Source organism: Marmota monax, unplaced genomic scaffold, assembly GCF_021218885.2.
Source record: "Marmota monax isolate L192 unplaced genomic scaffold, Marmota_monax_Labrador192_F-V1.1 WCK01_AAM20220418_F8-fsc00004, whole genome shotgun sequence".
NCBI classification, from domain to species: Eukaryota; Metazoa; Chordata; class Mammalia; order Rodentia; family Sciuridae; genus Marmota; species Marmota monax.
The window spans coordinates 6,657,329-6,709,372 of NW_026692881.1; the positions used below are offsets into that span (position 1 = coordinate 6,657,329).

The following is a 52,044-nucleotide window of genomic DNA, read 5'->3' on the forward strand; positions in this document are numbered from 1 at the left end:
AGAGTGGGGAAGAAGAAACCCAGTCTCCTGCCTCCACTGGGGCTCCTGAATGTCTCTAAGTGCCCTTCCAAGTAGTGCCTAGAAAACAGGATGCTGTTCTAAGGAAAGCACTGACCACAAGCCAAATCCTCCCTCTGAAAGCTTCTCCTTCAGTATTTGCAGAGATGGGCTCCTGGACTGTGTCTATTGTACTGGCCACTGATTGAGTCAACTGCCATCTGTACAGGTCCTTTCACTTCAGGCAGCTGGGGGAGAAGATGGCAGCGAGCTGTGAAGAAAACCCAGGTTCCTCCTAACCCTAGGAACCGGGCCACTGGGCTGAGCTCCAAAAACTGCTTTGTTCAAGTTATTATAACCAAGAAACTTCAAAAGGTTCATGAAACAGTCCAAAGAGGGAAGTTTAAGAGGCCACAGAGAACATCCTGTGGACAACAGATGATGCTTTCCAGTGAGGTCTTACAAAGGGTTTCCTAAATAGAGGAGCCTGTGCTCTTGACTGCCATCATCTGTTTCTTTGAGCAAATTCTCCTCTGAATATGAAGTTTATTTTAGACACAGGCACACAGTTCTTCTGAGGTCTTTTTTGTTGTTTTGTTTTGTTTTTAAGGAGATGCTCTCATCAAGATATATGGATGGAAGAAAAAGCAGACCCAGTGGCATTCCTAGTCTCCTGCTGGGCCGCAGCACATACTATATTCTTCACATAGAAAGATTACTGTGCCCCCAAAATTCGGACAGCTTCTTAATGAATTAATAGAATATAAAAGTAACAGCTCAAGAAATTGGTATCTCCTCAGTCATCTGCTGCTTCCATCAGGGTGCATGGGAGAACCCCAAACACCTCCCAGTGCAGGCCTTTTTCTATGCTGTCCAAAATGTAGTCACTAAGGGGCAATTTAAATTAATTAAAATTAAATCTAAAACTGAGTCCCTCAGATGCACTAGTTACATTTCCAGTGTTCAGTAGCAACCTGGGATTAGTGACTACCACATTGGGCAGCACAGATTCAGAACATTTTCAACATTACAAGAAGACTTCTTGGAACCTGTGTAAGGTTTCTTTGCTTTTACACTATTGCCATTGGGTTAGCTTTTCATCACTGTGACCAAGAACGACTTACAGGAGGAAAAGTTTATTTTGGGTTTATGGCTTCAGGGGTCTCAGTCCATGGTCAGTCAAATTCATTACTTTGGGCCAGAGATGAAACAGAACAGTGTGGCAAAAGGGAATGGTGGAAGAAAACGGCTTAGCTCAATGCAGCCAAGAAGCAAAGAGAGAAGATAAGACTCTAACAACAAAATATAAACCCCAGGGAATACCCCCAGTAACCTATTTCCTCCAGTATGTGATGTTAATTAAATGGATTAATCCACTGGTTAAGTTATAGCTTTCATAATTTAATTATGAGCTTTCAAGGGGAACCTCATGTCCAAACTGTAACAGCCATTTTGAGCCAGAGGATTCTTTGTCATGAGGAACTATTCTGTACATTACAGGATTTTTAGCATCAGTCCTGGCCTCTGCCCACTGGATAACTATAGTACCTCCATCTCCAATTATGAAAATAATAAATTTTTTTAAAAAAATGGCTGTAGGTATTGCCAAAAGTCCATAGTAGAGGTGCCACAGTCTGGCTGGGCACAAATGCCGCAGTCTGGCTGGGCACACAATCACGAGCCACCACACAGCTTGTAGATTCAAACAGCAACTCTTTATTCCCAAACTCACACCAGCCGTCTACAATCACGTTCTGGGTAAATCCACGCTCTCTGCCCAAATCCACCTCCACTGGGCTTCTATCTCCAAAATATACTGTCTGAATCCCGTGAGAACTCAAGGGGAACTCAGGCAGCAGGATACGCCCTATTCCCAGCAGGAATAATCTTAAACCTTAAACCTGGAACCTAAACCGGGAATGCCCTAATCCGCCTTGGTCCTTGAGCAAGGTCACCTACATTCAATGTCACTGCAACATGGGGTACGCTGGCAAGGAAATTGTCATACCTACTTGGCTAATGGCTCCCAGCAGGTATTGCCAAAAGTCCATAGTAGAGGGAACAAAAATGTCCTTTGCCAGGAAAAACCTTATAAGTGCCTTAGAAAAACTGGCTAAAAGGCGTGTGAACCAGAATGTGAGTGTTGTGGAGAGTGTCAGCCTCCTGAGGCTCAGCCACGAATTGAGAGGGGAAGTGAAGGAGGCCCTGCTGTGCTATGAGAGGGCTCTGAGGCTCACTGACCAGCTGAACCCTGTGTTTTGAGGAAGGGGCCCCACCTCATTTCATCTACTCACAACTAAATAGAACAACAAGCTTTCCTGCTTGCTGCCTCCCAAAATGTATAACTGATGAAATAAAAAAGTAGGTGGCGACAGCACATGCCCTCTCCCCTGCCTGCCTGCTCCTGCTTTCTCCCTGCTGCCTTAGTGCTTAGGCCAGGAGCATCCATCCTCTCATCTGGCATCCCTGCACTCATTGGCCCTGGATGAAAATCCTGTTTGACACCCAGCAGCTGCTGGATACATCAGGATCCTTTTCCTAATGACTGTTCCTTCGAAATGAACTGCTTCCTCCTTCAGTGAGGCTGTTGTCCTGGACCAAGGAGAATTCAACAGAAAGGGGTTATTTTTGGGGGGAGGGCTGGTGGTACTGGGAATTGAATTCGAGGACACTCAACCACTGAGCCACATCCCAAGCTCTTTTTTGTATTTTATTTAGAGACAGGGTCTCTGAGTTGCTGAGTGCCTTATAGTTGCTGAGGCTGGCTTTGAACTTGCAGTCTTCCTGTCTCAGCCTCCAGAGCAGCTGGGATTGCAGGTGCAGGCCATCACACACTGCCAGGGTTTCTTTTTTATGTGGCCAGGTCTCCTCAGGCACTTCAAGATCTAAGAGCAACACAACTTTTCCTCCTCTAAAATCATTCCTGACAGGTCTTTTGGTTACAGCAAAGAAAAAGCTGAACAAACCACATCACTAAAAATTTATTCACAGCTAATAAGACTTTTGATGTTTTAGGGAAAGAAAAACCTGTCTGGAATGTGCAAGCTGAAAATGACATAAACAGCTCCCTATAGTGATATATTTTATATGTGTATATATTCGTATCACATATAAAGAGAACCCTAAGAACATCTTTTGAAGTGTTTATTGCGTGGTATGTGATATCATCTCCTTCTTCACCTGACCCAAAGTATTCATTAAAATTTGCAAAAAGTACTAACTCTTACAGTGTGTTTTGTTGGCCGCATAACAAAAGAATACATAGGAAAGGAAAGTGTGTGAGGGAAGGGGAGAAGGGGTAAGGCAGGGTAATAGATTTGATGAATAGAATCCAAGTTTGTTATATGTATGAAAATGTTTGTGTATGAAAATGTCATAGAGGAACCCATTATTTTTTCAATTAATATGCACTACAAAATATAATGAAACTTTTTAAAAATATATATTTTTAGTTATAGATAGACCTAATATCTTTCTTTTATTTATATTTATGTGGTGCTGAGGATAGAACCCAGTTCCTCACACATGCCAGGTGAGCAATCTACCTCTGAGCCACAAACCCAGCTCGTGAAAAGGTTTTATTAAAATATTTTGAACAAACCAAGAACTGTAGAACCAACTCACACAGCCCTGGGAGGCCAGAAGCAACAGAAGTAAAACACAGTGATCACATGGCATAGTATCAACTTCATGGCTCTTTGCAGGACAGACATTGAGAGGATGGCAGCATCAGCATTCTCCACGGGTGGAGTTTTGGTAATGTGATGAAGATCACCTTTGATCACTTGAACAGGACCATGTGAAATCCTGAAATCTTTTCAAATTAACTATAAATATCCAACAAAATGTTCTAACATCACCAATTCTTTGAGTGTGTTTGGTTAGAAACTTCACAAAATATGTATATTCCCTGTTTGGGTGGAAACAGAAAACTGTAGAATCCACTCATGCACCATCACAAGGACCAAAGCAAAGACATTCATGCCAATACCAACACTACCAAAGTCTTTAGAAAAGACAGGAGGTGTTCAGTTCTTGAAGCCACAAAATTGGAAGGCTGAGTTATTGACACATGAAATTGGCCATACACACGCATATTCATATCACATATAAAGAGAATGCTAAGAACATCTTTTAAAATTCTCTCAATTTTCTCTGCTTGACAATATACATGATGAAATGTTTGGATGAAAGAGCAAATAAGCCAAAATATGCATGAGATAGAAGATAAACCCATGTGGAGAGGCAGGGTTCCCAGGGAGTTGAAATACACCACAACTTCACTTATTTAACAAGATATACCTATTAAACAGAAAGAGATGGGTGGGGAGAGAAAGAGAGAGAGAGAGAGAGAGAGAGAGAGAGAGAGAGAGAGAGAGAGGAACTGAGGGAGAGAGAAAGAGAAAAATTTCTGTGCTTTGTTCTGCAATCATTCTGGAAGTTTCTTTTGTTTTTGTAATTCTGAGGCTGCCTGTGCATTTTGGAATTGGTCACATGAAGAACGATGTTGGTATCAGAGAAGGAGCTATCCACTTGAGAGCAAATACACAGAGATATAAGACAGAATCAGTTGAATAAAAATCCTGAGTACCTGAATTTATAAGATGAGCTCATTAAATTCCATTTTAAAACACACACACAATGTCAAGTTCCTTTTCCTGGTCTTAATTCTGTTCTACAGTTATATAAAATATCACCATTACAAGAAATTTCCTGAGGGAACAAAGGAAACTTCCTGCCACTTCTTGTAAGTTATTGTTTCAGAAAAAGCCTGAACTTTAAAACATTGACATAGGGCTGGGGCTGGAGTTCAGTGGCTGAGCCCTTGCCTGGCATGTGAGAGGCACTGAGTTCGATTCTCAGCACCACATGGAAATAAAAAAAATAAGAAAGGTACATTAACAACTAAGAAATTTTTACAAAAAAAATTTTGACATAAAAATTCTGCTGGTACTTGAGTAGTTTGTAGTAAGCCAAATTGTGGTTCAAGGTAGGCGAGTGGTCCCTTGAAGATGTACAAATATGTGTGAAAAATCAGACCATTTACAAAAAAGGTATTGCTGCTGTCTGAGTCCTTTCTTCATAGAGTGATTTGAAGCAATTAAGAATAATCTCAAAAGCTGTGAACATATTTAATACAGTGGTCAAAACACGGAGTTGCATATTTCAAAAAACAGGCTGAGGCTAAGAATATCCTTCTGATTAAATAAATTTAGGTGAGAATAAGATGTGTAATTGACAACAATATGCCAGATGTTCAACTACCCAATTTTAAATCTTGAGGATAAATAGCTTTCAGCCTGACTTATGATGAACAAAAAACTCTAAGGAAACTCAAAAATGCAAGAAAGCATCCCCAAGGCCCTGATGGGAGCCCAGCTGCACAGCCAAATTCATGCTCTCAGAGTTTCTTTTTAACATTGAGTCTGGGGGCCCACTGCACATCCTGACAGGAATTCGATTAATCTTGGGCATGGCCTAGTGGGAATTATTTTTAAATATTTTTAAATAATTTTTAATTATTTTAAAATATGGGATTGATGGCTTCAGTGAAGTCTTTACTCTTCATGATCCTAGCATGGAAACATCCTGTTCATCCTTCAAGGACACTGCAGTGCTCCCATTTAACTACCAGTACTCCAAACAAACATAGCAACTTCTGCAGTGCATGCTAATTTGTAGGATGTCCAAGAATACAGAAAAGTTCACTGAGGAAAGCAGGGCCACCTAGGGGTTGAATTTGACTCTATCAAGAAATTAACTGTTTTGTGTGTCTGTGGGTGATGCTGGGGTTGTGGGTGCCAGGCAAGACACTGACTGGCATCTCCAGCCCATTTAATTCTTTTTTATTTTGAAACACTCTATCACTAGGCTGGCCTCAACTTTGTGATGTTCCTGCTTTAGCCTCCCAAGCATCTGGAATTACAGGCATGTACCCTGACACCTAGGAGAAACCAGAATTCAATAGGCAACCATGTCATTATCCCCTATTCTACATGGCCTTTAGCAAACTCATCAGAGACTTTAGACCACAAGTCACAACCTTAAAACAAGTAGGGGAATTTTGTATGATACACATTCCCAATAGTGTGCAACTGGATGTATGAGGCATTTTAGCAAAAATAACTCATGTCTGTCCATATAACAATAATTATTCATTTTATGATGTATATTATAAGTATATAATACAATATTATATAATAATAGACATTATTATTGTTATGTACCACTAGAATGGCCATCCTATGTATCAAAAAGAGAATGAGGAGTTCCTTGTCCACTGTGTCTGTAGGGCAACAACACAGAGTAAGAAAGACGTTGATATTGACCTCAAAGAAAGGGAAGTGTGGCCAGAGATTGGGTTCCACACCAGTAAACAAGACCAGTTCAGACATACAATAAGCACCAGGGATCCCTGAGGCCCTGATCAGAGCCCAGGTGCACAGCCAAATCCATCCTCTCAGAATTCCTTTTTAACATTGAGTCTGGGGGCCCACCGCACATCCAGACAGGAATTCCATAGATCTTGGGCAGGGCCTAGTAGGAATTACTTTTAAAACTTCCCTGCACATGACCCTTCTGTGTTATGAGGGTCGAGATCTGCATAGCTATTCCAAATCACTTTTTTTTATTAGCCTAGAGAAAGGAGGTTCACAGAGGTCTGTAGGTTCTCACAACTGTCCAGTGTCTTGCAGACATGGTCTGGAATTCTGGGAAAACACTCAGAAGCTAGTACTGATATTACATTTCTTCAAGTTTCGTTTTCCCCAGCTCCAATTTTCTATCTTATCTTTGCACATGTGCCAGTGCGTGCGCTTGCACACACACACACACACACACACACACCTTTTCTTCTTTCCTCTCCCCTTAATGTTTCTCTTCCTGAGTTGTGCAAGGGTCTGTTTTGTTTTTTATTTTGAAACACTGTCTCACTAGGCTGGCCTCAACTTTGTGACGCTCCTGCTTTAGCCTCCCAAGCAGCTGGAATTACAGGCATGTACCTGTAATTCTCTAAGCAAGGTGGTCAATAACAAACCAGCCTGAGCCAGATCTTCACAGAACCAGAACCAATGACATTTCAGAGCAATGACAGGCAAAACACTTCCTCCCTGCTCTGCATGCTATCTAGCACTTTGGGAAATGGACAGCCCAAATGTTCTCTACCCATGAGAATTCTAAACACACTATCAAATAACAGATCCTTTCTAATTGATTGATATTTGGCATTTTATTATAGCCTGAACATCTGATGACTACAGGAGAAAACCTGTCTCATTGATTCAGCAACTTGTACTTATGTCTAGCTTTGCGAAGACCTCCAGGATGTCCCTGTGGAAGCTGATGGAATTGATGAGGACTGCAGTGGGGGATGAGCTGGGCAGGAGGGGTTGAGCAGGACCTGTTTTCATCAGGCAGTGTGTCCAGGGATGCTTTATAAGAGGAAAACTTCTTGATGCTACTCTTCTTTTGATTCTGGTTTGAAAAGCAAAAGGAGGTAACTTCTTTAGAGGAAGCATTATTTTTAATTTGGTGACTGAAAAGAATATCAGCAATCACCTTTGCTTGGCGTGCCTCAATGTGCCAAGTTGTTGCTAAGATGCTTAGTGTTTAAACTCGAAGTCTATGAACTAGGTTGAGGTTGAGTGGGAATTTGAATCAGATGAATGCATCCATGCTGGAGCAATAGAGGGTTTTCTACCTAAGGAATCCTTTTTTAAAAAAATATTTTTTAGTTGTGGATGGACACAATACCTTTATTTTATTTATTTATTTTTATTTGGTGGTGAGTATCGAACCCAGTGCATCAGCATGAAGCAAACATTCTGCCAATGAACCAGAATCCTTGCCCTCAGGAAACCTGTGTTTGTGTGTGTGTATGTGTGTGTGTGTGTGTGTGTGTGAGAGAGAGAGAGAGAGAGAGAGAAAAAGAAATATTTGGTCTTTGTGGGGAACTTTTAATATTTTTCTCTGTGAATGTTTAATAACTTGAGTCTGGGAAATTAACTAGCAACACAGAGTGTTTAGGCTGCTATCTGAAATGTCCCCCAAAATCTCATATTTTGAAAGTTTGATTCCCAGTGCAGCATTGCTCAAAGGTGGCTCTTTCTGCAATTCATGGGATCATGAGGACTCTGATATCATAAGTGGATTAGTCCACAGATTCATCATTTGAATGAGAAATTAGGAGGTGGTAGAAACTGTAGGGTGTAGGGCCTAGTAGGAGGGAGTGGGTTTTGGATACATAACTTTGGGCACTCTATCTTGTGCTTCTCTCTCTCTCTCTCTCTCTCTCTCTCTCTCTCTCCCCCCCCCCCGCCCTACCCATGCACCAGTCAGTGCTTCCCATCTGCAATGTAGTGGGGTCTTCTCCTTCACTATGCCTTTCCACATGATGATGACACAATACATAGGAATGCAAACCTCTCAAAAATGCAGCACATTTAGGATAAGATTCCTATTCAGAGAATTACATAATTCTATGCCATATCTGAACAATCCCTGTTTCCAGGTGGGCAAACAGGAAGCTGAGGGGAGGCATGACTTCTCCAAGTTCACATAGCCATTTTCACAGGTCCTGCTGCCATAAGCTCAGGGGACTGACTCTGCAGTAACTCCCATGTCCTTGCCCCCAAGGGTCCTCCAGGCTGAGAGACAGGAATTCACACCTCAGGACAATCTCTGTCCCAGGTCTTCTTTCAACCAGTTCTCAAAAGGAAACAATGAAGGAATCTCCATCTCTGCTTAAGTTTCAGTTTCTATGAGCAGGAACTTGCCAGTTTCACTTTCCACTTCCAGATTCCACTCTCCTATTGTATGCAGACAGGGGCAGATTACATCATCGGTTGCTTATAAAGCCTTGTCCTGGGTTTCATTAGGAGAATACCTACAGACAGACCACCAGATCTCTGAAAAGCCCACTCGACTGAAGAAAACTGTAGAACTGCAACCTCATTCACAGCAACCATGAGGTGAGAAATTCTCTGCTTTTTTGTCCGCAAGTCTAAAGGTTTAGAAGCAAAATTAATCAATACTACCTCAACAGGTTGATTCTCAGGCCTCCTAAACTTTCTATTGAGTATCTGTTCATAGACTAATGTGTGTGTGTGTGTGTGTGTGTGTGTGTGTGTGTGTGTGTGTGAGTGTAACATGCAAGTGCATTATAGCCACAGCTAAGCTGTTGTATTCATGTAGGCATTTTCATTTCTGAGGATGAAAATTGAACTTATGTAGGTACATTTATGCAATTCCTGGAGAAGCGTAGGACAGAGGAAATGAGTTTTGCAAGAAGAGAGAAAATGATCCCAGAATCAGAAATTCTTTTTCCTCACACTATTTCCCATCTAGGGAAAGGGGATGAGCTTGTCAGGTTAGAGACATCTCTTTCTCCTCACTCCTCATTTTGGTAAAAAAGGACCCACACAGTAGTGTGAGGTTCAATGGAGCCTCCCAGATGTCTGGGGAGATACTGTGGGGATGGGGTGAGAAGCTCATGGCCTTCTTCTGGAGACTCCTCAGCTCACCTTCTGAGGGTCCAGCTCTGATGAAGCTCTGAGTAGATTGAAGGTGAGCAGATCACATTTCCTGGGGCTGCCCATCACCTGCAGGTCCTTGGCATCTACCTGTCCATGGGTCTTGGCTGGTGGTCTCTGCTTAGGAACATCCACATCTTCCTTATCAGAAAGGCCCAATGGGAATTTCTCTATGGTCCCAGCTGAATCTTGAATCAAGCAACTCCTGAGATCAGCAGATATAATTCTTTTAGTTAATATTGATTGACTTGCAAATGTCCCTTCTGGGCAAAACTTGTAAGAGGCAGAATTTCCAGAAACTACAAAACCACAGGTCAACCCTCTGCCAAATATTGACTTGGAACTGAAAATCTAAAATGAGAAAGAGTAATAATACCAAAGGATACAAGGTAGCTATCTAATTCTGAATAATTATTCAATGCTAATCTGTTTTCTAAAACTATTTTGTAAATTATTACATTGAATCCTTAAAAGAAAATTATGAGGCAATTATTTATCCTAATTTTACAGAGGTATTGTCTGACTTAGATAAGCTAGGATCACCCAGTCCATAAGAGGTGGAGCTGAGATACAAATAAGACACTGTATTAAACTGTTAAGCCAATTTCTGTAAAAGAGTTACAGTGTGGTTTCCGGACATCATTTCAGATGCCATCCTAATCAGTTGTTCCGTTTTGATGGTTTAATGTAAATTTCAATATGTGCCACGACAAAATATGTATAAAATAGCACTAGGATGAAATTTGCCATTTTAAATTTTCAAAGTCTAAAATTTACTGGTATTTATCATCTTTCTTGTTTTTCTCCCCACCCACTGGTTGAGCTTCAGTGTCCCTGAAACTCCCCAATTCCTGTTCTCCCTGCAAGGAGTCTTGCTGTCGTTTCTCTGGGATCTGTTAGTGAGAACTTGCTTCTGTTATTTCCCCTGTGTCTTGGAGTGGCTGTCTCTGTGTCTCTCCTGATGGACATGTCTGCAGTAGAGAGTGGTTACTTTGTTGTGAAGAAGGCAGAGAAAGTTCAACAGAAGCCAATGGATCCTTTTCCAGTATAAAGAGGTTTGCTGTGAGGGGACAGGGGACACGTGGTCATGGGTCAGACACACAGGTATTGGGCTGTACACCAGGATGAAGAAGTAGCCACTGAAGGCACACTGCAGATATCCAGGAACAAATACCATGAAGTTACATCAGAGCAGGACAAGAGTTTACAATCACACTCAGGAGAAATCTCAAAACCAAAGAAGTAGAAGAAAAAAAAAGTTGAACACTACAATGTCCTTTTGTCCTGTGTTCCTTCATCTGCCATAAATTTGCTTTTTTGGAGGGGGCAGCACTGAACATTGAACCCAGGACCTCTCTCAGGTGAGGCAAGCACTCTACCATAGAGCTACATTCCTAGCCCTTTTTCACATTGTATTGTGATAAGGGCTCTCACTAAGTTGCCCAGGGTAGCCTCTGACTTGCAGTCCCCTTGCCTCAGCCTCCTGATAAGCTGGATTACAGGCACACACACCTACACTTGGGGACCATCATGTTTTAAAGGCTCTTCCCTATTGTAACATTATCAGCCTTTGTTGCTTTCCATGGCTGAATAATATCCAGTTGTGTATATCCATTTATCAAATCAAGAACATTTGTGCAGTTGTCACCTTTGGCTATAGATAGTGCTGCAATAAACATCCATGCACAAGTGTTGCTTTCAAACCTGTTTCCAATTGTTTTGAGCATCAACGTATGCTAAAGATACACTCATTTCAGATAGTGGTTGCAAATATTTTCTATCATTCTGGGAGCTCTTTTATCAGTCTGTTGATTGTGGCCTTTGATGCACAAATTTCTTCATTTTGGTCAAGTCCAACTCATCTCTTTTTCTGTTGTTTCCTGTGATTTGATTGTCACAGCCAAGAAAACATTGCCAAATGCAATGTCAAGAAGCTTTTCCCTTATATTTTCCTCTGCAAGTTTTATTGTTTTAGTCTCACATTTAGGTTTTTAATTCATTTTGAGTCATTTGGTATACTAAATAAGGTAGAGGTCCAACTCACTGTTTTACAAATGGTGCTCTAGTTTTTCCACAGCATTAGTTATAAAGACTGTCCTTTATCCCAGTGAGTGGACTTGACATGCTTGTCAAAGTTGCTTCATCAATGTTCTGAACTGAATCTCCAAATCACAAGTTCAAATCTCTAAATATTAGCTTTAATGTGACAGTCTCTTAGATAGGGTCTAGAAGGAGGTAGCAAAGATTAAGGGGAAACATAGGATGAGGCCTTGCTTCTCTAGAGCCAATGTCATTATAAGAAGGTAAAGAGATACTTAAGTTGTCTGCATCCATGGGCCAGGGAGGGATGGCCAAGTGAAGTACAAAGTAAGTGGCCACTGGGCTGGGGTTTTGGCTCAGTGGTAGAGCGCCTGCCTAGCATGTGTGAGAGTTCAATTTTCAGCACCACATGTGAGTAAACAAAATAAAGGTATTGTGTCTACCTACAACTAAAAAATATTTAAAAAATAAATAATTCAAGTGGCCATCTCTAAGTCAGTGGCCTTCTATAAAGAGCCCTTGCTAGGTACCATAGGCACACATTTTTACTTGCAATTCTAGCGTCCATAACCCTGAGAAGAGTTCTACCACCACATGCTTTGTTATTATGGCAACCTGGGCTAGTAATGTAACTCTACAGATGAGAGTTTATTTCCAGGGTCTCTCTTTTCTTGGTCTATGTGTTTCTACTGCCTTTCATATGGTCATTATGCCACACCATAATGTTTGGATTTCTATAGCTTTGTATTCACCTCTGAAATCAGAAAGTGTGAGAGGTCCAGCTTTGTTCTTTGTTCTCAAGATTATTTTGGCTATCTCAGTGCCTTTGTGTAATGGTTAATCTGCATTGCCAACTTGATTGTGTTAACATTATAGGTGTTTCTATCAGGGTGTGTCTATGAATGATTGGCATGTGCGATAGCCTACCCAAATGGAGAACCTCCTTACGTTTGGGCAAAGCTAACCAATAGGATGATGGCTTAAATGGAATAAAATTTGGACGAAGAAAGAGGCAGCAGCAGATGCAAGCTGGATTCTTCCTGAAAGTCTTCTCGATTGCTTCTACCATATCTGAGGAATCAGACTCTCTCTTCTTTACTTTTCTAAAACAGACTCTGACAATGATTCTCCAGAAGACTTTGTGCTCAGACTAGAGTAGCACCATTGATCCCTCTTGTTCTGAGGCTTCAGCCTCTTTGACTGCACAGCTACTGGTTTTCCCAGCTCTCCAGCCTACAGATGGCCATTGTGGACTATTCAGCTTCTGGTTGCATAAGCCCACCTAATAAGTCCCCTTTTTATAATTATACTTCCTGTTGATTCTGTTCCTGAGAACAGAACTGTTCCAAAGAACATTCTGTTCCAGAAAACCCTGACTTATAATATACTGAGACACCATATGAATTTTAGGATGAAATTTTCTACTCCTGGAAGAAACTTTCCGTGGAACGTTGGTAGGGATTGCCCTGAATCTGTAGCTCACTTTGGGCAGTACTGACAACTTAGCAATATTAAGCTTCTGGCCTATGAACTTGGGATGTCTTTCACTTTTCCGTGTGTCTTCTGTCTTTCAAAAATAGCTTGCAGTGCTCAGTGTAGTCTCCTTTTCCTCCTTGATTGAGTTTATTCTTAAGCACTTCATTCTTCTCCTTGCTATTGTGAATAGGATTGTTTTTTTCACTTCTTTTGAATTGTTCATTGTGTTTAGAAACACAACTGAGTTTTGCATACTGATTTTGCATTCTGCTACTGTGCTTCATTTGTCTAGTAGTTATAACAGTTCTTGTGTGGCCTCTTGAAACTCTTGTACATATAATTTATGCTAATTGGAAAAGGTAAAAGCCAGAATACTTACCTTGTTCCAGATGCTAGGAAAAAAGATTTCATTGTTAATTTTTTGAAAATTGATTTTATTTTGTTAAATACATGACAGTGGAATGCATTACAATTCTTATTACACATATAGAGCACAATTTTTCATATCTTTGTATATAAAGTATGTTCATGCCAATTCATATCTTTATACATGTACTTTGTATTTTTTGCATTACAATTATTATTACACATATGTACCACAATTTTTTATATCTCTGTATATTACATATGTTGACAATCAATTTGTGTCTTCATACATGTACTTTGGATAATGATGTCCATCACATTCTACCTTCCTTGCTAATCCCCTACCTTCTCCCTTTCCCTCCCACTCCTCTTTCCTAGAATTCATCTATTCTTCCCATGCTCCCCCTCTATTCTCGATTCCTCTGATGCTCCCCCTCCCTACTTCACTATGAGTCAGCCTCCTTATATCAGAGGAAAAAATTGGCATTTGTTTTTTTTGTGGGGATTGGCTAACTTCACTTAGCATTATTTTCTCCAATGCCATCCATTTGCCTGCAAATGCCATGATTTTATTCTCTTTTACTGTTGAGTAAAATTCTATTGTGTATATATGTCACATTTTTTTTTTATCCATTCATCCACTGAAGGGCACCTAGGTGCGCTCCACGGTTTAGCTATTGTGAATTGGGCTGCTATAAACATTGATGTGGCTCTGTCCCTGTAGTATGCTGTTTTTAAGTCCTTTGGGTATATTCCGAGGAGAGGGATAGCTGGGTCAAATGGTGGTTCCATTCCCGGATTTCTAAGGAATCTCCATTACTGCTTTCCATATTCGCTGCACCAATTTGCAGTCCCACCAGCAATGTATGAGTGTTCCTTTTTCTCCACCTCCTCACAAAAATTTATTGTTGTTTGTCTTCATAATAGCTGCCATTCTGACTGGAGTGAGATGATATCTTTCATTATTTCTTCATTGAGGTTGATACTAGCTGTGGACTTTTCATATACAACCTTTATTGGGTTAGGACATTTCCTTCTGTTATCCTGACAGGGAGATAAATGTTGTTGATGGGTTTTCTGCAAACTGACTCTTTTTTTCTGTGACTCTGCTAATGATCATTTATGCTTATGGTTTTTATGTGTTGAACCACCCTGTTGTATAACATTCTCCACTTACCTGACATTCTTTACATTACAAATTAACAGCTGTAAGACTCTAAGGGGTACATGAGGTGATGATGTAGTGTATCTTCATCTGCATCTTGTGGTGCTTTCAGAGGTTTATTTTGTGAAAGAATGGTAGAGCTGTACACATGTTGTGGTAACCAAAGCAATTAGCTTGTGTTGATACTATACTAGAGTTGTAAAAGTTATAATTACTGGGAGAAATTGGGTATAAGATACACTGGATCTCATCACAACAACCTTTCATTTTATATTTATTTCAAAGTAAAAAGTTAAGGGGAAAAAAAAGCCAAGCTCACAGTTTCTTTTCTGTAATTCCAAGCTATCAGGAGGCTATGCCAAGAGGAACCCAGTCTGTGCATTTTAGTAAGACCTTCTATCAAAATAAAATACAAAGGGCTAGGGATGTAGTTTAGTGGTAGAACTATTGCCTAGAATGTATAAGGACTTGTGTTCATTTCTCAGAGGGGACGAAAAGCCTTTGTCTCCTATTATTCTCTGTTCAATGGTCTTCATTGTTTGTATCCACACACTTTATAGTCCCGAAGTCGATAATGTTCACTAAAGTTACACACTTCTAATCAGTCTTTCTTATTTTTTACTAATAGTTAAATAAAACCCTTTTACACAGCATGTGATATGGAGTGTGCTTTCCTTAAGCAGGGAAAAATATTAAAAGTTCCAAAAGGCCAGGGTGTCAAGTGCCATTGTTATCATAATGTTACAAATGTGATTCTAAACGGTGACTTGCTTAGAATGTGCTGGAACAATACTATGAAGCCAAGCAAACTACAATCACTATTCATGCCTGACTTAAAGATCTAAATACATTGATGTGGCTGCATCACTCTAATATGCTGCTTTTAAGTCCTTTGGGTGTAAACGGAGGAGTGGGATAGCTGGGTCAAATAGTGGTCCCATGCCACGTTTTCTGAAGAATCTCCACATTGCTTTCCATAAAGATTGCAGCAATTTGCAGTCCCTCCAGCAATGTATGAGTGTGCCTTTTCCCCACATCCTCACCAACTTTTATATTTGCTTGTATTCTTGAAGATTGCCATTCTGACTGGGGTGAGATGAAATCTTAGAGTAGTTTTGATTTGCATTTCTCTAATTGCTAAGGATGTTAAACATCTTTTCATATATTTGTTGATCAATTGTACTTCTTCTGTGAAGTGTCTGTTCAGTTCCTTAGTCCATTTATTTATTGGGTTATTTGGTTTTTTGATGTTAGAGTGTTTGAGTTATAATATATCCTGGAGATATATCAGAGGTGCACGTGGTAAAGATTTTCTCCCTTTCTGTTCGCTCTCTCTTCATGTTATCATTTTTTTTTTTTTTTGCTGAGAAGAAGCATTTTAGTTTGAATCCCATCCCATCTATTGATTATGTTTTAATTAGTTATACATGATAGAAGAATGCATTTTGATTCATTCTACACAAATGGAGCACACCTTTTCATTTCTCTGGTTGTAGACAATGTAGAGTCACACCACATGTGCAGTCATACATGTACCTAGGATAATGATGTTCATCTCATTCCACCATCGTTCCTGCACCCATGTCCCCTCCTCTTCCCTCTTTCCGCTTTGTGCAATCAATGTTCCCCCATTCTCCATCTGCCCCCCCTTATGGATCAGTATCCACTTATCAGCACATTCAGCCTTCGAGTTTTTGAGATTGGATTACTTTCCTTAGCATGATATTCTCCAGCTCCTTCCATTTACCTTCAAACACCATAATTTTATTCTTTTTAATGCGGAGTAATTTTCCATTGTGTATATATATACCACAGTTTCTTTATCCATTCATCTGTTGAAGGGTATCTAGGTTGGTTCCACAGTTTAACTATTGTGAATTGAGCTGCTATGAACAATGATATAGTTGTGTCACTGTAGTATGCTGATTTTAGGTTCTTTGGATATAGACTGAGGAGTGGGAGAGCTGGATCAAATGGTTATTGCATTTTGCAAATTGCAATTTTCTATGGAATCTCCATACTGCTTTCAACAGTAGTTCTACCAATTTGAAGTGCCACGAGAGTGTATGAGTGTACCTTTTTTTTCCCCACATCTTTGCCAAAATTTATTATTGCTTGTATTCTTGATAATTGCCATTCTGACAGTGTAAGATGAAATTTTAGAGGAGTTTTGATTTGCCTTTCTGTAAATATTAAATGGGGGGGGGGAAATAAGGGGTAGGAAGGATAATAGAATGAATCAATATTATTACCGTATATATACACACATTAACTATAAGACTGGCAGGATTCTACACCATGTACAACCAGAAGAATGACAAATTATACTCCATTATATATGATGTATCAAAGTGCATTCTACTGACATGTATAATTAATTAAAACATATTTTTTAAATTATTTTTAAAAATCTGAATACAGGTGAAACTTTCAGTTTGCACTAATATTGTAGTAGATGTTTCACTGGGGTTTTCCTTATGGCTGTTCCTCACCTAACAGATAAAATCCACTTTTTTTTCACAGTGAGAATGCAGATGATCATGGGATCCAGGACAAGCTGTGGCAGTTGAGATGTCACTTCACGTGGGGGCTGGAAATTGAAGACAATGCAATACCGGATTTAGAAAGCAGGGTCATGGAAGAGATTGAGTTCCTAGACACCAGATACAATGTGGGGATTCACAACCTTCTGGCCTATGTGAAGCACCTGACAGGCCAGGATGAGAAAGCCCTGCAGAGCTTGAGAGAAGCTGAAGACTTGGTCCAGAGGGAGCACGCAGACCAGGCAGACCTGAGGAGCCTGGTGACCTGGGGCAACTGTGCCTGGGTGTATCACCACATGGGCAGATTGGCAGAAGCCCAAACTTACCTGGACAAGGTGGAGGACACTTGCAAGAAGTTTGCAAGTCCCTCCCGCTACAGGCTGGAGTCTCCTGAGATGGAGTGTGAGGAAGGATGGGCCTTGGTGAAGTGTGGAGGGCAGTATTATGAGCGGGCCAAGGCCTGCTTTGAAAGGGCTCTGAGAGTGGAGCCTGAAAACCCTGAATTCAGCCTGGGGTTTGCCATCTCCTCCTTCCGTCTGGATTATGATGATGAAAACGTAATTTCTCTAGAGCCCCTGAGGAGAGCTGTCAGGTTAAACCCAGAAGATGCATATGTTAAGGTTCTCCTTGCCCTGAAGCTTCAGGATGTAGGACAGGAAAAAGAGGGAGAAGGCTACATTGAGGAAGCTCTGAACAGCACATCCTCCCAGCCCTATGTCTTTCAATATGCAAGCAAATTTTACCGAAAAAAGGGCTGTGTGGATAAAGCTATTGAGCTCCTTAAGAAAGCCTTGGAGGCAAGACCCGACTCTGGCTACCTGCATCACCAGTTAGGGCTTTGCTACAGGGCAAAACTGTTTCAAGTAAAGAATGGGAAAAATATGAACCCTAGAAGGCAGGAAAGAGAAAATGTGCACAGATGGGTTCAATTGGCTATAAAAGAATTCCAAGAGACTCTAAGACTAAGGCCAAGATTCGAGATGGCTTACGTTCACATGGCTGAAATGTATGCAGAAAGAGGCCTGTACCGAGAGGCAGAGGAAAATTTTCAGAAAGCATTATGCATGGATAACCTTGCTGACCACATACAGCAAGACATTCATTACCGCTATGGCTGTTTCCAACAATTTCACATGAGATCTGAAGACAAAGCAATCACCCACTATTTAAAAGGTCTAAAGATAGAAGAAATGTCCTTTGCCAGGAAAAAACTTATAAGTGCCTTAGAAAAACTGGCTAAAAGGCGTGTGGACCAGAATGTGAGTGTTGTGGAGAGTGTCAGCCTCCTGGGGCTCAGCCACAAATTAAAAGGGGAAGTGAAGGAGGCCCTGCTGTGCTATGAGAGGGCTCTGAGGCTCACTGACCAGCTGAACCCTGTGTTTTGAGGAAGGGGCCCCATCCCCCATTTCATCTACTCACAACTAAATAGAACAACAAGCTTTTCTGCTTGCTAACTCCCAAAATGTATAACTGATGAAATAAAAATGTAGATGGGGATAGCACATGCCCTCTCCCCTGCCTGCCTGCTCCTGCCTTCTCCCTGCTTCCTTAGTGCCTAGGCCAGGAGCATCCATCCTCTCTCCTGGCATCCCTGCACTCATTGGCCCTGGATGAAAATCCTGTTTGACACCCAGCAGCTGCTGGACCCACCAGGATCCTTTTCCTAATGACTGTGCCTTGGAAATGAACTGCTTCCTCCTTCAGTGAGGCTGTTGTCCTGGACCAAGGAGAATTCAACAGAAAGGGGTTCTTTCTTATGTGGCCAGAAACTCTGAGGCACTTCAAGATCTAAAAGCAAGACAAATGATCAAAGAGAAGAATATAAAAGGCGAGGCCTTGAGAAGTTCAGTATAACATTCCAGCCCAAGTACCATTTGCCCGGCCCCACTATACCCTAGACCTGCTGGTCAGTGGGCCCTTTATACAACCTTCTCATCATTTAACCTTTCATTTTCATGTGTCCAGCTGCTGGAAAATCACAAGGGAGCTATGTGATCCAAATACATAGCTGGAAATTTATTCATAGCTACAAAGACTTGATGTTTTAGGGAAAGAAAAGGGAAGTCAAAAACCTGTTTGGGATGTGCAAGGTCAAAATGACACAAATAGGTTCATACCATTTTTTGGTGTTTATTAGGTAGTATGTGATATAATATTTTTTACCTGACATAAAAATATTCAGTAAAATTGGCTAAGAGCACCAATTCTTTGATTGTATTTTGTGTGATATTCTAAAAAGATATATATTCTCTGTGTAGAAACAGAAAACCATGGAACATAAAAAGGCAGCCATGACAATTCAAATATCACCAAGTCTTTAGAAAACACAGGGAAGATATTCACTTTAGAGGGCATGGGATTAGAAGCCTGACTTATGTGACCTGGATCCCTGAGGGATGTTGACCAATGGTGGGGACTGGGAGTGGGAATGGGTTTGGTTGTGGCATTCATTTCACACTTGGGGAACCCACAAGTGACACATTTTTGATTTTGTTGATACTTAACCAAGAACAAATTTAGTAAATTCAACCAGAGGAAACTATTAGAACAGAAATATTGTCCTTTATTGTGTGTGGGAGGAAAAACAAAGTATGACTTGGGCTCACCAGGCCTCTCTCTGAATTTGTTACCATGACTGTTACAGAGTAACTTGGAGGGGGAGATTTGCCTCTGCTCACAGAATTAATCTAAATGAGAACTCTGAGGGCACATCTGTACTCATTGGAAGATACACACAAGGTACTTCTGGTTGTCACACTAGACAGCTCTTGGTTTGGCTCAGTTTTATAGTTGTTGGTAAATTGAAGGCCATTGTTCCGGGCCCATTGGATGGTTTAGGCAAAAAGATGTATGGGCATTTATATCCCTTTGGCTGAATTCATCACAAATGTAATGAAGCTAGTTGGTAAGTTGTCAGAAAGTGTGATTTCAATGCACCAAACTCACTCATCAATGAATATTGAAACATCCCCAGTACTCCAGGTACTAGAACCAAAATCAGTTTGCTAGCAACTAGTTTTTGAGTTTCTACAAGTTTGTGTGCATGTATGTATGTCTATGTGCATGCACGCAGGTGTGAGTATATATGCACTTGGAACAGCAAAACGTAACTTCTCATATAATCTCTTTTAAACAAAATCAGCTCTCAGACAAATAAGAGGCACTTGATAAGGCATAATGGGTTGGTTGACTGAAAGTCTTGTGAGTGCTAGTTTTGTGTAGCTCATATATGCAATATGTAGCAGAGAAGAACAGAGGACCGGGAGTATAGGACTGCATAGCTCTCTCTGCTTACGTGAAAATGAAGACTATGGAAGAATACATTAAACTTTGCAGTGTTTCCCCGTGCAGAAGAGTGTGGAAAAGAAAGAGGAACTGCAATAAAAGATAGACTTCTCTGTATTCACTTTTGAAACCATGTCAATGTTCTATGAAATTCCTATTTTAAAAGCCATCCACATATGTATGTGATTCATGAATTTATCTTTTTACTTTTTAGTTGTAGTTGACACAATACCTTTATTTTATTCATTATATGTGGTGCTGAGGATCGAACCCAGCACCCCGCACACGCTAGGCAAGTGCTCTACCGCTGAGCCACAACCCCAGCCCGCAATTCATGAAATGTTTAGCAATTAGTTATGCTGATTGCATTTTAATCCAACAACAAAGAAACAGAGAAATTGATGGATAGATAGAGAAATTAGTGGATTAATAAATATGCAATAGAGTAAACAAAATAAAATGTAAAATGTAGACTCTAGGTGTGTGAGTGTTCATTGCAAAATTCTCTCAGCTTTTCTGTTTGACAATGTGCATTATAAAATGCTTGGATAAAAAAAAGGCAATACTAATATCCAATTAGTAAAGCAGACTGAGTGACACAAAGGAGCCAAAATGTATATGGAATGGAGGACGAAACCACACACAGAGAAAGGATTTCCAGGGATTGGTAATATACAGCAATTTCACTCTACATATCTAGTAGGATATATCTTTTGACAAAAAGATCAGAGAAAATTCTTCCACTCCATTTAGCACTCATTCTGAAGGGTTTTGTTGGCTGTCAATGTGTTTTAGAATAGACCCCATGAAAATGAGTTGTTGTCACTTTGAAAAGGATTGCTCTACTTGGTAGCAAAGATGCAGAGAGCTAAGTTGGACCCAGTTAAGTAGAAATCCTGTGTACCTGAATTTATCAGATGAGCTCATTACACATCATCTTAAAATGCACACATAGTATCAATTTCATTTTCCAGGTTTTCATAATGTACTACAATTATATAAAATATCACTGTTGGGGGAAGTTGGTTGAAAGGTACACAGGAACCTTCCTGCTGCTACCTATGAGTTATCACAGTTTCAAAAAGTGAGTTAAATACTAAAAATGACACAAAAATTCTAATAGTACTTGAGTACTTGCAGTAAGACAAACTGCAGGTCAAGGTGGGATGAGGGGTCCCTTGAAGATCTCTAAGAAGGGATGAAAATTATCAGACCATTTGCAAGAAAGGAGTTTTGTAATCTGAGTGCTTTCTCTTTGGTTGTAATTGGAAGCAGTTTAGGAATAATCTCAAAGCCTCAAGTACATATTTATACCTTGGTCAAAACAATGAGTAGTATATTCTTAAAAAAAACAGCATACCACAGTGGTGCAGCCACTTCAATATTCATAGCAGCATAATTCACAATTGCTAAACTGTGGAATCAACCTAGACGCCCTTCAATAGATGAATGGATAAAAGAAACTGTAGTACATATTCACAATGGAATATTACTCGACATTAAAAGAGAATAAAATTATGGCATCTGCAGGTAAATGAATGGAGCTGGAGAGTATCATTTGAAGTGAAATAAGCCAATTACACAAATCCAGAAACCAAATGTTCCTCTGATAAGTGGATGCTAATCCATATGCAGGGCATGGAATGAGTGGAGGAATTTTGGATAGGGCAAAGGGGAGGAGGAGGGACAAGGAGATAAGAAAGATGATGAAATGAGGTGGACATCATTACCCTAGGTATATGTATGATAGCACGAATGGTGAGACTACTCTGTGTACAGAGAAATGAAAAATTATGCTCCATTTGTGTACAATGAATCAACAAGCTTTCTACTGTCATGTGTGACTGATTACAACTAACAATAAAAGAAAAACAGGTTGTAACATTATTGTACAATGGTTAGTTTTCAGTCACACCACTCTAACTGTGCTAAAAATTGGTTGATTTTTCAATGTACGTATCCTCCCAATACCATGTTATTTTGGAAAAGAAGATTATTGGCAAAGATGTGAGTGGTGGTGGGTGGAGGTCAATTAACAAAAATAAGGATTAAAACAACAAAGAATAAATGAAAAACAGGTTGTAACTAAGAATATCCTTATGATTGAATCAATTGGGGAAGTGTGATGTGCAATTAACAGAGATATTCCAAATACTGAGTGCCAGTTTTTAAATTATAAAGAGAAATATTTATACATCTGACTTGATGATAAAGTGAAAACTCTAAGGAAAATCAAAGACCCTGAAAAGCATATATGGGTTGGCGACTGCAGTTAAGCCTTTCCTGATCCTAGCATGAACGCATCCTGTATGTCTTCTGAGGTCATTAAATTACTTTTGCTTTGCTATAATTACCACCAACAGTAGCTTGGGCAATGCAGGCTGTTGGAAAGGATGCACCCAATGCAGGAAAGTCGGCTGTGGGAAGAGCGCCACCTAGGGGTTTAGTTTGTTTCTGACCCCCCCACCCCCACCCCACCAAAAAAAAAAAAAAAAAAAAACAGGTTTTCAATACTTTACTGGTCACTAGCTCTTATTTGACATGGGCTTCAGCAAGCTGGTAACAGATTTCGGGCCAAAAGTCATGACTTCTGGAACTGTGTACAGTAAGCATTTACTAATACTATGTGATTGGGTATTTGAGATATTTCAGCAGAAATGGTTCAATGTCTGTCTATGAAATAATAATGATGACGAAGATGATGACAACGATGTTGGTAGTAAACCACTCAGAACTGCATTATTTTTCCATACCATTCTGTTGAGGATGAGGACAGAAGGAAGAATTCCTTTCCTGCTGTATCGATGTGGAAACAAGGCAGAGAGTAATACCTAGATAGAAGTGGGGGCAGGGATTGCGTCCCATACCACTGAACAAGTTCCTTATAGCTGAACATTTGCTGAATACAGGATAAAACCTGTCCCATTAATTCAGCTCTCTGACGGCCTCAGGAAGTCCCTGTGGAAGCTTATGGAATTGGTGAGGACGGGAGTGGGAGATGAGCTGGGCAGGAGGGGTTGAGCAGGAACAGCATCCATCAGGCAGCGTTGTCCAGGGATTTCTAAGAGGAAAACTGCTTCCAGCTGCTCTTCTTCTGCATCTGATTTGAAAAGACATAGGAGGTAACTTTTTTAGAGGAAGCATTATTTTTAATACAGTGACTGAAAAGAATAACGATAACTCAATCACCTCTTTTGGGCATGCTTTTTTAGAGTAAGCAGCTAGAAAGAGAGCAAAGGAGATGGGGAAAAGAAAATTCAGACTCTACCTCTGGGTAGCACCATAACCAGGTGCTGCCTTTATCAGATTAGACAGCTCCCTGTCAGTCTGGAGAGAATGGATGTGGTCTATGCTGAAAAAAAATTTCCAATGTGACAAAATTGGCACAAGCACACTAAGCTGTGGTGGAAAACCTCAGTAACTGCCCCAAATACATTATACACGAGGAGAGAGGTCCCCAAGCCAAATATAAAAAATTTCCATGTGGGTGACTCCCCCAGCAGGCCCTTTCCTCTCTTGAAGGTGGCTTGCTTCACACACGTCTTCCACCTCCAAACAAACTTCCACATCGCTAAATAAATAATTTTTTTTTATTTTCTATGATTCTTGATTAAAATCTTTCTTTCAAGAAGACAAGAACTGAGAAACCCTTCACCTGATAATTTTCATGTGCCCAGTAGTGTCTAAATGTTTGAACTCAAATTTCACAAACTGTAGTTGAGATTGGATGGGAATTGGTATCCGAACAAAGGGGTCCAGCTGGGCGCAGTGGTGCATGCCGGTAACTTGGGACGCTGAAGCAGGAGGATAAAAATTTTGAGGCCAGCTCAGCAATTTAGCAAGGTCCTCTGAAACTTAGTGAGACCCTGTCTCAACATAAAAAAAAAAAATTTAAAAATCAGGGCTGAAGATGTAGCTCAGTGGTTAAGTGCACCTGAATTCAATCACCAGTACCCCTTCCCCCCACCCGAAAAAACAAAAACTTAGAGGAGGTCCATGCTGGAGCAATAGAAAGTTTTCTGTTCCAACCATAGGATCCAGGGTTACGAAGCACTTTTTGAGATTTGACTTCTTTCCTTTATAGGGAAGTTTTAAACTTTATTTTCTCTTTGATGTTTCAATAACTTTAGTCTATGAAACAATGTGCGAATACAGAGATTAAGAGGAAAAAATAAGGCACATAGTTATAAATGTGATAAAAATGGGCCCATGACAAAAGAATTAATCTCAGTGGTAGAGGAGATAGTTGAAGCTTAAATATTCTCCTCAGGAGGAAAAGAGAATGAGATAGGCGAGGGGGTGGTAGGCAACTTTAGAGGCACACTAAGCAATTATTGAAGAGACTGGACAGACCTGAGGACAGGAAGTGACTTGTCAATGATTCGTTCTGGAATTTGAATGAGCCTCAGGAACAGACATAACCTTGGGAGAAAGTCCTTCTCAATGATTCGTTCTGGAATTTGAATGAGCCTCAGGAACAGACATAACCTTGGGAGAAAGTCCTTCTGAGTGTGAATACACTCCTGCAGAAAGTGAGATTTCAGGGTGGGATCCAAGGCAACTCTGGTCAGTTTTGGTTCTGGTCTTAATCCAGAGTAGGGAATTGCAGAGAAGCTCCATCTCTGTTTTGGAGATAGAAACAAGACAAGGTATGATATAGTTTGATTCTGAGTTCCCATCTGAGCTTCTCAGCATGACAGCAGGCTAATCTTTGGTTTGTCAATTCCTCCTCCTCCTCCTCCTCCTCCTCCTCCTCCTCCTCCTCCTCTTTCTTTTTTTTGTACCAAGGATTATACCCAGGGGCACTTAACTACTGAGCTACATCCCCAGCCTTTTTTTTTTTTTAATACAGACATGGTCTTGCTAAGTTGCTTCTGACCTCCCTAAATTGCTGAGACTGACTTTGAATTTGAACTTGCAATCCTCCTTCCTTAGCCTCCCATGCCTCTGGGATTACAGGAGTGAATCACCATGCCCAGCTCTAACACCTCATTTCTAAACAAGGTTGATTGCTTATTTCTGTCAAACTGACACCAAATGTAACAACTAGAATGCTTTTTACTTCATTAAGAGGACACCTTTATGTGTTATATGTGCCTTCAGCACGCAGAAGGCCAAGTGAGAGTGTGGTAAGAGCCCTCCTGAGAGACAAGACAAGGCGACTAGGCATAGTCAGTTTCTCTGTGTAGATGTCTGTTGCAAGTTTGTTGCAACTCTTTGTGGCCTAGGATACCTAACTAAACTGTATATTACCATATATGTGAGACAAAGGGGCTAACATGTAAAAGAAACTAGTAAAGGGTATATAAGGCAATGCCCCAATTGCACTCCAGGCTCAGCCTTTGGATACAAATCCCCTGGGCCAGCGCTGACACTAATAAATATTGCCCCCATGCCCTGTGTCTCTGCCCAAGAATTGCACACAAAAGCAGAGCTGCCTCCTGAAATTCTCCCTTTTCTGTGCAGTCATCCAGATTCCAGACACTGGCCTTCATGAGAGGCAACAATGAGCTGGCTACCAGAGAGTTCCCTGAGGAAGGACCTCAACTCAGGACAAGTGGGGTCTTTGGCATAGGTGATTGTTAGGGTCTGTAAACAAGTCAAGATGGCGCCTGGCATTTTGCCAGGGGGAGTGGTTTGTGAAGTAACGCCAGCGAGCCATTAAGTGTGGAGATTCCTTATTGGTTGACTGCTGTATCTAGTTTATGTTAATTAAGATAAGTGTGTGGAATGTATATATACCCCTCCTGTCCTACAATAAACGGCTCCCACTCCTGCTGTATCAATCTACACAAGTTGCTCGTCACCCCCCCCCCCCCCCCCCCCCCCCGGTTATTTTGCTGCAGCCAGACTGCGGCAGATGATGGACAAGAATTTCAGCACATGCCAGTCAGAGACACAAAGAGATTTATTTAGGAAAGCAGATGCACATTCAAGAGAGAAGGTGGCCTATCTCAAGGGTAAGAGGCTTTGGGGGTAAAGCAAGGAACACACGTTCAAGGGAGAGCACGAACCATCTGCAGAGGAATAAAGAGCAGCCCCTTGTTCTGGGGTGTTAATGTGTATAGAGGGGGAGTAACAAGAGGCTGACCTAGAGGAGTCAGGGTGGAGTTACACAATTTCATACCAGTTTTCCCTGTGCTCTCATATTTCCTGTTACTTTTGGTAGGCTAGCACCTGGGCCGAAGAAGAGGGGCATGGACATGGACCAGGTTGCTCATGAGTTTCTCGTTGTACATTTCAAAGGTTCCTGGGCATTTCCTGTTTCCAAGGGGTCATTGAGACTCAGTGCTTTTGAGATTCATTATATCTTTCTTTTTCTGTATTCTCAAATCCTTATCTCAGGTTGATATTCCCTGTTAGGGAAAGAGGCAGATGTGGGCGCCAATGCTAGCCAATGACTGGATTTCTGTAGCGCTAGAAATATCTATGGTCCAGGTGCACAGTTACTGGTAATATGCTTTCAGTTACTCAGCACACCTGAAAATCTCAAAAAAAAAAACCACAGTACTTGGTTCTTACCCCTTGACTCTTAAGCATAAAGCCGTGGGCAAAAGGCACCTTCAGAAATTTCCATCTCTTATCTCCAATTCTCTCTGCCTCTGCCTGACTGCTTGATATTCACCTCTGTTTATAAACAAGAGTCTGCTATTTTTATTCTTTTCAAACCATTAACCAGAGGTGGGAACTTTGGGCTGGGAAATGATAGATATGAGACTGAGCCCGGTATTAGGAGCCTACAGAGGGAAAGCTTGGATTGAGCCTTCAGTGGAAGGGAGACAGCACTGATTGACAAGGGGAACTAAGCCACTCCTCTAAGGAAAGGGCAGCTTTTGACCAAGTTGCTGAGGTGCCTTGGGCCTGGTATTTCTTATCTGTCACGAGTGTCATACTTTTTAAAGAAATTTCTTCCTTATGGAAGATATGGATCAGTTGATAATTAGTTTCTTCTTAGAGACCTTATGATATCAATGTTCTGAATCTTGAGGTGCACTAGCTCTTATGGCCCTCCCAGTCATTGAGATAAGATTGTTGAAACTATGGAAAGAAGGAGAAAGAAAAAAAAAATGCCTCCCTATCAAAGGAATGACAGGTTGGGGAATTAAGGCCTCTGGTGTTCTGCAGCCTTTCTGAATACAATTCTTCTTCTAATGAATGACAGGTCAAAGCTAAGGCCTCGGGTTTTTTGTCTTCTGTGCTCATGGTGGTTCCAAACCATCACAAAGCCACAAGGAAAATTATGTAGTATCCAAATTATACATGACAAGCCCAGCACATTCAGATTCAGTTTTCCAGGGAAGCAAGTCTGACACCTCCTCCCAATAAAGGGCTTTGCCATTATTAAATGAACTGAGGCTGGGGTGAGTTTGCTCTCTGTAAGCTACTGGAGAGCCATGACTTCACCACACCTGCCAGGAAAAGGGAGAAATTTCCAGAGAAAGTTAGGAAAAGCAGAGCTCAGCAGAACATCAGTAAAAAGAACCAAAGCTGTACCCATAATCTCACACTCAGCACAGGGGTATTCTTCCTGAGCTCTGCTCACAAACTAAGAAGATTGCACAGGTAGGTAAAAGTAGAGCAAGGATAGTTTTCATGACGCCAAGAGGAAGAATGTTCTCATATGCATGGCTATGAGAACCATTTCTGGGGAATCCCATTGCCTTAGGTGGCTAGATTAGAGAGCATCAGCATTGGGAAACACATCGTCATTCAGTCCTAATATGATCTGTTTGAAGGCTCAGGAGGCTGCTGGCACATAGGGCTTCTCTCTTCCTATGAATAAGCAAGAGGTTACATAGATGCTTAATGACAGTGAGCACTCTCCAGAAGGTAAGCAATGGATAGAACACTTAGTAACACACACCTCTCAGAGAAAGGCAGTACTCTTGGAATAAAATTCCTATTCAGAGAATTACATAATTTTATGCCATATCTGAACAATCCCTGGTTCCAGATGAGCAAACAGGAGCAGAGGGGGAGGCATGACTTCTCCAAGTTCACACAGCCATTTTCATAGGTCCTCCTGACTCAGAGGACTCTGAAGTAACTTCCAGGTCCTTACACCCAGAATGTCCCCCAGGCTGGGAGACAGGAATTCACACCTCAAGACAATCTTTGTCACCAGCCTTCTCTCAACCAGTTCTCAGGAGGAAACAAAGAAGGAATCTCCACCTCCGCTGAGGTTTCAATTTCTATGAGCAGGAATTTGCCAGGCTTAGTTTCACTTTCCACTTTCAGTTTCTAATCTTCAATTGCAAGGACACATCTGCAGATTACATCATCTGTTCCTTATAAATCCCTGTCCTGGGGTTCCAATTTATGAGCATATCTACAGACAGACCACCAGATCTCTGAGAAGCCCACCAAACTGAAAACACTGCAGAACTGCAGCCTCATTCACAGCAACCATGAGGTAAGGATTTCTTTGCTTTTTGGCCATTATATTTAAGTGTTAATACTATCTCAGCAAGTTAGTTCTCTGAGATCAAGCTTTCTAATTTTTCTGTTTGATTATCCACTCATAATGTGTGTGTGTGTGTGTGTGTGTGTACACACACATGCAAGGACATTTATAGCCACAGCTAAGCTGTTGTATTAGTGTAGGCATTTTCATTTCTGTTGAACTTATGTAGCTACATTCATGCAATTCCTGAAGCAGACTAGGACAGAGGAAAAGAGTTTTGCAAGAAGAGAGAAAATGATTCCAGAATCAGAAATTCTTTTTCCTCACACTATTGCCCATCTAGGGAAAAGAGATCAGGTTGTCAGGTTAGAGACATCTCATTCTCCTCACTCCTCATTTTGGTGGGAAAGGACCCACACAGTAGTGTGAGGTTCATGGAGCCTCCCAGATGTCTGGGGAGATACTGTGGGGATGGGGTGAGAAGCTCATGGCCTTCCTCTGGAGACTCCTCAGTTCACCTTCTGAGGGGCCAGCTCTGATGAAGCTCTGACTAGACTGAAGGTGAGCAGATCATAGTTCCTGTGACCTCCAGTCCCTGCAGGTCCTTGGCATCCACCTGTCCATGGGTGTTGGCTGGAGGTCTGTGCTTAAGAACATTCACATCTTCCTTACCAGAAAGGCCCAATGGGAATTTCTCTATGGTCCCAACTGAATCCTGAATCAAGTAACTCCTGAGATCAGCAGATAAAAAATCATTAGTTAACATTAACTTGCAAATGTCCCCTCAGAGTTCCACTGGGAAAAAATTGGGAGGGGAAGAATTTCCAGAAATCACACAATCACAGGTCTATGATCAACCCTCCTGCAAAAACAGATTAGTCACTGCCTAAAATAATCAATTAAGCATAAACATTGTAAAAATAGTTATCACTCCCTGAATGCTTATTAAGTGCCAGTCTGGCTTCCAACAGTATAATATAAATTATTATATTTAATCTTCAAAAAAAAACCAATGAGGCAGGTACCTATATTATGACTTTGCAATATGGAATCTTAGATCTCGAAATGTAGTGATTACACAGACAATAAGAAGTAGAGTTTAGATATGAATAAGTCTGTTTATTAAACTGTTAAACTGAAGTTTCCCATAGAATCACAGTGCGTTTGCATGACATCACTTCAGGTGGCACCCTAATATGTTGTTACATTTTGATGATTTAACGTTAATTTCAACCTATGCTAGGAAAAAAATTATATGTGTCATATATAATATTTAAGTTATATAATTTGTAAAATTTCTATTTAGGTTAGCAGCATGAGTCTTTTTATTAGGATAATATAACATGTAAGACAAAATTTGTCATCTTTAACTTTTCAAACTCTAAAATTCACTGGTATTTAGCACCTTCACCATGCTGTGTGAGCATCATCACCATGATGACGTAGTTTAAGGACATCTAATAACTGTGAGAAGAACCTCGTACACATTGTCACTTCCTACTCGGCCCTCTCTCAGGCCCCAGCAAACTTTCATCTGCTTTCTGTGTCTCTGCATTTGCCTGTTTGGCTCTGTCATATGAATGGACACATACAATATGTGGCTGGAATGGATTCTTTCAATTTTATGTTGCCTTCAGCCTCCATTTTGAAGACGAGTTGGCCTTTCTCATGTGGAAGCTGAGTGAAGTTCCTCTTGACACAGCTCCCGGTTCTTTACTACCTCCCAGCTCCTTAGGGTGACTGATCCAGACATCTGCCTTCTGCAAATTTCTCCTGGTAACCAGTTTTGTGGGACCTCCCTTTGGGACCGGTCAATAATTAATTCCTTAGGAGATTCATCCTACTCACCCCTAAGCCCTTCCCAGACTGGGCAGATATGCCACAGTATCCACCTCTCAGTGACACCATGATCCCATAGAACTGGAACCAACTTGCTCTAAGCCCACCAATTAGAACTCTCTGCAGGATTCCCACCTGAGTGATGTCTTGGACCCTAATAAAGGATTGGGCCCGTATGAGAAGAGCCTAGTGATATTCTTTATCTCTTGGTCCCTACCCACTGGTTGAGCATCAATGTCCCTGAAGTTCCCTACTTCCTATTGTCCCTGAAAGGCATCTTGCCCTCTTTTCTCTGGGATTTATAAGTGGTGGACTTCTTCTGTTATTTCATTTGTTGTTTGAGTTGCCCTCTTGTGTTTCACCTGGGTAACAAACCTGCAGTTAACTTCTTTCCAGGTCAGAGCTGCCTCAGAGAGTATATGCTCAGGTGTGAATGAAGAGGACAAAGCCAGAAAAACTATGGATTTTGCCAGTGTCTACAGATTTGCTATAAGGGGGCACCTGGTCATGGGTCAGATATTTAGGCATTGGACTGTCCACCCAAATATAGATGTACCCTTGGAAGACACACTGCAAACATCCATGAACAAATGCTTGAAGTCTCATCAGAGCTGGACTAGAGTTTGTAGACACTATCATGAGAGCCCTCTCAAACCACTGCCCTCCCACCTACAAAAACAAAACAGGGTACTCACGGTTGGCTTCTTTCATTTAACCCAATGTTTTTAATGTACACATGTGTTATATCAGGTGTGAATGGTTCATTGCTTTTCATGGCTAAAATTTTTTCAATTTTGTGGGTATATAACTTTTTATTTATCCATTCATCAATTAATGAACTTTTGCATAGTTTTAACCTTTTGGCTATCGTGAATGGTGCTGAGAATGAATATAAATATACAAGTGGTGTTTTCAATTATTTTGAGCATATATTCTGATGTGTAATTCAATAAAAAAAATATATTCTGTAGTGAATCATATGGCAATTGTACATTTAACTTACTGAGGGACTGCCAAACTCTTTTCCGTAACAACTCTACCATTTTACATTCTCACCCAGCAATGTATGAGGGTTCCAATTTCTCTACATCCTCACAATTCACTGGCTATGTTCCTCCCCCCCCCCCTTTTTTTATTGCTCAGTTACAGGTAAGAGGTTGGATCTCTTTGTGGCTTTGATTTGTGTTCTTCAAGTGACTAAGGATGCTGAGCATATTTTCTTGTAATTTCTGGCCCTTTGTAACTCTTCCTTGGATAATGTCTCTTCAGGGTCTTTGCCCATTTGTGAAATGGGTCTCTTGTAGTTTTGTTGGTGAGTTATGGGAGGTTGTTACACATGCTGAATATGCATCCCATTTCATATAGTGATTGCAAATATTTTCTATCACTCTGGGAGTTGTGTTGTCTCTGTCAATGGTGTTCTTTGATGAACAAAAGTTCTTAATTTTAATAAAGTCCAGTATCTCTCTCTCTCTCTCTCTCTCTCTCTCTCTCTCTCTCTCTCTCTCACACACACACACACACACACACATTTCCTGTGATTTTGGGATCAAAGCCAAGAAAGCATTATCAAATGCAAGGTCATGAAGCTATTCACTCATGTTCTCTTTACAAAGCTTATAGTTTTAGTCTCACTTTTAGGTTTTTGATCCATAAAGGCATGCACCTTGATGTGGGAATTCTAACTTCCAGAACTGTGATAAAATGAATTTCTGTTGTTTATGCTACCTAGTTGATGATGATATTTTGTTATGGCAGCTTAAGCTGACTAATACAACCATATATTCAAGGATTTATTTTTGGGATCTCTATTCTCTTACATTGCTCTACTTTCCATACTCTTCCAGTAGTCTATATATCTCTGCAGTCTTTCATATGGTCTTGATGCCCATACCAGAATGTTTTGATTTCTGTAGATTTGTAGTAAGTTTTAAAATCAAAACTATATCCCCAGCCCTATTTATTTTATATGTTGAGACAGGGTCTCACTAAGTTGCCCAAAGTGGCCTTGAACCTGTGATCCAACTACCTGCCTTAGCTTCCCAAGTAGCTGGGTTTACAGGTGTGAGCCACCACATCTGGCCCATTTTGTAGTTTTCAGTGTACAAGTCTTTTATCACCTTAGTTAATTTTTTTCAAGGTATTTTATTCTTTTCTATGTTATTGCAAGTGGGATTTTTTCATTTGTTTTTGGATTTTTATTGTATATAGAAACACAACTGAATTTTACATATTGATTTTATGTCCTTCCATTTTGCCTAATTTGCTTATTAGTTGTAACATTTTTGTGTGTGTGCAGAATCCTGAGGGTCTTGCACATATAAGATCTATGTTGAATATAAGAGATGAAAGGAGGCATACTTGACTTAGTCCTGATCTTAGAGGAAAAGTTTTCAGTGTTTCACCATTCAGGATGACTACATCTGTGGGGTTTTCATAAAGAGCCTTTACTGTGTCGAGGAAGTTTCCTTCAGTTACTCTCTGTTGAGTGTTTTCATCATGCAAATGTTTCTGGTTTTATTATTTTTTTCCAGCTGCTTTTCTGCATTAATTTGGACAGTTGTGATTTCTTCTTTCATTCCATTTATGGTATGTGTTATGTTTTGGATATGAGGTGTCCCATATGTGGTGAGACAATGCAAGAATGTTCAGAGATTAATCAATGAATTTATCCATTGATATGTATTAATTTGGGTAGTAACTATAGGCAGGTAGGGTGTGGCTGAAAGAAGTAGGGGGGGGGTGCCTTTGGGATTTACATTTTGTCCCTTGTGAGAACAGCTCTCTCTGCTTCCTATTTGCCATGTCCTGAGCTGCTTTCCTTTGCCACACTCTTCTGCTATGATGTTCTGCCTCACCTCGGGCCCAGAGCAGTAGAGTCAGCTGTCTATGGACTGAGACCTCTGAAGTGTATTGAGATCTCAAATGTATTAAAATATGTGAGCAAGTTTGACTAAGGAAATGGCTGTGTGGATAAAGCTATTCAGTTCTTGGCAAAGGTCTTGTGGGCAATACCCAACTCTGCCTTCCTGCGGCTCCAAATAAACTTTTTCTTCTCTATATTGTTTTTGTCAGGTCTTTTAGTCACAGTGACACAACAGTTGATTAAAACAGTATATTACATTAACGATTTTCATGTGTTGAACCACCCCTTTCTATGACATTATCCATTTAAATGACATTTGGGAAATGCTGGAGATTAAATCCAGGGCCTGACACATGTTAGGCAAGCATTTGACCATTGAGCTACACCCTCTGCCCTTTTTAAGTTATATGGAGACATGATCTCACTATGTTGCCCGGGACGGGCTTGAACTTTATCTTTCTGACTCAGTCTCCTGAGTAGCTGGAATTACAGCTGTGCAGCACTGAACCAAGCTTCCATTATATTGTTGAATTGACATAATTACAGACATGAAGAACATGTTCTTCTATGTCAATTCAATAATATAATGGAAGGCCGCAGGTGTGACTATAGAGGGGTATCTTGAGGTGATGTTGTGGTAATGAGGTGATTCTGTACCTTGATCAAGGTGGCGGTTCTAGAGGTTTACTCACATGAAAAAATAGCCAAGTTACCTAAACTCATTGTTGTGCTATGTCAATTTTGTAGTTTTGATTTTGTACTGTAGCTGTGTAACTTATCATTGAGAGAAACTGGGTGAAAGATACATTGTATCTCTGTACTATGTTCACAACTTTTGTGAACCTATCATTATTTCCAAGTAAAAAGTGAAGGGAAAAAAACTGTCAAATATTTTCTCATTTCAGTCATCTTCATTGGTTGAATACCATGCACAGTGCAGTCCTGAAGTCAATAATGTTTACTGGAGTTCTGCCTTTCTAACTGGTCTCTGTTGTTTTCAGTTAAATAAGAAGTTTTACATAGCATAAAATAAACTTTAATAGTTTCCATATGTAGACTTATGAATCCTCTCGGAGCCTAGCATGACAAGTGTTAATGTTATCACAGTTTTGCAAATGTGACCTTGAAGAACAGAGTGGTTACTTGCCTAGAAAGGGCTGGAAACACCTTAGAAAGCCACACAATTTACATTCATTGTTCCTGCATATTTTAAAAATCCAGGGAACTCTAAGTAAAATTTCTGTAAATGTGGCACTTTCAGAATAAGAACTAAAATTGAACAGGATGTTTTATTGGGCTTTTTCTTATGGCTGTTCCTTACTCAAAAAATAAAATCTGCTTTTGTTTCACAGTGAGAACACTGATGAGATCCAGGACAGGCTGTGGCAGTTGAGATGTCATTTCACGTGGGATCTGCAATTTGAAGACAGTGAAATACCGAATTTAGAAAGCAGGATCTTGGAACAGATTGAGTTCCTAGACACGAAAAACAATGTGGGGATTCACAACCTCCTGGCCTATGTGAAGCATGTGAAAGGCCAGGATGAGAAAGCCCTGCAGAGCTTGAGAGAAGCTGAAGACTTGGTCCAGAGGGAGCACGCAGACCAGGCAGACCTGAGGAGCCTGGTGACCTGGGGCAACTGTGCCTGGGTGTATCACCACATGGGCAGATTGGCAGAAGCCCAGACTTACCTGGACAAGGTGGAGGACACTTGCAAGAAGTTCGCAAGTCCCTCCTGCTACAGGCTGGAGTCTCCTGAGATGGAGTGTGAGGAAGGATGGGCCTTGCTGAAGTGTGGGAGAAAGAATTATGAGCGGGCCAAGGCCTGCTTTGAAAGGGCTCTGGCAGTGGAGCCTGAAAACCCTGAATTCTATGCGGGGTTTGCCATCACTGTCTACCGCCTGAATTACAATAATGTAATTTCTCTTGGCCCCCTGAGAAAGGCTGTCCAGCTAAATCCAGATAATACATATGTTAAGGTTCTCCTTGCCCTGAAGCTCCAGGATATAGGACAGGAAACTGAGGGAGAACACTACATTGAGGAAGCTCTGAACAATACCTCCTCCCAGACCTATGTCTTTCGATATGCGAGCAAGTTTTACCGAAGAAAAGGCTGTGTGGATAAAGCTATTCAGTTCTCGGCGAAGGCCTTGCAGTCAACACCCAACTCTGCCTTCCTGCATCACCAGATGGGGCTTTGCTACAGGGCAAAACTGTTCCAAATAAAGCAAGCTAAAAACATGCAGGATAGAGAACATGTGGACAGAATAGTAAGATTAGTCATATTTCATTTTGAATTTGCTCTGCAACAAAAGCCCACATTTGCTCTTGCTCTTCTGCACTTGGCACGTATGTATGTTGAAGCAAAGGATTACAGAAAAGCCGAAGACAGCTATCAAAAATTGTTATTGATGGAAACAGATGAGGATCAAGTACTGGTAGATGCACATTTCTACTATGGCCAATTTCAGGAATTTCAAAAGAAATCTGAAGATGATGCAATTAGGCATTACTTAAAAGCAATAAAAACAGAAAAAGAATCACATTCAAGGAATCAAAGTATGAAGTCTTTGGAGAAATTGGCCTTGAAGAAACTTCAGAGAAATGCATTTGACCTGGAAGGCTTGAGCCTTGTTGGTTTTGTCTACAAATTGAAAGGAAAAATAAATGAAGCCCTGGATTACTATGAACGGGCCCTGAGCCTGGCTGCTGGTTCTGAGAAAACTGTGGGACATGGTCCTTAGGCACTGAATATCAGCCACTTTCACATTTTATTCTCTTTTAGGTTAATATGTACTATAATCATCTATTCTGTTTGCTGCTTTCAGAAACATTCTGTGTAATTCATTGTAATGATGTAATTTTTAAACAATTACTCAAAACCTAATATAACCTTAAACAGACTTAAATTGTATTTAGAAAATGGTGAAACACAATGTTTGTGTGTGTGAGTGTGTGTGTGTGTAGAGGGGGGGGAGACAACATTTGTGTGAATGCTATTTAGTAAAATAAAAGTTTACTGAGCAGATTGGTAGCAAGTAAAGACACTGAACTTGCATACACAACATGTTTAATTAATTCATTTTATCAACAAGTAGTTTATAGTAATATATACCAAAAATACTAAGGTGAACAGCAAATGCTTTTCCTGAACTTCATGCAGTTTATGATCTAGTCAAAGAAACAGGTACATAATTAAAAGTGGACTTTCTCCATATTTCAGGTTTAATTTACTATCAAATTGTCCCAGGGAGTTTCTCTTGTACTATGCCATTTTATTTGAAGCACTATTTAAGTTACTTACTGATAATCTATTGATCTAAGTCAAGAAATATGAAAAGGAGGTAAAACAATTTGATAGCAGAGCTCACTGATGCAAAACAAATCTCAGGATTGCATAATATGTTGTTCAAGGTAGGTTTGACCATTTCCAAGTAGCACACTTAGATAATGTCTTTTTGTTAACTCAACAGCACCTCTCTTTTTCATTCTTCTCAATTCTGGAAGAGGTATTTGCACTTCTCGGTGCTGAATAATACTACAGTGTGATACAGTCTGGATGTTTTCCAGAGAAAAACAACACATAGCAAATCCTGAAACTTAGGTGCTCTTTTGTATTGAAAATACTACTGACAAACTTATACATGAGCATCTCTAGGCATTACCAAGAAGTCTGTTTAAGTTGGCAACTGAATTTTAGGAACTTATTACTTCCAAATAAATGACTGACAGATCCTCAGTTGGTACTCTTATTTAGATTGACTCCTGAGGTGCCCAAGCCCAGGCCTTTGCTAATTGCTTTCACTGTAGGATCCAGTCCATTGTGGACCACTCTAGCCACCAGTGTATTCCATTCTCATGAACTGCTTCAGGAATCAGTCTACCCTACAACCTCCTCCAACTAGTATTACCTACTCTATTCATCCATTTTCTGTTACTATGACAAAATATTTGAGGCTAGGTAAGTTATAAAGAAAATAGATCTACTTAGCTCACAGTTTTGGAGGCTGAAAATTCAAATAGGATAGCATAGGCTCTAACAAGGTCATCCCCCCCCCCAAAAAAAAAAAAACTGTACCATGTCAGGGTGTATGATATGATGGAGTACACAGATAAGGAAGCAATCACACAGCCAGACAGGAAGTCAGAGAGGGAAGAGGGGTCATTTTTACAACCTCTCACTAGGCACTACCTCTTGAAGCTTCCACCACCTGTTAACATCACCATGCTGGGGACATACTCACAAACCATATTCAAACCTTAACCCCCATCATCAGCCTATGGTCACAGCTATGTGCCTTGCTCCAACTAAACCAAATGTGATGGCAACCACTTCCACCCTGAAGTTCCATGCTAAAGGACATACTCCTTGAAACCTCCACTTTTACTTAGGCCTCTTCCTCCTAAATATCAATATATGCCCAACATCTCCTGATCTGTATTCATTTTTCCTCTCTGACCTGAAGTCTGCCTCAGATCACTTGCAGGCAGTATAATTATTTTTAATTAGAAATATAAATGATGGTATTATTTACAGCAGGGATTCTCAACCCTGGTGGGGTGAGGGTAGTGAGACAGGAGGATTTTGCTTCCCAAAGGGCTTTGACAAGGTCAGAAGGGTTTTGTTGTTGTTGCGTGGTGGTGGGGGGGGGGGGGGGGGGGGCAGGAATCACAATTGTGGGGTACTTCTGCCATCTAGTGGATGAACACAAGAATGCTGCTTAAAGAGCCTAGAATGTATTGGACAGCTTCCCACAACAAAGAATTATCCAGCCCAAATGTTACTAGTGCCAAGTTTGAGAAAGTCTGACTTCATCTACTTCTTGGAAGTTATTGACAGTCAGTGTTTATTCTGAAGGACTACTTTGGGAATCCCTATTATGTTTGTTTCCCAAGCAGGTTTTACAACAAGTTGTGTTTAATTTTCTGTTCCCCTTTTCTCCAGTTGTTGTATTTTACATGTTGATAAACATAATGTTCAAAAGACAATGAATTATTGATTCTCTCAAGATTTGCTCAGTTCAACCGTCTGTTTAAAAAAAAATTGGTATTCAAATTCCATGTAGTAATTTCAGCATGTTCAACATACTCCCTCAACAGCCAGGTCTTTTTTTTTTTTTTTTTCCAATCCTGATAATGTATAGTCCTTTAACATTTTTTACAGATGATTTGTGTTTTCCTAAACAATGTAAGTAGATATCCGAGAATTTTTCCCTTTGACTTTTTTTTTAACCACTGATGGCTTAGTCATTTAAACTTCTATAAACAAAAACTATTTCTTAGCCCATACACAGCTAAGAAAAGGGAAGAAGAAGTAGGAACACAGAAAGGGAAGAAAATGATGGGTGTATGGGAAAACTTTTCAAACATCAGAGCTTTATCAAATTTTTCTATAATCTTAGCAAGACGGAAATTCTGGGTTTATTTTTCAATGCAAAATAAATCTGTGAGTACCTTTTCTAAAATTTGGTTTCAGACTTCAGGTAAGTATTACTCTAACTTACAGGCCTACCATGCGCATGTTCTCTCCCACCTAATTTCTGACCACAAAGTTCATGTTTGCCAAGTATGTTCCCCCCTGAGGGCCTTTGCACCTACCTTTTTATCTACCTGGAATGCTTTTCTCCAGTCTCATATCCACAGTGCTCACTCCTTCATCCCCTTCAGATCTTTGTGCAATGACCATCTTCTCAGCGAAACCTTCCCTTACCACCATATTTATAAAACATTCTACACCCCCACCCCTCTCTTTGCTCGACTTTTCCCGTAGCACCAGCATTTAATAGGTTTTGCTTATTGTCTTTATCACCCCACACCAGAAATGAACTCCATGAAGGTATGGGCCTCATCTGTTTTATTTATTGCTATGTTGACAGTACTTTGAACCAAGTCTGGCTCTTAGCAGTTGTTCAATAAAATCTATTGAATGAACGAACGTCTGAATCCAATGAGCACAGAAACCTTAATGTATGGGAATATGACACTTTCTGCTTAGGTCCCCAATTCAACCCCCACCCCTTATCTTCATTGGGACCTTATTGCACAAAGCGCCGCGGCAAGGGCAAGGAAGTATAACACTCATACAACTGTGAGTGGAAATGTACACCTCTTTGTAAAGCCTAAAATGTATATGCATTTTGACAACAAACTTTTCCTGTTTTAAATATACCAAGTAAGAACCGCGGTGTACAGCGCTGCAGTGTTGCTGGTTGAATCCAAAGACAGGAACGCAAGCAGAGACATTAGATTCACTTAGATGGTAGAGAGCTGGAGAGAGCATCTTTACCACAATTGCAACAAAAATAATGCTGAACAATCTCCTGATGCTTTCGCTTAAAATAATGATAGATAAAAATTCGACAGTTAACCGAGAGGCACATGAATTCAGCAGGTTAGAGGCCCTGCTGCAAACTCAGAACGACCCTGCGCTCGGCAAAGGTTTGGCCGCGGCTGGTCCGCGCTCGCGTTAAGTTTCGGTTTCTGGAGCCGGTCTCGGCGCCCAGGGGGATCAGATTCGGTTTCCAGTTTTCTTTTCCCGTTCGGGTCCAGCCTTTAACAAAGACCTGCGCGCGGCCGAGTCCCCGCGCTGCCCACGCCAGGCGGGAAGCGCGCGCACGCGCACTCGCCTCCAGTCCGCCCGCCGCGGTAGCCGTGGTGCCGGGTGCTGTGGAGCGAGCCCGAGGGCACCGCCGCCTCGGACGGCCCGCAGAGCCCCGCCGCCATGAGGTAAGGGCTTCCCCGCCTAGCTTCTCTCAAGTGCTGCTTCCGCCTTTGTTTGAAACCGTTGTCGCTCTCGTGTTCGTTCCCAGGGCAGCGCTGCGGCCCTTCCAGGGGACGCGCCCCCCGCGCGGGGCTGCCGGGCGTCTGTGTTTGGGACGCTCCCTGGAGTCCCGTCCCGGCAGGCGGCGTCCGAAGTCCGGAGGGCCGCGGAGATGGCAAAAAGGACGCTGCCCGGGAGTCCCGACCTCCTCCCGCGGGCTCTGAAAGCGGCACGGGCAGGGCGGAGGGCAGGGCGACGGCCCCCAGGAGCCCGTCCCTTGCCAGGGTCTGCGGTCGGGACCGTCGCGGAGGGTGGCCAGGAGACGCCCCCCGAGGCCGGTTTCCTCGCCGCGCTGTTCTCAGCCGCCGCAGTTCAGGCGGTGCAGCGCCGGCGGCCGTCGCCCCCGCTCGTCAGCGCCCGCAGAGCCCTCCTTTCCTTCCCGGGAAGCCCCCGGGGCCGGGCGAGGCGGCGGCTGCGTGGCGCTGGTCACCTTCCCAGGCCGCCTTCCAGCTCGTGCCCCCCGCGTGGCACCCGCGGTTTCGCCCCAGCCTCCAGGCGTCACGTTTGCTTCCACTACCATTTGCCTTTCCGTTATCCGGCTCTTGAATGCTACCCTTTCTTGGCGCTATCCTCGTACCACGGACGGATTTTTCGTGTTCCATCCAATCCGTTGTCTAAAGCGCTACAGGTTTGTTTTTTATAAAAATTAGTGGCATCCAGCTCTGGGGTCTGTGGGAAGGGTTAATTGCTTAGCACATAATAGTTGCACAATAAATGTTAAGTGTCACTATCATTATTGTCGTTATAACAAGTTAGAAAAACAAGTTTAAGTGCCTCACTTCTAACATTTGTAAGAAAGGAAATAGGTAATCAGAAAAGGGCTTGAAGAAACAACCAGGAAGGAATGGGGTTGTGGCTCAGTGATAGAGGGCTCACCTACCATGCGTGAGGCGTGAGGCACTGGGTTCGATCCTCAGCACCACATAAAATAAAGATCTGTGTCCACCTGTAATTAAAAATAAATATTAAAAACAAAGAAACAACTAGGAAAATGGGATGTATTGCGTTTTGTGTGGGATGGACTGGAAGAGGGTTTGGCCCCACTGTGGTCTGTCTCCCAAAGATAAAATTGGTTTATCAGCTCTCATAGCCTCTCTACCAGTTTTCCAGAATCAAAGTTAAAAAATTAACCAGAGGGTGGCACACGCCTGCAATCCCAGAGGATCAAGAGTTCAAAGCTAGCCTCAGCAAAAAGCGAGCTGCTAAGCAACTCAGAAAGACCCTGTCTTTAAATAAAATACAAAATAGGGTTGGGATGTGGCTCAGTGGTCAAGTGCCCCTGAGTTCAATGCCCGGATACTCCACACCCACAAAATTAACCAGATGAAGTTTAAACAGTAGAACTTCTCATGATGTCCAATTGAGCATCATTTCCCCACCATCTGAGCAAAGCACTTTAGTGTCTCAGTGTCCCTTTTGAGATCTCACAGCTGTATTCCTAATATTTCTTCCTTGGACGGGCTGATTGAGATCTTATGAACAAAGGCAAGTGTTTATTTGACTCTATGATGGGCAGAAGACTAGTAAGGCCACATTGTCATGAATTTGGTTGGGCTGTAAGGACATGGTGCATCTTGTCATGCTTTTAGTGTAATTACACCAGAGAAGGAATAATTACCAAGGTGCAGTCTTTACAGGTTTCCCAGTCTGAATCTCTGGGTCAAATGCAGTAGTCCAAGATCTATTCTCAAACCCAAACATAGAGCTAGACAACAAGCAAGGATATAAAACAAGTGGGACAGAGACCACTGAAATGGGAGGAGTTTGGAGCCATCATTTGGAAGGGTGGAACTGGCAAGAATTCCCTCATTTGAACTTTAGGTGCTTTTTATGCTAAACTTGTGCTGGACACACTAGGAGCTGACAGTATATAAGTGGATTCATTCATTCAACAAATATTGATTGAGCTTCTGTTGTGTGCCTGGTATACACAGAGGTGAAAAAATAAAACAACACAAAGTACTTACTCTCAAGGGATTTATATTTTAATGGAAGAAATAGACAAACAGCAGATAAGTGAGTAAATAACATAATTCAAAACTGATAAGAGGTATAAGGAAAAATAAAACAGTAGAATAGAGAGTGAACTAAATTGGAAGGGGAAATTTTTAGATAGCTCTGTCACAGGCAGCCTCTTGGGTAGGAAGTATTTGTGCTGAGTTACAGAAAAGCTGGTCATGTGAAGATTTGGAAGCAGAACATATCAGGTGTAATAAGAACAATAGGTGATAAAGCCCTGAAACTTCTGTGCCCAAGACTGGAAGAATTCAATTCATCTAAAAAAAAGTGAAAAGGGGGGATAAGTTGGGATGTAGGTTGGACAGATGGATAAGGCCAGCTCCTTTAGGGGCTTGTAGAACATTGCAAAGGCTATATTAATATCTACGGGAAGCCCTTAGATTAAGGGAGATTAAAAATTGGGCTTATTTAAGCAGAAGAAACATAATTTAGTTTTCTGCCTTTTCAAAAGTTTATTGGTGCTGATTTGGAGAATGGATCATAGGGGGCCAAGAGTGCAAGCAGGCATAACAGGTCTTTGCCCATCCCAAAGGAAAGATAGTTGTGATTTAAACTAGGAAAATATATATATATCCCTCCACCTGAGGTTGCACTTCTTTACTCCCATCATAATAAGAATTCCTGGAAACAGTGGTCTGTACCCCCCATATTCTTATTTCCACCTCTATTATGCCCTGGAACCATCCCAGTAATGTTTTCATCCTTACCATTGTAGTGAACAAAGGCAGCAGAATACAACAGACACTAGTATGGCAATATGTAAATCAGTGGATGTGTAACCAGTGTGATTCTGCAATCTGTATACGGGGTAAAAATGGGAGTTCATAACCCACTTGAATCAAAGTGTGAAATATGATATATCAAGAACTATGTAATGTTTTGAACAACCAACAATAAAAATTAAAAAAAAAAACCATGTATCATAACAATAGATGTAACCTTCCAAAACATGAAGATCTCTAAAACACTGATATGATGTGCATAAAGCATGTATAGTATGCTAGCTTTGGTGTAAAACAGCTGGGGACAAACAAATGCATATATATTTGTATAATAAATACTACAAAGATAAAGCCCTGAAAAAAAAAAAAGATCAAAACAGGACTATCCACTCCTCAGAAACCCTCTACTGCAACTCTAGAGTAAGTCTGTACTGTCTCTTTTTGGATTTCTTCAATCCTCCCTCAGATCTGTCAGGGAGATTTGCTCTGGCCATCTGACTTTAAACTGTCTTGCAGAGTCCTTACCAACCTCCTGTTTCCTTTCCAGCTTTCTTTCTTTTTAAAATATCTATTTTTTAGCTATAGGTGGACACAATATCTTTATTTTATTTTTATGTGGTGCTGAGGATAGAACCCAGTGCTTCACGCATGGTAGGCGAGTGCTCTACCTCTTTAGCCACAACCCCAACCCCACCAGCTTTACTTTTTATCTTAGTAATGATCATCATCTCAATCTTTATTTTCATTTATTGTTTTGTCTTTATGTTACACCCCCCTCCCATTAGAAAGTGGCATCAGGTCATGATTTTATTTTGTTCACTTCTGTATCCCCAACACTTATAATAGCACCCTGCATATAATAGGCTTTCACTAAATATTCTAATGAATACATAGCTTCCCTGTCTTTTTGTCTTGACTCCCTATTGTTCTTTGTTTACAGAGTAGACAGGAATTTTTTAAAACCTAGACCAAAGGCTGCCATTTCCCTACTTTAAAATCTCCTTCCAAGAATAGGAATGTAGATCAAGGTTAGAGTGCTTGTCTAGCATGTGTAAGGCCCTGGGTTTAAATCCCCAGCACTGAAAAATAAAATTTAAATGAAATATTTCTGGGATAGAACTATAAATCAAGGAAACCAGAATAAAGTTATGAGATCCTAGTGCTTTAGTTTTAAGATCAAATAAGATAAAATTGGTTGGTATGTAAAGAACAGTAGGTAAGGTTTAGAAATTATTCCCTTTATTTTTTCAAAAAATAAAAAAGATTTTATCTTTTACAGTGAAATTCCTAAGGACTCCTTGAAAGCCGTTCTGTTAGAGTTGGACTGTCACTTTACATGGAATTTACTTAAGGAAGATATTGATCTGTTTGATGTAGAAGATACAATTGGGCAACAGCTTGAATTTCTTACCACAAAATCCAGACTTGTTCTTTATAATTTACTGGCCTATGTGAAACATCTAAAAGGTCAAAATAATGATGCCCTAGAGTGTTTGAAACAAGCAGAAGAAATAATCCAGAGAGAACACTCAAATGAAAAAGATGTACGAAGTCTGGTCACTTGGGGAAACTACGCCTGGGTGTCTTACCACATGGACCAGCGTGAGGAAGTTCAGAAGTATATAGACAAGGTAGGGAATGTCTGCAGGAAATTGTCCAGTCCTTCTGACTACAAGTTGGAGCGCCCTGAGATTGACTGTGAGAAAGGGTGGGCACTCTTGAAATTTGGAGGAAAGTATTACCAAAAAGCTAAAGCAGCTTTTGAGAAGGCTCTGAAAGTAGAACCTGACAATCCTGAATTTAACATTGGCTATGCCATCACTGTGTATCGGCTGGATGATTCTGATAGAGAAGGGTCTGTAAAGAGCTTTTCTCTGGGACCTCTGAGGAAGGCTGTTATGCTGAACCCGGACAACAGCTACATTAAGGTTTTTCTGGCCCTGAAGCTTCAAGATGTTCATGCAGAAGCTGAAGGGGAAAAGTATATCGAAGAAATCCTAGACCAGGTATCATCTCAGCCTTATGTCCTTCGTTATGCAGCTAAATTCTATAGGAGAAAAAATTCCTGGGACAAAGCTCTTGAACTTTTAAAAAAGGCTTTGGAGGTGACACCAACCTCTTCTTTCCTGCATCACCAGATGGGGCTTTGCTACAGGGCACAAATGATCCAAATCAAGAAGGTCACGCGCAACAGACCTAAAGGAAAAGATAAACTGAAGGTCGAAGAGTTGATTGCATCCGCTATATTTCATTTCAAAGCAGCTGTGGAACGAGACTCTATGTTTGCATTTGCCTACACAGACCTTGCCAACATGTATGCTGAGGGAGGCCAGTATAGCAATGCTGAGGACATTTTCCAGAAAGCTCTTCATCTGGAGAATATAACTGATGATCACAAACACCAGATCCACTACCACTATGGCCGCTTTCAGGAATTTCACTGTAAATCAGAAAATATTGCCATCTACCATTACTTAGAAGCCTTAAAGGTCAAAGACAGGTCATCCTTGCGCACCAAATTGATAAGTGCTCTGAGGAAATTGGCTACCAAGAGACTTTGTCACAATGCTTTAGATGTGCAGAGTTTAAGTGCCCTAGGGTTTGTTTATAAGCTGGAGGGAGAAAAGAGACAAGCTGCTGAGTACTATAAGAGGGCCCAGAAGATTGATCCTGAAAATGCAGAATTCCTTACTGCTCTCTGTGAGCTTCAACTTTCCATTTAAATACTTACCCTAGGAAATGTGGTTTAAGTTCCCCGCCCCATTTTGGTTTCTTGTATTTTGATTGTTTTGATCCATCTTCATTATAGAGCCAATATTTTTTGAGTTAACTATGTTCTAGACATTGTACTTAAATTTTCTATTCATTACGATGAATTTTGCTGTTTTAATTCTTTTTTTAATTACAATTCCATAATTCATTAAGAAACAGCAAGAGTCCAGCTGTTGTTATTTTTTTTAATGATATGGCCATTATGATTTGACACCCTTTTCTCTGCTATTTATAATAATTTTATGATTAAATTTTGTGAAATTTCCCATATTGCTTATGCTACAGAAACTTGATAGCTAAGTCAGGAAAATATTTTCAGGAATGCAAAATTGTGTTAAACTCTTACTTATATAGCTTGCAAAAAACAGAACCTTTCACTTAACAGATGTTTTGAGTCTAAAAGCATGTTTTTCAACCTGAAAGTCACCTAAAGAATTCTTTTTGTTGGAAAAATAGTAAAAAGTTTGTTGACTTCAATAAAAGGGGGAAACTATAATAGGAGAAAAAAGATATTCTCAATTTGTAAATACTACAGAACTTAGAGGATTTATAAGAAATTGAAAATATTGTCTTCCTGAATGTTCAGTATAGACCTAGAAATTATGAGAAAAAATGAATAATGGAATATCATTAAGCTCATTTTATGTGTTTTTTAACTAGAAAAATAAACCTATGCTGAATGTAGATGGAGTTAATCTTATTCTTTCCAATTAAAATTGCAGTATTTTTAGGTTAAGATCATTGAAATAAGAAGCAGACCAGCTGAGAAATTGAGAACTGATAAACAAATGGATAAAGTAGATATCTCTAACCTATATTCCCAGACTACCAAGATTTCAGTATATTAGTTGGATTTGGACTGGGTGGGGCTCTCCCATTTCCAATCTGGCCTTGTTTAACTGTTTTAGTATTCCAAAGTGACTTCTGTGAAACTTTCTTTTGTCCAAAATTTTCATATTGTCAGCATATCTCAGGATTTTCCTGTAGATCCTTAGGAATAGTTAGGCTTTGTTTTCAGGTTTAATATTCAACTTGAGGGGTCATTTCCTAAATTCTTTTATCCCAGAGGGATTAAAAACATCTTAAGTTGGGATATTACAGTGTGGCTTCTCTAATGGTGTACCTTTGGTGATAGACGAGTTGTATAACTACCACTGCATAACTGGGAAAGTATGCCGTATGTTTAATTCTCCATTTTTCCAGTGTAATTCTTAAAATTCTTATGTGTTTATTTTTTTAGTTCACAGAACTCCAGTTCTTTATTAATCACAGCTTGCTCACAATGATATACAGGAAAATAGCACTAATGAAGAGTATATATGCAGGCAGCAACCTTCAGGAGTTGGGAGATGGGAGTTGGGAGAGAAACGACTTCAAAACTATGATAGGTACTTATGATGGGTATCTGGTGATTCTCTTAGTTGACACAAATGCCCTGCCTATCCTACCCTTTGACTGAATCAGCTTCACAGATGGAGTGATTTTTAAATTTTTTTAATTTTTATTAATAGGCAGGATTGCCTCACACTGGGGAAGAAAGACCAGCTTGAGTGGAAGTCCTCAGTGTTTTTGATTTTGTTTGTGTTTGAATGCAACAACCAGCTCACAGTTTCCAAGTGGAAAAATATTCAATAGCATCATGTACTTGTACCTATAGGTAAAAGCTTAAAATGAACATTATTAATCATGGCATCCACAAATAAGCCACCTGACACATTAATTAATTCATTCCATCAAAAGAACTTAATCTAGAGAAGTCAGCCCACTTTATGAAGAGCGATTTTCCACATGCTAGGCAAGCCCTCCACTGCTTCTTTAAATATTACTCATGCTGTACTCATACTTGTGATCATCCTACCTCTGCCTACTGAGTAGATGGGGTTATAGGTGTGTAGCGCCATGCCTGACCCACACATACCATTTTAAGGTACCTCTTTCACATCCTGTACCTGAGCTGTATCCGAGTTGGGTTTTTGAAAATATTTTGTCTTTTGGTTGCATTCAGGGCTTCAATTCAGATGACCCCATAGCTCTAAAAACTTGTTCAGAAAAAGCTTGTTTACAAAATACTGTTCATTGCAAAAACCAGAAAACCAAACTTAAACAGCTTCAAAACAGTAGCAAAAGTAAATCTTGTTTTCAGTCAAGACTTGATCCAAGTGTGACCAAGATATAATTGCTCTCCACTTTCAAAGTCCTTATTTATCTAACTTGACTTCATTCTGAATTGGTGGTCCTAAGATGACTATCATGCTTTCATGTTCCTTTCCATTGGAAAAGAGCATATCTCCTCTTATAACCATGTAGGAAGTACAGGTGTGACAGAATAATCTTAGATAACATTCCCCTTCTTAAATCAGCCATCATGTCCTGTAGGACAAGGAAAGTATCGTACTTATCAGTTAAGTCACACAGCTGACCCTGAAAGCCAAGAATGGAAAGTTGACGTCTCTAGAAACATGCTGCAAGATACAGAAGTGAACTCACCAAGATATTAGTTTTTGATATTGGCTGCCCAAAATACCAACAACATGTAGATTGAAATAAAAAAAGGCTTTTCCTTTCTTCCACACTTCTCTCTCCCACAAGTATCTTAAATAGGAGAGCCAGAATTGTAGCTCAGTGGTAAAGAGCTTGCCTAGCATACACAAGGCCCTGGGTTCAATCCCTGACACAGGGAAAACAAACAAAAAAAGCTCAAGTCCTTAACAGTAAACTTTCTGCTGGAATTTCAGGTATTCTCAGTCAGGTCCTATTTCTGTCCACTTAAGCATGATAGAGGGTGCATCAAGATTGGTTCCTGATTGGTTCCTGGAAGGTCAGACAAGAAAAGCAATTATATTTACAGTGTAGCAACGGCTGCCAACTATGATTCAGACAACTTTAAAAAATGAGTGAAACAACCAGAAACATTTAGCATGTGAATGTGAGTCTGAAGTACTAAAGATGGCTGTGTGCCTGAAGTTATGACATACATGCAATAAAATTGGGAAGCCATCACCAACTTATCTACCAGCTTTTTGAAGTCCACAGTCCTTGAACAAAATGAGTCCAAATTCAAGGTGACAAAAAATGGTTGATAAAAGTGGGCATGGGAAGACTTGGACATCAAGGAAGGGACTAAACCTAGTTACCCATGTGTTGAGCTTGTGTGCATGATTCTCTCAACACACACAGAAACACATGTACTATAATTTAAAACGCCCACTCTGATACCATCATAGGGTAATGTTTTGCATTTTTCATTTACTATGTTAGTCACTTTTAAATGTTAATCTTATTTAAATGTCTCAACACTGCAAATGAATAGAACAAAGCTGAGAGAGGTTAAGTAACATTCTGAAAATCACATAGCCACTGAGTGGTGGGCCTAGGATTTAAAATCAGATTTGACCTAATTTTCAGTCCACTTTTCATTGTATCAGTGGTTCCTAAATCTAACTCTAAATTGGAATCACTGTTTGGAGTCTTTTTAAAAATCAGATTTTCCCAGGGCTGAGGGGTAGCTGTTGTAGGGCATATATTTAGCATTACTAGGTGTCGCGACCCCTTGCCTGCAAGGAAGACGCAACTCAGGAATCTTCTTTCAGCAGTTTATTCAGGCCCTTGATATTTGTTCTTCTCTCCCTCGGATGCCCCTCCCAGCCTTAATAAAGCATCTCAAGCCCCAATGTGAAGCTGCCACGTGGAGCTTTCTCATAGGGTGGTGAAAAACCACGCGCCAACTCTCCCAAATAAGGAGTTGTTTGTCACAGACCACAGCGGAGCCAGCGCCATCTTGTAATGGCGACCATAGTCTGCAGAAACGGCAGAAGCGGCTCACCACAGTTCCCCCTTTCTGTTTTCTTAAAACAATACAGGCGAGAGTAGAGGTCCTATCCCACTGTGCAGAAGTGGCTGCATAGTATGGCTCAGTCCTAAGGAGGGCCCTTCCCCAGATCTGAGGCCATATCAGCCGACGTCTTTTTTCGTGGGGCGGGGCGTGGACGCGTCTAACCCGCATGCAATAGGACATGCTCTCCTTGAGGTCCTCGTCAAGGATCACTCAAGTGCAGTGCCTTGCCTCGCATCCTGTATCGTGACAATGGTGGACGAAGGGGGATAGCTGAGGCTGAACTGTGGCTGTTTATAACGACAAACAAGTTGACAGCACCCTGAAAGAAAGGCACGGACTTTAAGGCGATAGAAAAGCACTAGTGTGGAAACCCATCTGCGTGCAATGGCAGTAAGACCGGCAGAGTGCAAGGGCTTTCCAACACTAAGAGAATAACAAGGAAAGTCATGTCGATCCCAGTGCAATGTTATAATAACTTGGGGTGTAACGACCATGTCAAAGGTTTACTGTTTAAGATGCGCAAGCCAGACTTGAGGTGAGTTGCCATTTTCTAAAGCTGCAAGAGCTTGTATGATCATAGCCTTATCGTGAGCACTGCGGGCCTTAAGGAGACAGAGAAACCACAAACAGAGGAACATACCGAAGCAACACATTGCACCAAAAATGCCTACCCCCACCCACTCTTTGAAGAAGGAAAAAGCAGAAGATATCCAATCGGTGAATTGACCCAAAGTCACGGGATTGACACGGGTACTGTTCAAGACAGCTATCTGAGTTAGTTGAGACTGGATCATGTCTTCCGCTGCCATGGACCAATTTCCGGCCAAATATTCGCCAATGATGCGGGAGGCATTCCTGGAATCATTAAATCTGACAGAGGTTATGCATAAATGTGCACGTTGGTCAACACAACCCAAAAGCACCAAGTCAGCCAATTCTTCTACCTGAGCTTGGAGTAAATCTATTCTTTGGTTGGCAGCTAAAATCCCTGACAAAATATGTTGATTAATTGTATTTTGGGATTCAAGTATGGTGGAAGTTTGTTGAACAACTTGATTAATGGTGGCAGCAGTTTGTACTTGACTGGCCATGGCCACTCCGGCCGTAACCGCTGCAGCAGCAGACACTGCCACAGCTGTCACTATAGCTGCCGTAATTCCAAAATCCCTGCGGACTCTAAGTAGCTCAACAATGGGGAATTTATCTGGGTCCGCAGTGACTGGGATTGGGACAAAAGTTGGAATTTTCATAACCACTGCTACAGTCCAAGAACCATTCCAACACTCAGATAAGAGACAGGTAACATTAGAACAATCCAGCATCCCCGACGAGGTGTCATTAGCCAAAAGGAGCAAGAACGGGGATTGGACACAGACCATTGCAGGGGGCAATGTGGCATTATATAGCAGAGAGTTGAACGAAACAGATGTAAGTCTATTACCTCGTTCATTCTCCCTAACAGTGCCAGAAACATTAGCCAGCCAGCTTTTGGCTCCCAGCAATTGAGCCAATGCAGAAATATCGGCTGAAGCCCCCTTCTCATTGGAAATCAGCCATTGAAACCAGGACCAACCTACTCCTGTAGAGGAGTTGGCACTGTTGTTAAAGTTATAAACATGCCTCTTAAGAGAGGGGGAAAGGGAGAAACCTTTAGCAACTTGATGTTTCTCCCAAGAATGATCCTGACAAGGCGTAAATGTTGGGGGGAAACCAAGATTAGGGGTACAGTAAGGGGAGGCCTTGAAATGAGTGGCATTGTAAGTACTATTAGAAGAAGGAGGCACTGGGATTAGTACCTTGGAGATAATAGCCAAGGTAGTTATGTTTAAAGCAGAGCTATTTGCGGGGGTCCCTGAGCCTGATTGCTTCCCCGAAACTACTTGGCTCAGTACGGCACTGATAATGCTCCCTGAGACCTGACTGGACCGCAATGGGTCCTCCCAGTTAGTCAAATTTTTGGTCTTAAGGCTGATGCAATTAGCGTTTCCAAGGCTGAAACAAAAAACTCCTGTGAGATTAACTTGAGATTGATTAAAAATGCTCTCCATGTCCCCTCTAGGAGAGGCACAGGGAGCAGACATCTCACATGAGGTAGAGAAAAGAGTAGGGAGGACACTAGAATTACCATGAACCGGCATCAGCATTGGCCAAGCCCGTGCCACTGCCCACCACTGCATTGGTGTCGTCTGTGCCATCGGCACCAGCACCAGAACCAGAGCACGTAGAAGAGTGAAGATCCTCATCACGGGATTGCTGTGGTATCTCTTGTTGCTGGTCAGTTGATGTCAAGACTCTTCTTGTCAGGCGTTCAGGGACCCACAACGGTTCCGTGCGATCCTGGGGAAAAACACATACAGATCCTCG

General features: G+C 41.0%; 4 protein-coding genes across 4 annotated transcripts in view; 3 read left to right on the plus strand and 1 right to left on the minus strand.

The window, feature by feature from the left end:
- The first annotated feature begins 8,808 nt into the window (after positions 1-8,808).
- On the plus strand, positions 8,809-20,873 carry LOC124096417 (interferon-induced protein with tetratricopeptide repeats 1B). The gene is made up of 2 exons (XM_046450268.2): positions 8,809-8,966; positions 17,098-20,873. Exons 1-2 carry the CDS (start codon positions 8,962-8,964, stop codon positions 18,500-18,502), a joined length of 1,410 nt encoding a protein of 469 aa, XP_046306224.1. The 5' UTR covers positions 8,809-8,961; the 3' UTR covers positions 18,503-20,873.
- Positions 20,874-28,442: 7,569 nt separating this feature from the next.
- LOC124096530 (interferon-induced protein with tetratricopeptide repeats 1) lies at positions 28,443-38,063 on the plus strand. The gene is made up of 2 exons (XM_046450478.2): positions 28,443-28,815; positions 34,864-38,063. The coding sequence occupies exons 1-2, from the start codon at positions 28,811-28,813 to the stop codon at positions 36,254-36,256; spliced, it is 1,398 nt and encodes a 465-aa protein (XP_046306434.1). The 5' UTR covers positions 28,443-28,810; the 3' UTR covers positions 36,257-38,063.
- A 2,046-nt stretch (positions 38,064-40,109) lies between these two features.
- On the plus strand, positions 40,110-46,529 carry LOC124096531 (interferon-induced protein with tetratricopeptide repeats 5). Its single transcript, XM_046450479.1, has 2 exons — positions 40,110-40,238; positions 44,353-46,529. The coding sequence occupies exons 1-2, from the start codon at positions 40,234-40,236 to the stop codon at positions 45,794-45,796; spliced, it is 1,449 nt and encodes a 482-aa protein (XP_046306435.1). The 5' UTR covers positions 40,110-40,233; the 3' UTR covers positions 45,797-46,529.
- A 2,940-nt stretch (positions 46,530-49,469) lies between these two features.
- Positions 49,470-52,044, minus strand: part of LOC131424383 (uncharacterized) — an 8,290-nt gene continuing 5,715 nt past the window's right edge. Inside the window, exon 2 of the mRNA XM_058581072.1 lies at positions 49,470-52,017. Coding sequence (XP_058437055.1) covers positions 50,184-51,923 — 1,740 coding nt within the window. The 5' untranslated portion in view covers positions 51,924-52,017 and the 3' untranslated portion in view covers positions 49,470-50,183. The remainder of the gene's footprint in view (positions 52,018-52,044) is intronic.